Here is a 71,703-nt window from a genome sequence, read left to right as displayed (position 1 = left end):
CTATGGCCCCCTGTCCCAACCTCCAAGCCCCGAGACAACGCCAACCGGCCGCTTCACAATGCCCAAACCATGGTAGGTAAAGGCCGGCATCAGTCGCCAGGCAGTGTTCGCACCACCACAGTAGGGGCACCCACGCCTGTAGTCCCCTCCAATACCGGTGGACAAAGGGGGAGATAGCCTAGTGACTACCGACAATCATCGTTGAGAAAGCTCAGACGACGCCAAACCACAACCTGAGACACCGATCTGGCAGTCGACCCACCTTTGTCCCGTCCACCACATCCACGGACCGACACCGACGCTACAACAAGAAGACGACTCCCAGCCAAGCCGCAAGCATCCACCTTGGCTTGACCGGCAGCGACCCGAAGCCGAGAAGCCCAACTCCAACTCCAAGATGACAACGTGTCGGACCTTGCTCAAGGAGCACCTAACCCCTGGTAGGAGGAATATGTGAACTCCATACGCGGCAGTCAGTCCGTGTCGCTGGCCCGCTGCCGACACACGAAATCAAGCTAGGTGAGGCCCATACATGTCAACCAGAGTGAGGCCCAGACGCCCAACAGGCTTTTCTTTACTGCTGCAGTGAGACTTACTAGGCAATACGTACATCCTGGTGGGGCCCCCCTCATTCCAGGGCCCACGGGCGGCCGCCCCTCCTCAGGGCCGGCCCTGTTTCCACGTTAGAGCATACACAATGTGTACTTTTCTAGCCTTGACCATCTCTGATAGACGGTCCAAATGTAAAAATACCTAACTTTTGGACTGTCTGGGGCAAAAAACGCTGCTCCAACAGACGGTTCATATGCAAAAAACATTTGGACCGCGGCCTCCTCTGATGTAAAATCCAACATCTCGCGATGCAAATATATATCACGAAATGCATCTGGTCCAAAACCAGCCGCCGCCCGCGAACGCCCAGCCGCCACTTCATTTCCGTTCCCGCCCGTGCCCGTCCGCCCGCCCGCGACCCGCCGGCCGGAATCCGCCACCGCGACCGCCCAAAACCTCGCCGTCGCCCGCGTCACCACCCCACATCCCCGCCGTCGCCCTCCGCCGCCGTCGCCCCCCTCGCCTCCCCGCCGCCGCCCGGACACCGCCGAATCGGGAGCCAGCCGGCGCGGGATTCGGCCCCTCCGGCGGTCCGGCTGCCGCGGTAGGCCTCCGCAGGGTCTCAGGCTGCCGCCGACCTGCTCCCGTCGGCCGTGAGCCTGTCCACGGACGTTACACCGGCCGCACGACGACCGCCGCACCAATCCCTCCGCCCGGCTGCCAAATTTGTCTTCGTGGCCCGCCGAGCTCCTCTTGGCCGGCCTCCAACCTCTTTTGTTATCACCGCCGCCGTTCGGAGCCGTCCGCAGCCGTAAGCAGCAGCCAATCCAACCGGCGGCCATCTTCCTCCACCGCGCGCACAAGGTGTTCAACGGAATTCCTCAAGGTAAAAAAATGACAAAACTTGATGATTTAACTCGGGATTGGATAGTATGTTTGACGGTGGTCGTGTGCATTGTAGATGAGCTCGGTTGACTCCTCTTTCGTGGAAAACTATGTTGTATTTGTGTTGCATTTCATCTCCTGGATCTGAAGAACTATGTAATAATTTGATGTTGTGGACATGAATTTTTTTTATGTTGTTTTAAAACATGTTTTATGCAATATGTGCGGCTGTATAGTGGCTGGACAGCGGTTGAACAGCAGTCGCGTGGCTGCTGGCCGGTTTTGGACGATGAATTTGGACCATCTATTGGAGTTGCTCTTTTGAACCATGAATTTGGACCATCTGTTGGAGTTGGCTTTTTTTCGGAGCTCCAAAACGCATTTTTTGACGGTCCAAATTTTACATCTCCGGTTTTGGACCGTCAAAATTTGGACCATCTATTGAAGATGCTCTAAGCCTGCCTCTAGCGACTTGGAGGCCGGCGGCATACACTACAAGGAATCGCCTCTAAACTAAAATGGCTAGCATCGCCTCCCAGCTAAGAGGCGGCCTCCAAATTCTGTCCGGATTAAAATAATATTGTGTCCACAATAATCATAGTCAGCATGCATGCTGCATGCTAGCATTGCTGATGGAAAAAAAATATTTTTTATGTGTATGTTGCATGCAGTGGGGTCCATCTTAGAGGCTTGATTGAATTTGATACATTGCACATCTCACGCCAAGCTTAGAGGTGCGTACACGGACCCCAGCTTAGAGGCCATGTTGCCTCTACACACCGTGGATGCCATTAACGAAGTACCCCGTGTCGTGATCAACCGCTTGCTAAGTTGCGATGATGCATCTTGGATTTTTGGTCAGTTACCTTATACTTAGAATAATATGAAGTAATGTATGTACTTTCCTTTAATGAGAATATGGCATGCAATTAAGTTTCCAACGTTATGTTTGTAGCTCATTTTGCGTGTATAATGTTAATTGAGATGACAAGTCAATGTAGTTAAGCTATGGCGGTGGGAAAAAGGGTATTTTGCATTGTTTTCAAGTTCAATGTGAGTCATTGATCTAAGCCGCCGCCCTAACGTCTGCAAAATCATGCAGAGATGATTGGAATCCGGCATGCGCATTAGACTGGTCTCAGTCGAACTGTTGCGTTCTCCATGCACTTGTTCTCGGGCTGCCCGGCAGCGACTGTTGTTTGGGACCTCCATGGATCGCAGCTGCTCGCGTTTCGCAGCACCGCCGACTGGACGAGCCACACGATGCATCTCGCCGATTGTCGCCCCCATTGTCTCGTGGAATATCTTGGACGCACAAAACGCAATGGTGTCCGTGCGCCTCTCCCCAAGATATCCAATTGCTTCGGTGACCACACATCATGCACGGTAACCATGGCGAGCTGCACATGCATGGGCGCCACGCAGCAGTACAGGAGCACGGCGAGCTGCACACGCACGCACCGGCAGCCCGGCAAACTCCAATGGCGGCACTAGGGCATGCAGGGCGGCAAAATCTAGCGACTCACTCAGTCTAGCCCGGTCTGAACCGCCGCGGATCCGGTCCCTAAAATCCAGACCGTTCGGCTGGCCGGTCTGGTCCGGTTCGTTCGCCATAGGCTTGGTCGGGGACTGGACGTCCACCCTTGGATCAGACTCCAAAACTTGAATGACAAAATGCCCAATAGAGTTGAAATCATGAGCCAACCAACCATTCGTCTATGTTATTCGAATGATATCACATTGGAACCGAAAAAAAATAAAAAAATTTACTCGAATTTCGTACGGGGATCTTCCATTGTGGATCACTATACTGTTTAAAAGATATTACGGTATTTATAACAAGTGCCAGCCCGATCCGGATCCGGAGATGGTGCTGCCACGCTGAGAAGGTGTGTGAGGAGCCGATGCACGCGCCGGTAGTCCATGGCGCTCTACAATGAAGATACAACAGAATAGAATACACTGGACGTATGCTTAATTAGTTTAGCCAAGGGCTCTCTGTTCGATGTTCACCATTAGAGCGCATCGGATGCACATGCTGTGTGCATGGGAGTTAGTGACTGACAGTACTGGAGGTCAACCTCAAGACTTTTGATTAAACTAAGCTCATGCATTAATGCGCATTTGACAGTACTGGAGACCTCAGTATGTATGCTTCACTTGCAAGAGATGAGACAGCACCCATAAGTAGGAGGAGTATACTAGCCGCGAAGATCAGTGTCCACCATTGTTCACTGGAGCTAGCTAGCTACTAAGTGATCAAGCCAGTACGTACGTACGCACGTACAAGAGATGAAAAGGGGCGGGAGGAACGAGAGCGGTAAGCAGCTTGTGAGCGGAGGAGGAGCGGCCGCCGTGTGTCTTCTGCTGCTTCCTCTCGTCGTCCTCGCCGTGCTCAAGTCCGACTTCATGCCGCAGCAGGTTATTCACAGTAAGTGCTCTCTCTAAATTACGGCCAACAACTCGATCGCCAACAAGAAAAATGCTCGAGCTTTTGTCGCATCACCATATTTTTACGCGTTTATGTTCCGTTATCTCTTGATACATAGTACAACCCGGTCCATGAATCGTTTTTATGGAGAAGATAACGATTGAGCTTTTGGGTTGGGTTCACCAAGAATTAAACTTCCCTGTGTACCGATGAGTAGTAGTTATGAGATCGATCCCTCACCTTCAGATTGACAAGATCGACCCGCCCGGATCAACATTTAGTGTTACCTTGAGCGTACCTTTTAGAGAAATCAATTGGTTTTGATGTAGTAGTATTCTTGAGCGCATATTGCTAGTTCATCTGTTGCGACCCCGACTTTGTATATATTTGCGGTTTTGCTATATGTCATGTGCCTGAATTTTTTGCTGGCGTCAGTCAATCGAATTCAAACGAGACCGAAGGTGTGTGAAACGTGAGAAGCGCAGTGACAAGCATCGTCCCCGGCGAGGCCGAGTTAGGACCCCGCTAGAGACGGGGACGACGGTGCAAGCTACGACTTTCTAGGCTAAGCTAAGGAACCATGTTGACGGGTGCTAGTCCGGGGGGTGCAGGGGTCGTCGGTGTTGCTGCATATTGGCAGGGCTTAGAGGGATGGTCGTGGCGACAACATGTACTACGTCGATGCATGGAGGGGGCGGTGGAGGGGAGGATGGGGCTCCGGGGGGTGGAGGCAGACGGATGGGACGGAGCAGGCAGGCAGTTGCTCGGGAGGGAGAAGAAACAGAGGTTCAAGATGAAAAGTATGCCGCGGTACTGGCCGTTGGATGGTGATCCAACCACCTAACAAATCGACTGACGCAATTGTTTTTTCAATTAACTGATAAATCGGCACTCCCATACCATATATTTGCGATCACAATGCGTGTAAAACTAGAGGTGGACATGACTTGCGTTCCATTGTTTTGCAGTTGCAGAGACCAGCATTGGCGAAGCTGGTGTAGAGGGTGCAATATGGCAGCCGCGGCAACAACTAGTAGCCAAGTCAAAAGCTGCACATGGTATGCCACAAAACTTACTTGTTTAACCTCAGCCATGTCTCTAATTAAATCGTCGTTTGGCACTAACAACAATAGCATTTGCCCTGTGGTCGATGAATTCAGATCCGGTCGTCGAAGCACCCCCTTCTCCGGCGTCGGGCGACGAGACGTCCGACAAGGTCGTCGATGCAAACAGAGGTAACTAATTAATTACCTTTCTCTTCTCCGCACAACAGATCTGACTAATGTGCAGTGCACGCATGTGTTTCTGTCCAAATGATTCCAACTTCTGGATTTACTATGTGCTACTCCCTCTAATCCATAGTAATCGTCGCTGATTTAGTACAACCTTAATATATATAGTCAGCTGCGGAGCTTCCCTAGTAAGACTAGGCATAGCGCGAGTAACTTGGACTAATAACATAAATATGTTACTACCTCTATAGTGGGGAGTAACATATGTGTAGTACACTTCATTTAATAGGTTGTAAACTTATCTTGTGTTTGTTACATATAGCATCTCTCTTCTCATTAAATTATTGTCACATAAGTAAATTTACTGGGTTGGACCCTACGTTACTACTGAAATTACTCCGACTATGGGCAGTCTAACAAACTGAGTCATGCCCCAATACCCTAGAAAATTCCTCTAGAATAGGTTAAATTGTTACTTAGGCTTAAATTTTAAAGATTACTCAAGTTTAAGCACAATTAAGTGGTCTTTTTGGCCCCCTCAATACTGCTTTGCTCCTCAACAATCTCGGTCAAGCTCCACCACCGTGTATAGCATATGAAAATGTATACTACTAGTATACAACATTTACAATGCCAAAATTAATTTTCATCATAAAATATGTTTGTGTACTATATTTATTTGATGGTGTAGATATTAGCACATTTATCTGCAGACTTGGCCAAACAATAGGGAATTTTAGTTAGCACAAAGCTTGAACTTCAATTAATTTGGAGTTGAGGGAGTGCTACCATTCAGTGGTAAACCCTTACAGTATGATTTATGAAATAGATCCAGGCTTTGGGAAAGCTGGTATTGATGATCATTAATTGTTATCTATTGCAGCTCTCAAAAATGGGAAGGGGTTCCTGGCCACGAACGTGGGAATGGATGGCTCTTTGGTAAAATCAGGTAGATACAAAAGTAGTATACTGAATATATATTGAACCATTATTTGAATTCATAATTTGTTTAGGCCACTCAGCTAACTGGCAAAGGGTACATTTAAATTGCTGGCGATACTAGAATTTTGTAGCAAACCAACATGGTTTTTTCATCCAAAAGGAGGATATCCCGTAATGGTAGAATTCAGTGGCAAATTTAATTTCCTCCAAGAGTTACAGAAAAATGTAAAGAGAAGTTTTTAACCAATTAGTAGGTTATAACTATTGTGTGCATGCAGATGCTGATGTAGCCGCAGCAAGGAGCAAGTTAAGTTGCAACTTCAGCAGTTATCGCACGAACATGTGTGCCATGCAAGGTGACGTCCGTCTGCACGGCAAAGCCGCCACCGTCTACGTGGTCTCAGCCTCCGACGACAACCGGCCAGACAATGGGACGATCACGATCCGGCCGTACCCGCGCAAATGGGAGACACCGACGATGCAGCTGGTCCGTGAGGTGACCATCCGTTGGAGAGCCCCACCGGGACCGGGTGCGCCACGGTGCACGGTGACCTACGACGTCCCAGCGGTGGTCTTCTCCACCGGTGGCTACGGCGTCAACATCTTCCACGCCATTACCGACATCATCATGCCTCTCTACAACACGGCGCGGGAGTACGATGGCCGCGTCCGGCTCGTGGCCACTAACTACGACCGCAAATGGATCGCCAAGTACCGCCACGCCCTCTCCATGCTCTCCATCTACCCCATCATCGACTTCGACGCCGACAACGAGGTGCGCTGCTTCCCGTCGGTGCATGTCGGGACGGAGAGCCATAAGGAGCTAGGGATTGACTCGGCTCTCTCCGGCAAGGGCTACACGATGCTGGGCTTCCGGGGCCTGCTCCGGTCGGCTTACTCTCTGAAGCGTGAGTGGGTGACCCCCAAGAACCGTGTCAGACCTCGTCTCGTCATGGTGCTGCGAAGGAACTCGAGGGCGCTGACGAACGAGGCGCAAGTTCTGGCAGCTGCCACCGAGGTTGGCTTTGAGGTGGTGGCTGCGGGGCCGGAGGTGGTGCGCGACCTGGCCAAGTTCGCGCAGACGGTGAACTCGTGCGACGTGTTGGTGGGCGTGCACGGTGCGGGGCTCAGCAACATGGTGTTCCTCCCGCGCAACGGCACGGTGGTGCAGATCGTCCCTTGGGGCGAGATGAAGTGGCCGGCCTGGACCTCCTACGGCGAGCCGGTGGCTCCCATGGGGCTTCGCTACGTCGAGTACGAGACCACCGCCGAGGAGACCACGCTCAAGTACGTGTACCAGAGGAACCACACCGTCTTCACCGATCCGGTCTCCCTACACAAACAGGGATTCAACATGTTGTGGGAGACCTTCCTCAACGGGCAGAACGTCACCCTCGACGTCGACCGCTTCAGAGGGGTCCTGCAACACATCTACCGCTCCGTTACCATCACATGAGTAGATTATTACGTCCCAGGTTTTTTTTAAAATGTAATAACACGTCGATTCCATACCTCACACTGGCTCAGCAATGGCTCTGGCCCCCTCAGAAAGCTTCAATCGTCAGGTAAGGCTATGGTACATAGCTGTCTAACAGATGGCCTCTTAGATGATTAGATCCCATCGCAGCCAATGAATGACCATGCCACCGAGGAGACGACGCGGGGGTTCAACATGCCGTGGGCGACCTTCCTCAACGGAAAATTTACCAGTCCGTTACGTCCGAGATTAAGCGCATGTGATTTTTGTCTTGGCTGCTTCGTTTCTACTTCCTCCGTCTTGAATTACTTATCGTAGAAATAAAAACAAATGAATGTATCTAGAAATAAAAATAGGTTTAGATACATCATTTCCCCGACGAGTAAATCTGGACGGAGGGGGTACTTAGATTATGAATAGAAGACCATAAGGACATTATTAGCTGTGAGAGGGTGCAGCACGTTTTCGGCTGATCCAACCGCTATAATGCCAACTATCTCTGCTTGTGCAGCATACTCCCTCCGTCCGCGAATAAGTATACATCTAACTTGTGTTTTTAGTCAAAGTTTTAAAATTTTGACAAACTTTATGCGAAACAATAGCAGCATTTATGACACTAAATTAGTATCACTAGATTTGTTTTTAAATGTACTTTCAAAATTTATCAATTTGATGTCATATATGCTACTACTTTTTTCCATAAAATTTGTCAAAATTATAAAACTTAATCTTAGAACAAAAGGTAGAAGTTTCGCGGAGAGGGAGTAGGAGCACCACCAGGCTGAAAATGCAACTCCTCACCTACTTTCGTTGTTCGCACGCCACGCCGGCCTGTGCATGCATGCTCATGCATTCAATTCTGGCAAAATTCAGGATAGCTCTGGCCTGATATGCAGGCTCATGCATTCATTTCAGCCACAATTCATCATGAGAATAATTCAGGCTCATGCATTTTGTTTCATGGTTCTGGCCTTCCTGTTCGTCGTCTATGAGATCCGATCACATGGGGATAAAGTAGTTGACCGGGCAGTGGCGGCGCCGTATGGTACGAGCATCGGCACTAGCGCAGGATGCTCATATTGTGCACCATCTTCTGTTCTGGATATCTCCGCGTCGCTGGTTTTTCCCCACATGATCTCCTCTTCATATGGTTGGTTATTATGATGTTAATTACCACAATTTCCACCTACAAAAAGGTGTTTTCTAAGCAATGCTCAAAATCTCTTGCTGCTTTCGGATCCTGAAAAAAAAACAGACAATAAAAAGGCAAGCCAACGAGATTAAATTCTGACAATCCAATGACTATGATGCAAAACAATGGATAAAAGTGATGCGAAAACGCACTCATCACAAAGCCAATTCCCAATGAGATACTTGAGAATTCTGATTCACCTTCGACGCCTCTCAAATGCGACGTGGAAATATGTTCAGGATCGTTAAGAGAAACGTCTAGGGTAGTTGGAAATGCAAGTTGCTAATTGTTGGCAGATAACTTGTTTGAATAAACTAATACTGACAAATATGGTTTTCTACATGCTATAATTTTTCTAGCTGCCGAAGGAGGTGCTGAAAAGGCTGGATTACTTTAGGTCCAGATTTTTTTCTCGTTAGGTGAAGCAAAAAACGAAATAAATACAGATATCTCAAATGGAACATGGTTTGCCACCCAAAGGATCACTGATGATTAGGCATGGATGATCTTTAGGTAAAAGATGATGCCTTAGTCTGTAAAAAGATGTATACGCTTCTAACTGAGAAAGGGATCTAACATACTGTGCCCCGCAACACGTATCTAGGCTCAAAAGAAGTATCTTGGGCATACTGACAACCTGGGTCTTCATACTTTAGGGTCGGTCTAGTGGAGGCAAACAGACACCTTTGCTGATTTGAATCCCTCACAGTCAAGGATGGCTCTGAGATTCACCTCTGGGAGGATAAATGATTGTGAAACACCATCCTCCGGGAACAGTACCCGCCTTTATACCTAATTCCTGCTCCACTCCAACTCAAAGGAAAACATAAAGGGAGAGCCAATCATGAAAATCAATAGCTATAAGGGCCTCCAACATACTTCACTGGTAAGCATAGATCCCTTTAACAGCCCCCCCCCCCCCCCCCCCCAAAGCCATGCCCCCTCATGAAGACTTCACACATCACTTGGGCAATCCTCCTAGACACTTTGAGCACATAGAGAAAAAACTCACAATAGTGAGGTCTCCGATCCATGCAAAATACCTTGGAAGCAATATTTGTTTATTATCTTTCATATAGTCCATAAAAGACCAGCAACATATATACATACTATAGCTATATCCTTGCCGGTATAGCTGGGAAACCAATTCAGGCATAAATCTAGAAGAGGTTGTATATATGACTTCATTGTGTCTGACAATTTATTTTTGTATACGTACATTGTTGTTGGTTGTGTGCATTCTAGTCGTGTAGAGGCTTGATATGTTTATTGTGCTCTGTATCCCCTTGATACTACATTTTGAGTTAAAGAAAACATTCTTTATAAAAAACATCGAACCAAAGAAATAAAATTTTAGTACCATTATGTCTGAGTCCTTTACGACTCTATACAGTGATCTATCTGAGTGCTGATTTTTTTTGAGGTCACATGTAGCTGCAGCTGCTATCCTGGTTGTTGGCTCCTGCAAACTTGCAATGGGATGTGTGCAATGTGTGTGTGTATAATGCCAGTCATTCAAAGATTCATAGGAGATTCCTGTTATACGGTACTAGTTCTAAAAGAGCATGGAAACAAAAAAAAAGTGCAAGTATACTTGTACGAATTTGTCCTGTTCATTGAAAGAAAAAATAAGGGTAAAAAATTATTATGGATACTCAAATATAAATAAACAGGATATTTTATATCTTTATCTTTACCTAATAATAAAGGGAGGATGATTTCATGGTTCTCCATACGTCACCCTTTTCTATCCGTTAGTTTTTGTATTGACTAGAAAGATTGATGGTTGAGATTTATGGTTCTCCTTCCACACACAACTTTCACTAATAAAATTCCTGACCGGCCACACCATCCATCGTACATGCCCCATATTTCCTAGCAAATGGATTAGGAAGAAGAGTTACGAGAACGGGACTCCATAATCACCTTGATTAAAAATCCGAATTGTCAACAACACTGGAGAGGTAAAAGCAGGTCCTTCCGGTCACCATCAAACAGGACACGGCTGTGGGTGCAGCGCCGAACTCGGCGAGTCGGAGTTCTCTCAATGAAACATCCCGATTAACACCTTCTCGCCTCCCGATCGGACCTCCTCCTCTTACCCGATCCACCCCTCGATCCCGATCCATCCCTTCTCTCCGCGTGGCATAAGGGAGACCTCAATGCTGTGATGGCGAGCTGGGAGGCAGCGAGGTAGACGCCCTTGCTGAGGAGGGCCATCATGGCCTCCAACTATGCCCTCGCTGGCGAGGATGGGAGCTCTGTTCATCTTGATCTAATTTTGACTGGTCAAAGTTGGTTTCTTGGTTGCCGATTGGTTTCACATGGTGGTAGTGTGCTATGGAGAGAGATGTTTTTTAGCACTAGAAGTAGCCCATTAGTTAAGTTGAGGCTCTATACCTTGTGTTCTGGATTCCAACTTCTGGATTTACTATGTGCTACTCCCTCTAATCCATAGTAATCGTCGCTGATTTAGTACAACCTTAATATATATAGTCAGCTGCGGAGCTTCCCTAGTAAGACTAGGCATAGCGCGAGTAACTTGGACTAGTAACATGCATATGTTACTACCTCTATAGTGGGGAGTAACATATGTGTAGTACACTTCATTTAATAGGTTGTAAACTTATCTTGTGTTTGTTACATATAGCATCTCTCTTCTCATTAAATTATTGTCACATAAGTAAATTTACTGGGTTGGACCCTATGTTACTACTGAAATTACTCCAACTGTGGGCAGTCTAACAAACTGAGTCATGCCCCCATACCCTAGAAAATTCCTCTAGAATAGGTTAAATTGTTACTTAGGCTTAAATTTTAAAGATTACTCAAGTTTAAGCACAATTAAGTTGTCTATTTGGCCACCTCAATACTGCTTTGGTCCTCAGCATCTTGATCTAATTTTGACTGGTCAAAGTTGGTTTCTTGGTTGCCGATTGGTTTCACATGGTGGTAGTGTGCTATGGAGAGAGATGTTTTTTAGCAATAGAAGTAGCCCATTAGTTAAGTTGAGGCTCTATACCTTGTGTTCTTCAAACTATAGTTTGTGGTTTCATTCCGATAGCTAAAAGTTGTATTGGCTCGCAAAGCTTCACGTGACTGGACCAGTAGGGGACGATTATTTCATATGGAAAGTAAATCTCTGTGGTAGTAAAAACTATTATTTGACATGATCCATACTAATCTAGGGGTATAGCTAGCAGTGTTTATAATGGGATCAACCTATGGAACCTATGTTTGTCCTCGTGCAATGCTGAAGTTGCTCAGGGAGGCACTAGTTGGCGCAGGATGAAGCGTTGGCTAGTTTCCAATGCACCACACCATCACCAGCACCGACGACATCACCAAGGTATGTTGGTAGAGGTTCACACGTCATTTGAAATCAGGGACATAGTTGTGTGCTTGGTATATTGGAGTGACCCATGACTATTTTTTTCTAGGTGTCCTTCTTTGCATATACTACGTAGTTCTCAAGCAGGTATGATCCAATCAAACTCTCATGTTTGTCTTCCTCACCAAGCTTTGATCCCAAATTCCAAGTTCTAACCTTGCTAGGGCCTACAGAATTTCATGGAGTACATCTTGGTGAGGTGATGGCTATTCATGTAGTTACAATAGCAGGCAGGGGTGGATGAATGTGAATTCCAGACTAGCACTTTGCATGAGTTATGGCTCTCCCTAATTGGTGACAGAAAGCTTTGACCGAATACTGCATCCATAATGTTTTTGTTCAGTGTTCAGCAATCCTTCTACTATGGCCAGTGCTTCAGTTCATCAAGATATCTGTCCATGCGCATATTCTTGATGAGCAGACATAAAACCTTGGATGCCCATAAATATGCTAGAAAAACATGGATGGTGGTAATCACCTGGTTTACTGAACATATATATGCGTCAACTGCCAGCTGGATGTGAGTTCGTCGTGGTGACAAGAGTGCAATTTGACCGGCTGATAAGAAGATGTCCCGACAGATTTATTCATTCAAAAGAATTCTAACTTCATCAAGTGAATTACAGGACCAAGTAAAGGTTTCATGGACGTGTGAATTAGTGAATAAGTCTCATTATTCTTGTATATATGCATCAAACAAAAATTGTACAACAGAGAGCAAACCAATATACTTGGCTTCTCAGCGAAATCCATAGATCATCTAGGAAAGTCTACTAATTTTCATGTAGCTATATGAGTTTTGTTATGTTCTCCTGAAGTTTCCTTAAGACAATAGAAGCATCCTACTTTTCAGTTTATAAGTTAGTTTATGAGTTGATCCAGTTCTGAACACAATTCAATTGAACATGTTTGGTCCAACACTTTAGGAATCATTCACGTCTATATGCAGTTTTTTTTAAAGAGAGTACATTTGCAGTTTGATTCCATGTGAAGTCAATGACTGGATTTTAAGAAATTCATCAGGTTTATTGCATTCGTCAAAGAAGAAATGTTTAATTATGGGGAATTTCTGCAGGTAATATACATCCATGGATGTTCTCAATCTCTTGCTTGGAGAACCATTTCTTTTGCCCCCATTGGTTGCATGTGAACATCAACCTGAAAATGTAGTCATGTTGTCAGAATATTGGAACAGAAAAAAATGGTTCTACAATACTTTAAAAAGCTGATATTACTTTAGAAATTAATGATGCCTTTGTTCGGTGCAAAAATTTTGATTGTTAAGAGAAGGCTGGGACATCTATTGTTGTTTGTATCTTAGAGTTACACTGCAAATCATTTGTGGTAGCAAACATGCTAATCATCTATTGTTGTATGTGATTCATGGTGTGTTGTAATTAATCAGTTTTTATAGTCCACCAAACTAACGACATGCTTGATTTCGTTTTGTGCTTCTTCTTTTTTTTTGCTTTTTTCTCTGTCACAGAGCTCAATGTGAGTCTTGATATGAAACATCTCGAGTCGGAAGTCCCAAATGTGCAGTCTCTTCTTGGACTATGAAAATATGAGCCGTTGGGCTTCCTCCCAATGGGTCGGTCCCTAAAAAAACAAGGCTCAAATGGGGTAAACGACTGATTTGAGTTTTTGTTTTGTTGGCATCAAGGGAAGGAGGAACGGCGAAGAAACCAAGTCATGCAGAGAAGGTTCGATCCTAGGCCCCATGGCCTCGAGTTATATGCATGTGGTGTGCGACAAATTGGCACCCATTAGGAGGCGATCAGACACTAAGTGGCCATGACATGTGAGGGACCCGTCCTCCCTCAGTGGAACAAGTCTATGACATTTCAGGTCAAAAGCAAGAGGTAGTATGAGGAACGATATGTATGAACGGCTGGTGGCCTTCACTCCCCAAAGCTCGACGAGATTTGTTAACATTTCATTGCACTTGCGTTGTTCAATGGCATGTGTGTCGTGCGGTGCCCGAGCTTATCCCCTTGGCTCTTATTCAAACACATAGTGATTAGTTGCAAATTGCAACCAATATCGGCGAGAGGAGAATAATCGGCAACACGGGTGAGGCACCATGTTGAGATCAAGGACGTGAATCAGTAGGGGCCCTTGAGCTATGCTTTTTGTGCTAGATGCATATGTTGTTTTTTTCGTCCCGTTGCAACACATAGGCATATTTTGCTAGTGATTGTTAAAACGCCATTCTCTCTGTTTGTATTTGCTAGACGTCACGCTGATGGGCTGGGTAGTCAGAAATTATTTTGGTTGACAAAACGATGGGCTGGGTACGAGAAAGGAGATAAGACTTCCTCTTTGTCTTTTCTGCTGCACAAGGTCACATGCACATATATAGCGGCAAAAATGGTCTCATACAGTCCAACCTACAGTAGCGTATGCATGCATATCATTAATGCTCGGAAGAAAGTTTAACCACATAATCATCTGACATGCAACAGGTCCAATGCATCTGTCCGGAGACAATGCGCACTCAGATGCAACTTTCTCAATCTTTTATTGTGGTTCACACTACCTTATTTACAACTACCCCGCCCTGATACACCAGTTTCTTTCGTAATTTGGGTCATATTTTGACCATAATTTTATCTAATGAAATCTAAGTTATATATAGGAAAAACAATATCATTGGAAATTACATTCAGATACGATCAAACAATATAAATTTTGGTCTCATGCATAAACATTTAGCTTGTCAAATATATGGTCAAATTTTCACTCAAAATACGATGAGGACTGATATACACAGATGGAGATTGTACGCGGGAGAACGAGGAGGCAGCCGATTTTCTCTAATAGTAGTATATATGCGAGGTCATGTATGCCTTTTTTATTGAAATTTTTTGTTGACAAATCCGACGGGGAGGGTCCCCTCGATCTCCACCGCCAGACCCCGTTCTCCTTCATCTCGCAGGAAGCGGCGGCACGGGGCGGTCCCCTCGGGCCTGAGCGCGGTGCTGGCGTGGGGTTCTGTGACATGGCGGCTCACCGGCATGCCCTTGGCGTGCTGGTGCGGCAGTGGTGTGTTGGGCTTCGTGAAGGACTGAAGGGTGATGCGCGCCTGGGCTGCGCGCAGCGGCCGGATCTGGCCGACAGGCGGCGTGGGTTGGTGGATGTTGTGCCACGTTCCGCCATTGGTGGCCAATGGTTGCGGTGGTTCCCTACTCCTCGTGCGGCTGCTCTTGGTCATGACGGGGAGGGGCAAGCTTGTCATGATTGTGGTGGTGCGGCGGCTGGGGTCCAGCAGGCGGTGCAGGGGATGGTGGCCATCTCCTTTCTTCTATATCCAAGCCAACAGTGCGTAGGGCTGGGTGGGTGCCGGTGGTGCCGGCCGCAAGCGCGACGGGGGAGGTGAGGATCTACGGTTCGTGCTTGGGCAGGCTAGATCTGGGCTCAAGGTGGATCGGAGTTGTGCTCTAGATAGGTGAGGTGGGGCTCGGCCTCGGATGTGACTGTGGTTCCTTGCGAGCGAGGTGGTCGTTGGTGGTGGTGGGGGACATCACTTCTCTGTCGGGGCAGATCGGCGTCAAGACCATGGGCATGGCATCATGTGAGCTTGCTCACCGATGATCATCAGTAGTTGGGGAAACATTACTTTTTTATTGAAAAGTATTTCTCATTTATGTGTGAGTACAAGAACAATAGTACATCTAGTCAGAAATCATTTTGGTTGACAAATCCGATTTGCTGGGTATGAGAAAGGAGATAAGACTTCCTCTTTGTCTTCTCTGCTCCACAAGGTGACATCTTACATGCACACAGCGGCACAACCGGATAAAATGGTCTCATACAGTGGCTTGACAATAGCGTATCATTAATGCCCGGAAGAAAGTTTAACCACATATAGCCTGACAATCATCTGACATGCAACAAGCCCAGTGCATCTATCCCGAGACAATGCGCACTCAACTTCAACTTTCCCAATCTTTTATTGTGGTTCACACTAGTAGTAGCTTATTACAACTACTCTCTGTATATACAATTTCAAACATAGATTTTTTGAAAAGTCGAACTAAGCAAACTTTGATCGTGTTTGCAGAGAAAACTATTTGTATATACAATTTCAAACATATACTACATGAAGATACAACGGATGATGTATCCAATTATATGCATCTGGTGTTTTAAATGTACATATTTTTGTCTATAAACATGGTCAATGTTTGTAATGTTTGACTTTTGAAAAAAAAATTTATATGCACTACATTATGAAACGGGGAGAGTACTCCATTCCTTTGGTAATTTGGGCCATATTTTGACAATTAATGATTTTAACTAATAAGATATAACTTATACTTAGCAAAAACTATATCATTGAAAACAACATTCAAATACGAATCCAACAACATAAATTACGATGACATGTATTAACATTTTGCTAGTCAAATAAGATGGCGACTAATATAGACATACAGAGGTAGTACTGGCGAGAGAACCGAAGAGGCAGCCGAGGACACGAGAGATTAATGTGTAACGGGAGATCTGATTTTCATGGGCAATACATGAAAGATTCCACGTTCCAGTCCTCTCCTTGGGGAAATGACAAAGAATTTACGACTTGTTCAAAGGAACCGAGGGAGTATATGCTAATGCCAGTATGCTCGATTAGCACGATGGTGCCATTAAGACACTCGAGGTCGAGGTCAACTCAAAGACTTAAGACCCACTCTAGAGTATAGACCCCTGTACAAATGGATGGAGAGAGAGAGAGAGACAGTATAGGAGTAGCGTATATACTAGACATATATGCTAATGGCAGTATAGTATGCTCGATTAGCGCAGTTGTGCCATTATGAGCCTCGACGTCGAAGTCAACTAAAAGACTAGAGACCCAGTCTGGATTAGCATGAGAAGCCCGTTCAGGAAGGAGATCGCATCAGCACGCTTCACTTGTACTACAGTAGTAGAGTACTAAATCCCATGCACACATATACTCACTCCTACTAGCTAGCTCCCAAGTCTGTGAGGATCAGTGTCCACCATTGTTCACTGGAGCTAAGTGAACAAGCCAGTGTACAAGATGAAGAAGGCCATGAGGAAGGAGAGTGGTAAGAAGCTTGTGGGCAGGGCAGTAGCAAGGGCTCTCGTGTGGCTTTTGCTTCCTGTCCTTGTCTTCGTCGTGCTCTACTCCGATCACATGCCGCGGGTTCTTCAATTACAAGCAACAACTCTTTGTAAGTCCCCTCAATTACAAGCAACAATTCTTTAGGTTTCGTGTGTTCATCTGATCTATACGTGTGCACCATCATCTTCGATCCATCGTCCGAAAAAATCATTACTCAAACTCTTTGCCCATAGTATGAAGAGAGGTGTGATACCTCCCGGGCGCCCATGCGCCATCATGAACAGTAAATTTGAAAAAAAGATATAAAATCAAAAAATTCCAAAACTTTAGGACATCAAACATGATCAAACATTTGATGTTCTTGCGAAGTTTCAGCCAGAAATAACATTCGAGGGGTCCACATAAAAAAACAAAATCATTGTTCAAACTATACGTGCACTTTTGAGCAGCGATTTTTTTAGGGCGCCTCGGATGTTATTTGTGGCTGAAACTTTGCAAGAACATCAAATATTTGATCATGTTTGATGTTCAAAAGTTTCGGGTTTTTTTAATTTTGTTTTGAATTTACCGTTCACGAAGGGTGTAGGGGAGCACGAGTATGTATACTGCCCATGAGCTTGATCGTTCTCTGATGAATTCATCGATTTGGCGCTAACAATAAGTATATGACCATGTGGCAGATCCTTCATTTAATTCGGATTTGGTCGGCCATGCACCACCTTCTCCCGCATCAAGCGAGCAGACGCTCGGCGAGGCCGTCGATGCACCACCTTCTCCCGCAACAAGCGACCAGACGCCCGGCGCGGCCGTTGATGCACCCCCTTCTCCGGCATCACGCGACGAGACGCCCGGCGACGTCATCAGTGCGAACAAAAGCCAAGGCGACATCGCCCGTCGACAAGGTAATTAGTTACCTTTTCACGGCAGGACGGTTGTTAAATCTGCCTAAGCAAACTAATGCTAACAGACATTGTGTTAGTTTTACACTACCAATGGAGTAATCCAAGGGCAATTGAGATCTCTCTAAGAGTGGCAAGATAAAAACTAAAAAGAAGTTTCTTTCTACTACACGTAATTAATAACTCTTTTGTGCATCTTATAGATACAGATGTGGCAGCACCAAGAAGCAAGTCAGTGTGCGACTTCAGCAGTGAACGCATGGACATATGTGCCATGCAAGGTGACGTCCGTATGCATGGCAAATCCGCCACCGTGTACGTGGTCTCGGCGTCTGATGATAGCTACCGGCCAGAGAATGGAACAGTGAAGATCCACCCGTACCCGCGCAAGTCGGAGGAAGGAACGATGCAAGCTATCCGGGAGGTGAGCATCCGCTGGAGCGGGCTGGATGCGCCACGGTGCACGGTGACACACGACGTCCCCGCGGTGGTCTTCTCCACCGGCGGCTTCCTCAACAACTTTTTTCACGCCATGACCGACGGTCTCATCCCTCTCTTCAACACCGTGCGGGAGTACGATGGTCGCGTCCAGCTTGTGGTCACTGACTACAACCACAAGTGGGTTGACAAGTTCCAAGACATCCTCGCCGCGCTCTCCATGTACCCGGTCATCGACTTTGACGCCGACAACAAGGTGCGTTGCTTCCCGTCGGTGCACGTCGGCACCGAGAGCCATAAGGAGATGGGGATCATCCCTGCTTTCTCCCGCAAGGGCTACACGATGACGGACTTCCGGAACTTTCTCCGGTCGGTCTACTCGCTAAAGCGTGAATGGGCGACCCCTGTAAACAGGACCGCCGGCGACAGGCCTCGTCTCCTCATGGTGTTGCGCCGCAAGTCGAGGGCATTCGCGAATGAGGCGGAGGCCGTCGCAGCTGCCACAGATATCGGTTTTGAGGTGGTGTTGGGGGCCCCGGAGGCCATGGGCGACATGGCCCGGTTCGCAGAGGTTGTGAACTCGTGCGACGTGATGGTGGGTGTGCATGGTGCAGGGCTCACCAACCTGGTGTTCCTCCCGCGCAACGCGACGTTGGTGCAGGTTGTCCCGTGGGGCGACATGAGCTGGGGGGCCAATGCTGCCTTTGGTGCGCCGTCGGCTGACATGGGGCTCCGGTACGTCCAGTACGAGCCGACCGCCGAGGAGACGACGCTCAAGTACATATACCCGAGGGACCACGCCGTCTTCACCGACATTGCCTCCATACACAGGCAGGGGTATGGTATGACGTGGGCGATCTTCCTCAACGGCCAGAATATCACCCTCGACATCGACCGCTACAGAGGGGTGTTGCAGCAAATCTACCATGATAGTGTAATGGCCAATCCTTCATTTAATTCTGTTCCCGTCGTCGAAGCACCGCCTTCTCCGGCATCAACCGGCGAGACACCCGGCGACATCCTTGATGCGAACAGAGGTAAATAACTACTTGTTCTCCGCAGAATACACAGTTTCAGTCAGTTTGTCCGAAAGTCAAGTCTGACTAAATTGAATATATTGTAATCTGTTGCAGATCTCCAAAACGAAAAGGGGCACCTAGCCATGAAGGCGGGATTAGACGGTTCTTCGATAAAATCAGGTACGTACCAAGTTTTATACTGCATATGCAAACACTGGGCATTTGCATCTCTTCATAGTTCATAATTAGGTTGTGGCTCTTTGGTGGCAACGAGAAAACATGTAATTGTTGGCAATACTAGAATTTGGTAGCGAACAAACTAATACAACTAATAGACTTTACGTTAGTTGTACAGTACCAACATATCATAGAAATTACTCCTAGGTACTAATTAGAGGCATCTTTAGAGCCACCATGTTAATCGTAGAAACATGCCATAAATAACCAAACAATTTGAATTCGAAGACTAAGACTAGATGTGAGATAGAGTATATTTGTGCGTGGTTCTATGTTTTGCCAGCCCTGGATCTCCACGTCTTTACATTTTGTATTAACATATGCAACCATTCGCTTGCACGTTGCCAGTTTAGAGTTTGTAGCCGATTAGCCATTTTGTATTAACATATGTACCTCGCAAAGTAGAATCCTATCATAGACTAATGCATCTACTAAGCAAGCAGAATCTCTACCTCATTCCTCTCTTTCACCGATATCCATAAACCATAGATTCCATTAGCCCGATCTTTAGATTTCATATAATTCGGAGCACATATAGTTAAAAGAAATCGGCCAAACAGTAATTAAGAAAAAAGTGCTCACATGTGGACACGTAGATGGCACATGCTTCATGCATGGTCAATAGTAAAAAAAACTGAGGTTAATAGAACCCACACAAGTATGTAATGTTTCAGCCAGGTCGATTTGTAGACCGACATATTTGCAAATAAATGGGAAATAGTGACACAAGATTCCGTTATATACTATTTTTTTATGAACTAGCATGGAAAGATATATATGAAGTAACATCACTAAATAGATAAAATAAAAAAATGTTTTTTTGACATCGGTGCAGATGCAAGCGCTCATATATACACACATACACTCATCGCTATGAGGGAATGTCTCCCCCCACTGAACGCGCATCCCCGAAAATCCTGAAATAAATCCAGGAAAATGCGAGCACCAGGACTTGGACCATGGTGGGCTAGGGATACCACTGTCCTCCTAGCCATCCAACCACATGTTGGTTCACAACAAAAAATTGTTGTGCGGAAATAAATACAATAATATGACCATGCAAAAAAATTACCCAATGTGTAATACAAAAACTTCAGAGAGATAAAGATGGGGACTTATCCCCTATATATTGAGTTCCCATATGAAATTAGTATGATAATAATTCAGATATTTTTTTCAGAGCACACACTACAACATCTCGGGCTAACAGTAAATAAGAAAGATGCAAAAATGGTGAAAGAAAAATGATTTTTTTTTCTAAACAAACATGACTGTCTATTTTAACAATGTAGATGTTTACCAAGAGAAAACATATGTTGTGAAGTAGGTGAAGATATTTCACATTAAAAAGTAGCCTCTGTTTAGAACCTTCTGTTTTGCCCAGACCACAACATCTTTCTTTTGTTCATGAAAAGTATAAACATGTATAAGGCCTGAACATGTTCATTACAAAAGTTCTAACTAAATTTTCTAAATATTAATTGTTTTTACAATTCACCTCCAAAACACTACCTCTAATAGTAACCATATATATTTATCACAATACATGTATGAACCCATGCACGAATTGATGACTAATAGAGTATATAATAAAGGGCTACCCATGATGGAATAATCCAACGACAATTGAAAGTTTCATAAGAGTGCAAAAAGAAAACCTAAGAGAAGTTTCTAACAAGTACTAATAAATACTCCCTAGACTCACAAATATAAGATGTTCTACCTCTTTTTCTGATCCAGATGTATATAGTGGTATTTTAATTGTTATTGAATCATTTCAGTACGTAAATAGTCCATATCAAAATATCCAAAACATCTTATATTTATGAATAAAGGGAGTAACTCTTTTGTGCATGATACAGATGTGGCAGCACCAAGAAGCAAGTCAGTGTGCGACTTCAGCAGTGAACGCATGGACATATGTACCATGCAAGGTGACGTCCGTATGCATGGCAAATCCGCCACCGTGTACGTGGTCTCGGCGTCTGATGATAGCTACCGGCCAGAGAATGGAACAGTGAAGATCCACCCGTACCCGCGCAAGTCGGAGGAAGGAACGATGCAAGCTATCCGGGAGGTGACCATCCGCTGGAGCGGGCTGGATGCGCCACGGTGCACGGTGACACACGACGTCCCCGCGGTGGTCTTCTCCACCGGCGGCTTCCTCAACAACTTTTTTCACGCCATGACCGACGGTCTCATCCCTCTCTTCAACACCGTGCGGGAGTACGATGGTCGCGTCCAGCTTGTGGTCACCGACTACAACCACAAGTGGGTTGACAAGTTCCAAGACATCCTCACCGCGCTCTCCATGTACCCGGTCATCGACTTTGACGCCGACGACAAGGTGCGTTGCTTCCCGTCGGTGCACGTCGGCACCGAGAGCCATAAGGAGATGGGGATCATACCTGCTCTCTCCCGCAAGGGCTACACGATGACGGACTTCCGGAACTTTCTCCGGTCGGTCTACTCGCTGAAGCGTGAATGGGCGACCCCTGTAAACAGGACCGCCGGCGACAGGCCTCGTCTCCTCATGGTGTTGCGCCGCAAGTCGAGGGCATTCGCGAATGAGGCGGAGGCCATCGCAGCTGCCACAGATATCGGTTTTGAGGTGGTGTTGGGGGCCCCGGAGGCCATGAGCGACATGGCCCGGTTCGCAGAGGTTGTGAACTCATGCGATGTGATGGTTGGTGTGCATGGTGCGGGGCTCACCAACCTGGTGTTCCTCCCGCGCAACGCGACGTTGGTGCAGGTCGTCCCGTGGGGCGACATGAGCTGGGGGGCCAATGCTGCATTTGGTGCGCCGTCGGCTGACATGGGGCTCCGGTATGTCCAGTACGAGCCGACCGCCGAGGAGACGACGCTCAAGTACATATACCCGAGGGACCACGCCGTCTTCACCGACATTGCCTCCATACACAGGCAGGGGTATGGTATGACGTGGGCGATCTTCCTCAACGGCCAGAACATCACCCTCGACATCGACCGCTACAGAGGGGTGTTGCAGCAAATCTACCATGATAGTGTAATGGCCAATCCTTCATTTAACTAGATGACACGTTGTGCCCTTGACGAAACATAATGCTGCCGAGAAGCGATGCCATCTATATGAAAGCCATCAATGATGGGGTCAAGGAGGAGCGCTATCACCCCTATGTTGCTGATACCCGCAGGAGTATCGCGGTGATCAATTGTAATCGGAATTTTCGAACATGAGTCTACTTGTGGCAGTGCTGTTTCAATAGTGCACACCTCGCCGAAAACACGGGAATAAAAAATCAAGCAATTTTATTTTAACGGAAAAGGAAGTTTTTTTTAGGAAATAAAAAAAGAACTACAAAATTCAAGCAATGAGAAAGCACCTCCTAAAAAATAACAGTTACCCAAGAAAAAAGGCATAATAAAAGCAAAAAATGAGACCTAGTGCATTGAACAACAATAACGAGGCTATCCTAACCACAAGGAAAATTCAAAAGAAATAACAAGTCTAGCCTGAAATAGAAAAAAATACCAGGGGCTGCCCATACAAACACACACGGAAAAGCTCATCTCCGTCCACAAGATAGAAAAGCCGAAAAAAGGTTATGGCTCATAAACCCGAAATCACTAATTAAGATGTACTCCTTTTAAAGATCACTCCCGCCTCCCTAGGTTGCGACAAGTGATGCATTGCATGTGCGCCACTTGTTTCAACCTGTGAGTTTTCCATTTTTTCATAGATCCGTTTATTCAAAGCGTTTAATCTCTTAAACCGTGTGTCTAAATCTCAAACCGTTTTCACCATTGTATTCCTCAGGTCGAGATCTTCAAAATTAGATCGCATGTTGATAGGTTTTGGCAAAAAAAATCCAAATAATCCGAACGGATAGCACATTTTTTTCCTTTTCGAAAGAGGCACGAATGTGCCTCTTGCGGAAGCAAATCTGTGCCTCCATGAGAAGTAAACCATGCCTCTCGTGGAAGGAAAAAACGCGTTTGTTTTTGTTTTCGAGAGCCACGGTGGTGCCTCTCGCGAAAGCAAAACCGTGCCTCTCATGGAAGGAAAACGAAAACGCGTTTTTTCTTTCATTTTTGAGTGACACGACCGGGCCTCTTGCGGAAACAAAACCGTGCCTCTCACAGAAGGCAAAAAAAATAAACGCATTTTTTCTGTTTCCGAGAGGTACAGCCGTGCCTCTCGCGAAAGCATATCCGTGCCTCTTGCGGATGCAAAAAAACTAGTTTTTTCGTAAAAAAAATCAATTTTTTGTCCAAAAGCAAAGAAATAGCGGTGGAAAACCAAAAAGCCTAAAAAACAAAAAAAAATCGAAAAAGCAGAAAACACGTGCGAAAAAATAAAGAATATCCGAAGGGAGCGCTCAGAGCAATTCAATGCTGCCAGCATGCATTTGAAGTCAGGTTTCAACTTAGCGGACGATATTCATGCAAACCGGCTGATATTCATCAAAGTTTGGAAAGAAAATAGCACATCCATACATAGGATGCAAGTACAACAATGTCCCAAATTCGACGTCCAACAAGTTTTTCAACAGATCATGTGGTCCCATACATGTTGTACCTTCAGTTTCATCCAATAATGTGTGTACGTAAATGGTCGTCCCTATGCCCTGTGGTACATCATGGCAGCGCGTACGAGCTACAAAACATGAATAGCAATAGTAAGTGAATGAATGAGTCAATCATCAAGTTGAGGAAGAAGAGGCAAAACATACAATCTTCTCATCTGCCGCATGCAATGGCCACCTTACCTCCAGCTGAGCAACTACGTGACTAAACTTGGTGATGATGGTCTGGATGGCTTACCATCTATACGATAACGACCTCACATTGTGATCATGGATGATGTGTATGTCATAGGGCGCAATGTGCTTTCGTTCGTGAAACAATTCATGCACTTGCTGTCAGAAGGTCCCCCCTCTGCTCCTGCCTACGAAATCCATGGATATGGCTAACCACCCATCGCACAACAACTCATCCACCATGGTCGAGAATCCCGACATCCTTCTTACTCTAAAAAAGCGACATGGCGTCTGAAAATAAGATCGATGGCATTTGACTGAACACCTGCCGGGCGTGGTAGCCGTCATGGAGGTCGTCGGCAGGGTGGCGGTGTGTACCTGGGTACAAACGGCTCCAGGGTGGAGAACGCCGTCGAAAAAGGCGGGCGGGCGCGTCGGTGCTGGTTGCGAACGTCCAGCAATGACTGTGTGGCGGTCGGAGAGGTACAATGGTGGCGGCAGAGGTGGAGGGTGCGGATGCAAAGCAAGTGGGAGAAGTGGCGGAGTTGAAAAAAATGGGGCCATGAGGAAAGATTTAGAGGGCCTGGGGTATCGGAGTCCAACGTGGTTGTTGTCCAGACTCCCACAACCCCTCCCCCCCACCCACCTTGTCTCCACTTTGCGGGAGAAAGTACGTCTGGACCACCGAGCAGACTGATACATGCCCGTGTTGGATGCCTTCCACGGTCCGGACCGTGTCGTCCAGACGTATGCGAGCGGTTTGAGGGTCGGCGTTGAAGATGTCTTAATAAAACTTTAAGTTGTTTTCATCAATATCCACCCAATTAATGGGTTTGGTTCATCACAAGCAACACGTTACTTCACGATGTTCTAACTAGCAATTGAAGTTGGTATTATTGGTTATAATATTAAGAGGTAAATACACCGCGAATCTTACAACTTGCACGCAGCGGTCAGTGTGAGCATCGGTACTAGCGCGGGATGCTCATATGGTGCACCATCTTCTGTTCTGGATAGCTCCACGTGGCTGGTTTTCTTCCTACGTGATCTCCTCTTCATATGGTAGGTTATTATGACGTTAATTGCCACAATTTTCACCTACAACAAGGTGTTTTCTAATCAATGCTCAAAATCTCTTGCTTCTTCGGGAACCTGGCAAAAACAGGCAAGAAAAGGTGAGCAGACGCGATTAAATTCTGACAGTCCAATGACTATGATGCAAAACAATGGATAAAAGTGATCCGAAAATGCACTCATCACAAAACCAATTCCCAGTGAGATACTTGTGAATTCTGATTCACCTCCGGCGCCTCTCAAATGCGACGTGGAAATATGGTAAGGAGGAGAAACGTCTAAGGTAGTTGGAAATGCAAGTTGCTAATTGTTGGCACACGACTTGTTTCAATAAACTAAGTACTGAAAAATATGGTTCTCTACATGCTATAATTTTTCTAGCTGTTAAGGGGGTGCTGAAAAGGCTGGATTACTTTAGGTTGAGATTCTTTTCTAGTAAGGTGAAAGCGAAAATAAAAGAAATATAAATATGTCAAATGGAACATGGTTTGCCACCCAAAGGATCACTAATGATTAGGCATGGACGATCTTTAGGTAAAAGATGATGCCTTACTCGGTAAAAAGATGTACCCCCTCTGTCTCAAAATAAGTGTCTCAATATTAGTACAAATTTATACTAAGGTTAGTATAAAGTTAAGACACTTATTTTGGGATGAAGGGAGTATAAGCTTCTAACTGAGAAAGGGATCTAACAAACACTGCTTCGCAAAAAGTATCTAGGCTCAAAAGAAGTATCGCAGGATTACTGAAAACATGGGTCTTCATACTTTAGGGCTGGTCTAGTGGAGGCAACGAGACACATTTCTGCTCTGAATCCCTCGCAGTCAAGGAAGGCTTTGAGATTTGTCTCTGGGAGGATAAATGACTGTGAAACACCATCCTCCGGGAACAATACCCGCCCTTATACCTAATTGCCACTCCACTCCAACTCAAAGGAAAACATATATTCCCCCGCAGAAAAAAAGGAAAACATATACGGAGAGCCAACCATGGAAATCAATAGGTACAAGGGCATCAAGCATACTTCACTGGAAAGGACAGATCCCTTTAGGGCATCCACAATACAAGAGCGCTTAATCAGGTGCTTAGACAATAAAAATAATTAATTATAGAACTTGCGTCGGTGTGGGAGTTTGTTTCCCCAACGGAGGAGCGCCTACTCAAGCGTTAAACTAATTCTTTTTTGTGTGGGAAAAAATGGATAGTGCTCGTTAAAAAAGGCTCGTACGGGAGGAAAAAAGGGAAGCGCCCGATGGCTAGAAAGGCATCGACGCCAGCCAAAATCCTTCGATCAAATGGGATTTACCCATAACGGCCAGGACTTGAATCCTGGCGCCTGACCTAAGAGCCGGCATTGTACATGCCCTTAGCAGCCTCCCTCTCCCAGCCACGCCCCCTCATGTAGACTTCATGCGTCAGTTGGGCAATCCTCCTAGACATTTTGAGCGCAGAGAAAAAAAAATCACAATAGTGAGGTTTCCATGCAAAATGCCTTGGAAGCCAGATTTGTTTCTTATCTTTCATATAGTCCATAAAAGACCAGCAACATAGAAGCAATGCTGCAGAAAAGGAAAATTTGTATGTATCCTATATATAGCTGGGAAGCCAATTCGGGCATAAATCAAGAAGAGCGGTTGTATATATGACTTCACTGTGTCTGAAAAATTATTTTTGTATAGGTACCTTGTTTTTGGTTGTGTGCATTCTAGTCATGCAGAGGCTTGATATATGTTCACTGTGCCCTGTATCCATTTTGAGTTAATATAAACGTCCTTCATCGAAAAACATCATACCAAAGAAACAAAATTTTAGTAGGAATTTTTGTAATTACTGTACGACTCTCCACGCAGATCTATCTGAGAGTGATTCTTTTTGTCAGGTCCCATGTAGCTATACTGGCCGTTGGCTCACGCGAAACAGCACTAGAATGTGTGCAATTAAGAAACAGTGTAATGGGGCGAGGCGGCGAGCTATGAGCCACCACAGCGTTTTGATGTCGCTGGCCATCGGATTCCATCGATCGCACGGCTTCTGGTCATCTTCATCTGTCTGTTGGGCCGCTGCTCCGTAGAACCATCTAGCCGCTGTTGGAGCTGAGCTCAGCTCCTCTTCTTCTTCTTCCTCTAGCTTCCACTCACAGCTCACGGAAGAACAAAAGAACACAGACATTTGGTGGCCGCTGTATCACACAGACGACCCTTTTTTTCTTCTCTGTATTCTTTTCTCAAAGCAAACATGAGTACAAGTGCTTAAGTAGACTCACGCCCACACAGCCGGGCCACACACTGGCCCACTAACTGCATGCACGCACTCACACCACTAACTGATGACCTGATCTTCTCCTAGAATCACTTCAGGAGCCACACAACCCGACCACTCATGCAGCAGCAGCTAACAACCTCGGACATGCATACACAGCAGCCACTCGCCACTGTTGGGCGTCTCGCCATGCGCCACATCTCACGGCGCCTCGCATCTCACCTCATGCATGTTCTCCTAGGCTCCACCTACTACAACTAACTACATATATGCATGGACAAGCAAACTAATATGCAGATCCATGTGAATCAAGATTTTAAAAACTAACAGACGCAATGTGGTTAGTCGATTCCTACTACACATCGGGCTTTTTTGGCCACTGCTCCGTAGAACCATCTAGCTTGATGTGGTCAATCTGTCGTTGCCGGATCGAGCGTGAGAGGGAGAGAGGAAGATGAAGGCGCGCGAGAGAGAGAGTCCTTGCGCTGCCAAATTTCGCAGCTTTTTATGCGTTCTATTCTCTTCTTGCTATTCTGTTACAGAAGCCACCCCCAGCTCGCTATCTCCCGGCGGGATCGCCATGATCCGTGATCGTGATGGCCACATCACACAGCGACAAAGTCCCACCAGGAGAGAAGCTAGGGTAGAAAGAAAAAGAAAGAGAAAAACGAGAGGATCGTGCGTACGTGCACTCCACTCCTACCACTACATGCATGCGCAGGTCACATCACCATGCACACACACATTATTCAGCAGAAAAGAAACAAGGACCTGAACTACACAGCCATGCATCCAACTAGCTTAGTCTAACACAATCGAGCCTTATTACACATCGGGCCTGCTAAGCAAACCAGGCGTTGAACTCGTGGTGGCGGTGCCGGATGGCGACCACATGTTGCAGGTCCGGCGGCGCGAAACCCTGTCCTTTCTCCAAGCGATTGCGAGGCGGCATGCTTCTCCACGGCATCTTCTAATGCTAGTGTTTGGAGTAATTTTTTGGCAAAGGGTGAATTTTTTTTTCCAGGGTGTTGAGTATTATGATTATTACTATCTATCCCTTCTAACATGGGGAAATGGTGAATTTTATTGACTCAAAAGGAAGCATCAAGAGAATGAAAACATAATGAGCACACCCGGCCTCTGCATAGCTAGGATGCACACAGTCAGCACACACACAATAAACATGCCAGCAAATAGTAAAGTTATATAAGACCAAAGCTGTGCACATACGAGGAAAAAAAAACAAAGCAAGCATATCCACTATCGGCAAACTACATCAATGACCATATCCGCACCAACATCTCATGACACCACATGAACGACGAGATTCTTCAACAGCAACGCCTTCATAAGGGAGCGACACTCAATCGCCTCCGTCACCGGATCCAACCACTCAAGATTAGAATCTAGGTTTTCTCCCTGAAGAATCAGTTTGGGCATATCCGAGCAATGCCTTCAACAAGGTAATGAAGTAGAAACATCACCATTGCTAGGCATAACCAACTTAGGTAACCTAGGCTTTCACCCCGGAGCTTGAGACCTGCTGCTCGATAGCACCACCATCAATGTCACTCATGTGTTTTCGCCACCACTTTTCCACCATCCCAGCAGCTATACGCGATGTGCAACCACCATCGCTGTACAACCATCCCTATGCGTCAAGTCGTCGTCGTAATTTGCATCTCATCATCGAAGTCAACCATCAGATCTAAAGGAAATAACCCTCATGAAGGCATTTTGGTGCCCACCCCGATTCTCAGCGAGGTCGGAGAATCACCATGGGGATGGCCGGATCTGGCCCACTTTGCACCTAATCCATCCATGGATGCGTGATACGTCTCCAACGTATCTATAATTTTTGATTGTTCCATGCTATTATATATATTATGTTTTGGATGTTTAATGGGCTTTATTATACACTTTTATATTATTTTTGGGACTAACCTACTAACCCAAGGCCCAGTGCAAATTGTTGTTTTTTTGCCTATTTCAGTGTTTCGCAGAAAAGGAATATCAAACGGAGTCAAAACGGAATGAAACCTTCGGAAGAGTTATTTTTGGAACAAACGTGATCCAGAGGACTTGGAGTGGACGTCAATAAACGAACGAGGAGGCCACGAGGCATGGAGGCGCGCCTGCCCCCCTAGGCGCGCCCCCACCCTCGTGGGCCCCACGTAGCTCCACCGACCTACTTCTTCCTCCTATATATACTCATATACCCGAGAACATCCAGGAGCACCACGAAACCCTATTTCCCCCGCCGCAACCTTCTGTACTCGTGAGATCCCATCTTGGGGCCATTTCCGGCCCTCCGCCGGAGGGGGCATCGATCACGGAGGGCTTCTACATCAACACCATAGCCTCTCCGATGATGTGTGAGTAGTTTACACCAGACCTTCGGGTCCATAGTTATTAGCTAGATGGCTTCTTCTCTCTCTTTGGATCTCAATACAAAGTTCTCCTCGATCTTCTTGGAGATCTATTCGATGTAACTCTTTTTGCGGTGTGTTTGTCGAGATCCGATGAATTGTGGGTTTGTGATCAAGATTATCTGTGAACAATATTTCAATCTCCTCTGAATTCTTTTATATATGATTTGATATCTTTGCAAGTCTCTTCGAATTATCAGTTTGGTTTGGCCTACTAGATTGATCTTTCTTGCAATGGGAGAAGTGCTTAGCTTTGGGTTCAATCATGCGGTGCCCGATCCCAGTGACAGCAGGGGAAACGACACGTATTGTATTGTTGCCATCAAGCATAAAAAGATGGGTTTTATATCATATTGCTTGAGTTTATCCCTCTACATCATGTCATCTTGCCTAACGCGTTACGCTGTTCTTATGAACTTAATACTCTAGATGCATGCTGGATAGCGGTCGATGTGTGGAGTAATAGTAGTAGATGCAGAATCGTTTCGGTCTACTTGTCGCGGACGTGATGCCTATATACATGATCATGCCTAGATATTCTCATAACTATGCACTATTCTATCAATTGCTCGACAGTAATTCGTTCACCCACCGTAATACTTATGCTATCTTGAGAGAAGCCACTAGTGAAACCTATGCCCCCGGGTCTATTCTCCATCATATTAATCTCCCGTCAACTAGCTCTTTCTGTCGCCGTTTATTTTGCATGCTTTACTTTCAATGTTTATCATAAAAATACCAAAAATATTATCTTATCATCTCTATCAGATCTCACTTTTGCAAGTGGCCGTGAAGGGATTGACAAACCCTTTATCGCGTTGATTGCAAGGTTCTTATTTGTTTGTGTAGGTACGAGGCGACTTGCGTGTGGTCTCCTATTGGATTGATACCTTGGTTCTCAAAAACTGAGGGAAATACTGACGCTACTTTGTTGCATCACCCTTTCCTCTTCAAGGGAAAACCAACGCAGTGCTCAAGAGGTAGCAAGAAGGATTTCCGGCGCCGTTCCCGGGGATTCTACGCACAAGTCAAGACATACCAAGTAACCATCACAAACTCTTATCCCTCGCATTACATTATTCGCCATTTGCCTCTCGTTTTCCTCTCGCCACTTCACCTTTGCCGTTTTATTTGCCCTCTTTCCGTTTGCCTTCTCTCTTGTGTTGGAACGCTTGTTTCACCATCATGGCCAGTCCTTTATCTACTCCTTTGTCTCCCGAGAATGAAGTTCTTAATTTTAAACAAAGGGAGGGAGAAATCTAAAAGATGCATGCTTGGTACATAATTTGCAATGCTCAAAATAGATCTACTAGGAAGCAATCTACTTCCGTTCTTCTTCGCAATTTTTATGTAGGCATCACTCCTTGGAATAGGTATATTTTTGATACCATTACCGGAGGGAATTTCTTGGGTAGCCATACTTTTGATTCTTATAATGCTATGATAGATTTGTTTGGCCCACCACCTCTTTTGGTTAATGGAACTATGCTAACTTTGGAACATGTGATGCAAAGGCTTGAAATTATTGAAAATAAAGTTGCCACTGTGGATTTGATTGAGAGTTTGGATAAAAAGATCCACAACCAAATTACCCTATATGGATCTAAAGTAGGAGTTACTCTGAAAAGTTTTAAAGAAAAAGAACCCATAGTTAATGAAAGAATAGATCAAGATTCCACTAGAATTGATAAACTTGAGGGTATTATTACCAACTTAGGGTCCGCTTTTTTTCCCGTAAGAAATATTCCAATTCCTCCTACTACCAAAATTGCCAAATTTATGTATGTTCCTAAACATAAGGGTGAATCTTCTAGTAAGAAAACTGCGGATCTCAAATCAATCAGTGTCCACCCCAACTTTTTCACTATCATTAAGGAACCGTTCGCTACAAATGAATTTCTTGATTTCTTGCCTAGGAGTTTGATCATTAATAAGAGGAAGGAAACTCCTAAGGGTTATAAGTGTTCTATTGAAGAATTACCAATCAAAGATGGCAATACCTAGATCTATCCTAGCTTTTTTGCCTAGCTAGGGGCATTAAACGATAGCGCTTGTTGGGAGGCAACCAATTTTATTTTTGTTTCTTGCTTTTTGGTTCTGTTTAGCAATAAATATTTGATCTAGCCTCTAACTCTAGTGCATCCGTTGCATGGCAATCCCTACTCACTCACATTGATATCTATTGATGGGCATCTCCATAGCCCGTTGATACGCCTAGTTGATGTGAGACTATCTTCTCCTTTTTTGTCTTCTCCACAACCACCATTCTATTCCACATATAGTGCTATGTCCATGGCTCACGCTCATGTATTGCGTGAAGATTGAAAAAGTTTGAGAACATCAAAAGTATGAAACAATTGCTTGGCTTGTCATCGGCGTTGTGCATGATTAAATACTTTGTGTGATGAAGATAGAGCATAGCCAGACTATATGATTTTGTAGGGATAACTTTCTTTGACCATGTTATTTTAAGAAGACATGATTGCTTTGTTAGTATGCTTGAAATATTATTATTTTGATGTCAATATTAAACTTTTATCTTGAATCTTTCGGATCTGAACATTCATGCCACAATAAAGAAAATTACATTGAGAATTATGCTAGGTAGCATTCGACATCAAAAATTCTGTTTTTATCATTTACCTACTCGAGGACGAGCAGGAATTAAGCTTGGGGATGCTTGATACGTCTCCAACATGTCTATAATTTTTTATTGTTTCATGCTATTATATATTCTATTTTGGATGTTTAACGGGCTTTATTATACATTTTTATATTATTTTTGGGACTAACCTACTATCCCAAGGCCCAGTGCAAATTGTTCTTTTTTCCTATTTCAGTGTTTCGCAGAAAAGGAATATCAAACGGTGTCCAAACGGAATGAAACCTTCGGGAGAGTTATTTTTGGAACAAACGTGATCCAGAGGACTTGGAGTGGATGTCAAGAAACGAACGAGGAGGCCACGAGGCAGGGAGGCGCGCCTGCCCCCCTGGGTGCGCCCCCCACCCTCGTGGGCCCCACGTAGCTCAACCGACCTACTTCTTCCTCCTATATATACTCATATACCCCGAGAACATCCAGGAGCCCCACGAAACCCTATTTCCCCCGTCGCAACCTTCTGTACCCGTGAGATCCCATCTTGGGGCCTTTTCCGGCGCTCCGCCGGAGGGGGCATCGATCACGGAGTGCTTCTACATCAACACCATAGCCTCTCCGATGATGTATGAGTAGTTTACACCAGACCTTCGGGTCCATAGTTATTAGCTAGATGGCTTCTTATCTCTCTTTGGATCTCAATACAAAGTTCTCCTTGCTATATTCTTGGAGATCTATTCGATGTAACTCTTTCTGCGGTGTGTTTGTCGAGATCCAATGAATTGTGGGTTTATGATCAAGATTATCTATGAACAATATTTGAATCTCCTCTGAATTCTTTTATGTATGATTTGGGATCTTTGCAAGTCTCTTCGAATTATCAGTTTGGTTTGGCCTACTAAATTGATCTTTCTTGCAATGGGAGAAGTGCTTAGCTTTGGGTTCAATCATGCGGTGCTCGATCCCAGTGACAGCAGGGGAAAAGACACGTATTGCATTGTTGCCATCGAGGATAAAAAGATGGGGTTTATATCATATTGCTTGAGTTTATCCCTCTACATCATGTCATCTTGCCTAATGCGTTACTCTGTTCTTATGAACTTAATACTCTAGATGCATGCTGGATAGTAGTCGATGTGTGGAGTAATAGTAGTAGATGCAGAATCGTTTCGGTCTACTTGTCGCGGACGTGATGCCTATATACATGATCATGCCTAGATATTCTCATAATTATGCACTATTCTATCAATTGCTCGACAGTAATTCGTTCACCCACCGTAATACTTATGCTATCTTGAGAGAATCCACTAGTGAAACCTATGCCCCCGGGTCTATTCTCCATCATATTAATCTCCCGTCAACTAGCTATTTCTGTCGCCGTTTATTTTGCATTCTTTACTTTCAATCTTTCATAAAAATACCAAAAATATTATCTTATCATCTATATCAGATCTCACTTTTGCAAGTGGCGGTGAAGGGATTGACAACCCCTTTATCATGTTGGTTGCAAGGTTCTTATTTGTTTGTGTAGGTACGAGGCGACTTGCGTGTGGTCTCCTACTGGATTGATACCTTGGTTCTCAAAAACTGAGGGAAATACTTATGCTACTTTGCTGCATCACCCTTTCCTCTTCAAGGGAAAACCAACGCAGTGCTCAAGAGGTAGCAATGTGTTGCAGCTACGAGATGGGATGGAAGCGGAAGCCATGGCTTGATGAAGGAGGGAGAAAGCCACACTTGGGAGGGAAGAAGGCCCCGCCGCTGCCTAACACCGAGGGCTTTGCCGGGCGGCGCTGACCGGCAGAGGCGAGGGGGAAGGGAGAGTGGGAGAGGAAGCCTTTGGCTGCGGCGGCGTCCTGCCTCACGTGTCGCCCAGGGACGACGCGGTGGCCAGGAGTTTGGAGTATGGGAAGCAGGATCCGGAGTCTATTGAACCTATGGAGCTGGATCATCGACCTCCTCGACTCTTCATTAGTGGCGGCGACGCCGACGTCCGCCTCCACCCGCGAGACCCATCGTTCATCGCATCACACACATCGCGATGTCTTTCCTTCTTCCACATGTATGATGACGAAAGTGGCCAAAACCGCGGCGTATCTGCTTACGAGGTCCCAGTCCGTCGTAGCCGTCTGGCATGTGGATGGGCATGACCCGACCCTCTACGCACTCCACCTCCACAAGCGGCTGGAGCACCGGCTCATACTGCTCTTCCCCACAATTTCTTGTCAATTTGTTTCATGTTTGGACACAAATGTCCTGTTGGGATTGAGATATGTGTGCTTCCTCCCCAATTGTAGCTTGCGAAGCAAGCTAATTTTAACTAAAGTAAATGTTAGGAAGAGTTTACATCAATGTACAATTCAAGAGTATTGTTGAGATATAGTTCATGATGTTTTCAGTGCTTGCTATTTCTTCAACACTCAGCTGCATGTCTGTCTATGTCACCATGTCAGTATGACACTAATGAAAGTGCTCTGAAGGATGCATTCTCTCAACATGGACATGTTACTTGGTGTTGGATCCATGGTTTGTGTTGATTAGAGATTGTTCTCTAACTGATGGATCTTTCATACAGTTAAAGTAATACACAATCATGTGCTTAAGAAACCCAACAGATGTGGTTTCTTCATGTTCTGTTAAGAAAATGAAGCAGCAGTAGCATTCGAGACAGTGAACAATGAGGTCCTTTCCCAAAAAACATGAATAATGAGGTAAAATATGCTTCATGGCATCCATAGTATATATTCCATGTCATGTATATCTTTTTGTTACTGAAAGTATTTCTCATTTATGTGTGAGTATAAGAACAATAGTACTAGTACAAGTAGTTAGAAATTATTTTGGTTGGCAAATCCGATGGGCTGGGTATGAGAAAGGAGATAAGACTTCCTCTTTGTCTTTTCTGCTGCACAAGGTCACATGCACACAGCGGCATAACCGGATAAACTGGTCTCATACAGTAGTGGTACCATATGGCATGCATATCATTAATGCTCAGAAGAAAGTTTAACCACATATGGCCTTATAATCATCTGACATGCAACAGGCCTAATGCATCTGTCCCGAGACAATGCGCACTCAGTTGCAACTTTCTCAATCTTTTATTGTGGTTCACACGACTACCCCGTTCTGATACGCTAGTTCCTTTCGTAATTTAGGCCATATTTTGATCATAATTTAACTAACAAAATATAAGTTATACGTAGCAAGAACAATATCACTGAAAACTACATTCAAATACGAATCCAACAATATAAATTTTGATGACACATATTAACATTTTCTAGTCAATTATGTGGTCAAACTTTGACTCAAAATACGATGGGGACTAATATACATAGACGGAGTTAGTACTGTAGAGAACGGAGGAGGCAACCGAGGACACGAAAGATTAATGCGTAACAGGAGATCCGATTTTACAGGAACAATATAGAAAAGATTTGACATTCCTGGCCTCTCCTTTGGGAGAAGTGATAAAGAATTTACGCCTTTTTCGAGGGAGTGGATGCTAATGCCAGTATGCTTGAATAGCGCAGTCATGCCAGTATGACAATTAATTTGTTGGAAAGTCTCAACCATCTGTTGAAAAGGCAAAATTTCAGGCCGCAAACCAAGAAAAGTTACAGCGGACAAATCCAGCCCGAGAATAGCTAAGGATAAGGTATATTTCTACAATTTGCTATCATCTAAGTAAGAGCGCTTGAGAGAAATCCATTCATAAGCAAATTAGTGTTTCTGCTTTGATTGCAAGAACAAGTTGGTTCATGACTTCAGAATTCTGAAGGAGACGTACAGTGCTAGATTCCACATATGGGTTTAATGACATACTTAAAGTGACATCACATGTTCCAAACTATGCTCAGACAATAGCCTTGAAATATTTTCATGTAATTATTGGTAACTCCTTTCTGAACCTTGCATCAACTAAAATTTGATAGTCCATTCATCAGTGTATTCAGTTCTGTGGAATTTCGTGTTATTTATTAGGTGATACGTATATTACCGAAAACAAAACTGGTGGAGCCCATAAGGGTTCGCTCAGAGAGAATTGTTTAGAGATATTGGCAAGATTGTATTTGTCCTTAATCCAGAAAAGGATTTGTCAATGTGGAGGTTGATCTTTGTTTCCCTTGTCCTATCTTCGTATCTACATTTCTGTTTTGTCATTAAGTTACTTTCGAAAAATGTACTTTTGCCTCGAAGTTCTTGTTACATGTAAAAGTTGAACTGAGGGGGAAGGAAATCAAGAGATAGCTAATCTATTGGGAAGAGGGAGGGAGATGCAATCTATTAATCATGTAGGTGTATACAAGTCACTTGAGTGGGACAAGCTAATAAGCCATGTAAATTAAAAGATTGATAAACTAAAGAAAAGCTGTTCACGTTTATTTATATTATAAGCTATGTGTGGTTCATGGTTTTGCCTGGTCAAGTATAACATTATGCTAAGTCCTCTCCTGGTAACATGATTTTGCGTATTTCACCGTCATTTTGTCATGCTCTGGAGTCAGGGAGCAGCGTTGCAATGGCTCATGTTGTCGGTTCAACTATACAATAGTGTGGTGTTGCAACGACTCATGTCCATAGTTCAAAGTGTGTGTGGAAGGGGGCATTGTGAGCTTGAAATTGTATGATAGAGATAGTGTGTGAAGAAAGAAGAAGATAGTGCCTTATAATGACATAAAGAATAAGTTGACAACGAGGATCCTAAAAGTACTGTATGTTAGACACTACTAGAAGATTTTTGTCCCCATTGCAACGCACGGGCACTGATCTAGTGAGTGTTAAAACGCCATTCTCTCCGTTTGTATCTGCTGGAGGTCACACTGGTTTTTTTTTTCTCTAATAGTAGTATATATGCCAGGCCATGTATGTCTTTCTTTTATTGAAAATATTTTGGTTGAAAAATCCGATGGGCTGGGTATGAGAAAGGAGATAAGACTTCCTCTTTGTCTTTTCTGCTTCACAAGGTCACATGCGCACAGCGCCACAACCGGATAAAACGGTCTCATACAGTCTGACCTGCATTAGCACATGGCATGCATATCATTAATGCCCGGAAGAAAGTTTAACCACATATGGCCTGACAATCATCTGACATGCAACAGGCTCAATGCATCTATCCCGAGACAATGCGCACTCAACTTCAAATTTCCCAATCTTTTATTGTGGTTCACACTAAAACAACTTAAGTAGTAGTAGTAGATTATTACAACTAATCCATTTCTTTTGTAACTTGGGTCATATTTTGATCATGATTTTAAATAATAAGATATAACTTATATTTAACGAAAACAATATTGTTGAAAACTACATTCAAGTACGAATTCAACAACATAAATTATGCTCAATTATGTGATCAAAGACAATGAGGACTGATATACACAGGCGGAGGTAGTACTGACAAGAACGGAGGAGGCAGCCAAAGACACGAGAGATTAATGTGTAACGGGAGATCCGATTTCCAAGGGCAATATAGGAAAGATTCCACGTTCCTCACCTCTCCTTGCGGAAATGACTAAGAATTTAGGACTTGTTCAAAGGAACCGAGGGAGTAGTATATGCTAATGCGAGTATGCTCGATTAGCGCGATGGTGCCATTATGACATGACACTCGAGGTCGAGGTCAACTCAAAGACTTAAGACCCACTCTAGAGTATAGACCCCTGTACAAATGGATGGAGAGAGAGAGTATACTAGACATATATGCTAGTGGCAGTAGTATGCTCGATTAGCGCAGTGGTGCCATTATGACACTCTGAGGTTGAGGTCAACCCAAAGACTTAAGACCCGGTCTCGAGTAATATGAGAAGCGCGTTCGGGGAGGAGATTGCATCACGCTTCACTTGTAGTAGTAGACTCCAGACTTTGCAGAATACAACGTCTTGAGGTCTGACCTCCATTTCCATTAAATCTCATGCACACATATACTACTAGCTAGTAGGAGTAGCTCCCAAGTCTGTGAGGAGCAGTGTCCACCATTGCTCACTCAAGCTAAGTGAGCAAGCCGGTAGGTACAAGATGAAAAGGGGCAGGAGGAACGAGAAGGGTAAGAAGCTTGCGGGCAAGGCCGCGGCAAGGGCTCTCGTGTGGCTTCTGCTTCCTGTCCTCGTCTTCGTGGTGCTCAACTCTGATCACATGCCGCAGGTTCCTCTTCAAGCAACAACTCTTTGTAAGTCCCCTCAATTACATTACAAGCAACAACTCTAGGTTTCGAGTGTTCATCTGATCTATACGTGTGCGCGCTCATCTCCGATTCATCGTCCCAAAGACTCATTACTCAAACTCTTAGCCCATAGTATTAGTAGACGTGTACTACCTCTCTCCTGGTTTATTGGTCTCCTTCATATTTTATGTTATATTTTAACCATTTTTTTAGAAATGGAGGACGACCCCAGCATCAGCATCTGGATTATGCATGCAGAGATTTAACTAAAAAATGTTAATGCATGTCGTCGGAAATTACATCGTTAGAATTGTATTTGAACATAGTTTTCGCTAATATTATTTTTAATATGTATAACTTTTTATTTTATTAGTTACAATCATGGATAAAATATGACTCTAAATACTAATACGAGGGGCACGGAGGTAGTAACAACGATTTAACATATCTGTTACAGCACGTTATGTATACTGCCCATGAGCTTGATCATTCTCTAATTAATTCATCGATTTGGCGCTAACAGTAATATGGGCTAATCCTTCATTTAATTCAGATTTGGTCGGCCATGCACCACCACCTTCTCCCGCATCAAGCGATCAGACGCCCGGCGAGGCCGTCGATGCACCACCTTCTCCCACATCACGCCATGAACCTCCCGGCAAAGTCGTCGGCGTACCACCTTCTCCCACAACAAGCGACCAGACACCCAGCGTGGCCGTCGATGCACCACCTTCCGTCGCATCACGTGACGAGGCGCCCGGCGACGCCATCGGTGCGAACAAAAGTCAAGGCGACGTCGCCCGTCGACGAGGTAATAAGTTTACCTTTTCTCCGCAGAGCAGAACCGTTGTTAAGTCTGCCTAAACAAACTAATGCTAACAGACATTGTGTTAGTTGTACAGTAGTACCAATGGAATAATCCAACGGTAATTGAGATCTCTCCAAGAGTGAAAAGAGCAAACCTAAATAGAAGTTTCTTTCTACTAATTAATAACTCTTTTCTGCATCTTACAGATACAGATGTGGCAGCACCAAGAAGCAAGTCAATCTGCGACTTCAGCAGCGAACGCATGGATGTCTGCGCCATGCAAGGCGATGTCCGTATGCACGGCAAATCCGCCACCGTGTACGTGGTCTCAGCGTCCGACGACAGCTACCGGCCAGAGAACGGGACGGTGAAGATCCGCCCATACCCGCGCAAATCCGAGGAAGGAACGATGCGGACTATCCGGGAGGTGACCATCCGCTGGAGCGGCCTGGATGCGCCACGGTGCACGGTGACGCACAACGTCCCCGCGGTGGTCTTCTCCACCGGCGCCTACCTCAGCAACTTTTTCCACGCCATGACCGACGGCATCATCCCTCTCTTCAACACTGTGAGGGAGTACGATGGGCATGTCCAGCTTGTGGTCACCGACTACAACCACAAGTGGGTCGACAAGTTCAAAGACATCCTCGCCGCGCTCTCCAAGTACCCGGTCATCAACTTCGACGCCGATGACAAGGTGCGTTGCTTCCCGTCGGTGCATGTCGGCACCGAAGGCCATAAGGAGATGGGGATCATCCCTGCTCTCTCCCGCAAGGGCTACACGATGACGGACTTCCGGAACTTTCTCCGGTCGGTCTACTCGCTGAAGCGTGAGTGGTCGACCCCCATAAACCGGACCACCGGTGACAGGCCTCGCCTCCTCATGATTCTACGCCGCAACTCGAGGACGTTTGCGAATGAGGCGGAGGCCGTCGCAGCTGCCATAGAGGTCGGCTTCGAGGTGGTGTCGGCCGAGCCACAGGTAGTGAGCGACATGGCCCGGTTCGCAGAGGTCGTGAACTCGTGCGACGTGATGGTGGGCGTGCATGGCGCGGGGCTCACCAACCTGCTGTTCCTCCCACGCAACGCCACATTGGTGCAAGTCGTCCCGTGGGGCGACATGAGCTGGGGGTCCAATGCTGCCTTTGGTGCACCGTCGGCTGACATGGGGCTCCGGTATGTCCAGTACGAGACGACCCCTGAGGAGACGACCCTCAAGTACAAATACCCGAGGGACCATGCCGTCTTCACCAACGTCGCCTCCATAAACAGGCAGGGGTACGGCATGACGTGGGGGCTCTTCCTCAACGGCCAGAACATCACCCTCGACATCGACCGCTACAGAGGGGTGCTGCAGAAAATCTACCATGATAGTATAATGGTCGATCCTTCATTTAATTCTGGCCCGGTCGTCGAAGCGCCACCTTCTCCCGCATCAAGCGGCGAGACACCCGGCGACGTTCTCGATGGGAACAGAGGTAATTAATTACTTGTCCTCTGCAGAGCACGGAGGTGTTTGCTTGTTCGAAACTCAAGTCTGGCTATTCAACTAAATATATATATTGTAATCTGTTGCAGATCTCCAAAACGAGATGAACGCGGGAGTAGATGCTTCTTTGATAAAATCAGGTACGATATCCAAGCAGTACGTATTTGCATTCTTAATTTGGTTGTGGCAATCTGGCTGGCAGCGAGGAAACATAGGGTATGTTTGGTTCATGACTAATTTTGTCACAACTAAGCTTAGGCAAAGTATGGCTGCCACAAAAAATGTGGCTAAAAAATGGTCACTACAAGTGTGGCAAGATTTGGCAAGAAGTTGAGTCTATGACATGTGAACCATGTAGCTAGAAAAGTGTGGCAATTAACCAAACACATGCCTAAGATATTGTGGCACGCCTAAGCTTAGGCGTGGCAACCTTAGGCTGCAAACCAAACAGACCCATAGTACTAGAATTTGGTACTAGAAAACAAACTTAATACTAATAGACTTTGCGTTAGTTGTGCAGTACCAACAAATTATAGTAATCACTCCTACTAATTAGAGGCATCTTTGGAGCCACCATGTTAATCCTAGAAAACATGTGATACATAACAAACGATTTGAATTGGAGGACTAAGACTAGATGTGAGATAGAGTATATTTGTGCGCGGTGCTATGTTTTGGCAGTCCTGGATCTCCACGTCTTTACATTTTCTATTAACATATCTTGAAACAGGCTTTCGCCCTGTTTTATATATAAAGCAACAGCACCCAAGTTGCTTCTATTCCATTCGCTTGCATGTTGCCATTTTGTAGCCGATTAGCCCTTTGGTGGTCCGTATGTATGTGTATGTACCTCGCAAAGTAGAATCCTATAATAGACTAATGCATCTACTACACAAGCAGAATCTCTACCTTATTCCTCTCTTTCACCGACATCCATAAACCATAGATTCCATTAGCCCGAGCTTTAGATTTCATATAATTCGTAACACATTTTGTTAAAAGAAATAGGCAAAACGGTAATTAAGAAAAAAGTGCTCACATGTGGACACGTCGATGGCACATGCTTCATGAAAGGTCAATAGTCAAAAAAAGAAATGAGGTTAATAGAACCCGCGCAAGTATGTAATTTTTCAGACAGGTCAATTTGTAGACCATGTCTGTCTCTCAACCTTTAAAAGAAGACATATTTGCAAATAAATGGGAAATAATGACACAAGATTCTGTTATATATATATAACTTCTAGTATGAACTAGCATGGGAAGATATATATGAAGTGACATCACAAAATAGATAACATAAAAAAAATGTGCGGAAATAGATACAATAATATGACCATGCAATTTTGTTTGGCCCAATGCTAATACGAAAACATCAGAGAGATAAATATAGGGACTTATCCACTGTATATTGAGTGTCATATGAAATTATATGATAACAAGTCAAATATTTCTTTCCGAGGCCACACGACAAGATCCCGGACTAACAGTAAACAACAAAGAGGCAAAAATGGTCAAAGAAAATTGATTTCATTTTTCAAACATACATGAATCTCTCTTTTAACAATGAAGTGAATTTTACAAAGAAACAGCATATGTTGTGAATTAGGTGAAGATACTTCATGTTAAAAAGTAGCCTTCGTTTAGAACCTTTTTTTTTGCCCAGATCACAACATCTTTCTTTTGTTCATGAAAAGTTTCAAGCATGTATAAGACCTGAACATGTTCATTACAAAATTCTTCTCAAATTTTCTAAATATTAATATTTTTTACTATTCACCTCCAAAACACTACCTCTATAATAGTAACCATATAATTGTCAGAATACATGTATGAACCCGTGCACGAATTGATGGCTAGTAGAGTACTCCTCCATTCCTAAATATAAGTCTTTTAAGAGATTCCAATATGGACTACATACAAAGCAAAATGAGTGAATCTATACTTTAAACTACGTCTATATACATTCGTATGTAGTCCATATTGAAATATCTAAAAAGATTTATATTTTGAAACGGAGGAAGTATATAATAAAGGGCTGCCCATGATAGTATAATCTGACGGCAATCGGAAATTTCCTAAGAGAGACAAAAGAAAACCTAAGAAAAGTTCCTAACCAGTACTAATTAATAAATCCCCCATTCATAAATATAAGATGTTCTCCATTTTTTTCTGATTCGGATTTATATAGACGCATTTTAGTTGTTTGCTCACTCATTTCAGTTCTTTTTTTTTTGTAAAGACTCATTTCAAAACGTAAGTAGTCCATATCAAAATATCCAAAACATCTTATATTTATGAACAAAGGGAGTAACTATTTTATGCTTGATACAGATGTGGCAGCACCGAGAAGCAAGTCAATTTGCGACTTCAGCAGTGAACGCATGGACATCTGTAACATGCAAGGCGACGTCCGTATGCACGGCAAGTCCGCCACTGTGTACGTGGTCTCAGTGTCTGATGACAGCTACCGTCCAGAGAACGGGACGGTGAAGATCCGCCCGTACCCGCGCAAGTCGGAGGAAGGAACGATGCAGACTATCCGGGAGGTGAGCATCCGCTGGAGCGAGCTGGATGCGCCACGGTGCACGGTGACGCACGACGTCCCCGCGGTTGTCTTCTCCACCGGGGCCTACCTCAACAACTTTTTCCACGCCATGACCGACGGCATCATCCCTCTCTTCAACACTGTGAGGGAGTACGATGGCCACGTCCAGCTTGTGATCACCGACTACAACCGCAAGTGGGTTGACAAGTTCCAACGCATCCTTGCCGCGCTCTCCAAGTACCCGATCATCAACTTTGACACCGACGAAAAGGTGCGTTGCTTCCCGTCGATGCACGTCGGCACCGAAGGCCATAAGGAGATGGGGATCATCCCTGCTCTCTCCCGCAAGGGCTACACGATGACGGACTTTCGGAAATTTCTTCGGTCGATCTACTCGCTGAAGCGTGAGTGGTCGACCCCTGTAAACCGGACCTCCGGTGACAGGCCTCGCCTCCTCATGATTCTGCGCCGCAACTCGAGGGCGTTCGCGAATGAGGCGGAGGCCGTCGCAGCTGCCATAGAGGTCGGCTTCGAGGTGGTGTCGGCGGAGCCGCAGGTCGTGAGCGACATGGCCCGGTTCGCAGAGGTCGTGAACTCGTGCGACGTGATGGTGGGTGTGCATGGCGCGGGGCTCACCAACCTGGTGTTCCTCCCGCGCAACGCGACGTTGGTGCAGGTCGTCCCGTGGGGCGACATGAGCTGGGGATCCAATGCTGCCTTTGGTGCACCGTCGGCTGACATGGGGCTCCGGTACGTCCAATACGAGACGACCCCCGAGGAGACGACGCTCAAGTACAAATACCCGAGGGACCATGCTATCTTCACCGATGTCGCCTCCATAAACAGGCAGGGGTACGGTATGACGTGGGAGCTCTTCCTCAACGGCCAGAACATCACCCTCGACATCAACCGCTATAGAGGGGTGTTGCAGCAAATCTACCATGATAGTATAATGGTCGATACTTCAGCTAACTAGATGACCCATTGCGCCTTGATGCGAAGACCTAATGCAACCAAGAAGCGATGCGGTCTATATGAAACATGTTTCATGAATTGTTCGCATCGTACGATCTCAATTTATGACATGCGACATTTGTCAATACTCGTGATATTACATGATATAGTTCATTTTCAAGGTACATATGCAGAAAGTGTGTACAAACATTCTAGAAGTTCTCAAACTATTTCTTTAAGTGCTACTGAATATTCTTGAAAATGCTAAAACTATTTCAAAACGTTTTTGTGACTAATTCTGAAAGTGATCGGTCTTATTTTGATACTCAAACTATTTCTAAAGCGTTCATAATGTTTTGCAGTCTGGACATTTCACATATGTTTTACAAATACCCCACACATCTATACGTAAATGTCACATCTTTTTTGTTGCCCACACATATGTTAATACAAATACAAACACTTATTGTTGTCTTGAATTAAGAAATACAGTACCAACAACATCTCGACCTAATACAAACATAATAAGAACTTAGTCTGTGAAATGAAATTAACATACTAATTCAACATGCGCATCTAAGCAGCAGGGGTTCACCACCCATAGCTTCGAGAGAGATGCGACTAGTGAACCTATGGTCTCCTGGGTCTATTCTCCATAACTTAAAACAGAAAAAGTAGCCATGATGTTTTTACTTATGTTTTAGATTTACCATGCATGACAACTAAAGTTTTCCATCACTTATACCGAAAAAAGAAGTAGCCATGATGTTTGTACCTAAAAGTTTCCATCGGCTAAATCCTAGATTTCCCATGCATGACAAACTAAAGTTTTCCATTACTTATACTGGGAGAATTAGCCATGATGTTTTACATAAGTTTGCCATGTAGCAAAACCATTATTCATGCTCTAGAAAAATAAATCTGACGCATATTTGAAATTCTTGTGTATTATGTCTAACATACAAAAAAGTGCAAGATACTAGAAAGTTAAACTACAACATCTCCAAGAAAATCATATATATCAAATATATAGCTAAAAAACCAAAATTTGCCATGATTGTAGAATGTTTATATAGATCATGTATTTATCATGCAAAATCTATCTTAAAAAATTACAAGCATAAAGTTGTCATGGTGATTTTATGGACCTACCATGATATGTACTAAGTCTTAACTCATGTTGGAGGACATTAAAAACTAGTCCCTCAATTCCTCACTTATTGTGGAACGCTAGGAGCATCATAGTGTGTGTGAACCCTCGAAGGAGCTCAAATTCACCTCAAAATGCATCTGATATAGCAAAAAAGAGTGGTAGTTTTTGTTTGTTTACCATGATCCCTACACACTACTTTCCATGAAGACGCTCAAAAAACACAACATGGAAAAAATGCGTATAAAATTTCCATAATGCATACAAACTAATAGACATGATGCTCAAAAATGGCAATCATGACAGATTGTGTGTAAGTTTGTGATGATGGAAACTATATGTGTAAAATTGTCATGATGCATACAAACTACTTGCCATCATGATCAAAAGATGACATTCATGGAAAAATTTGTGTAAATTTGCTATGATCACAAATATAGTGTGAAAGTACCATGATGCACATGAAATACTTGTCATGATGCTTAAAAAGACATTCATGGTAAAGTGTGTGTAATTTTACTATGATGATAAATTTAATGCCAAACTGCCATGATGCATACAAACCAATTGCCATGATGCTCAATAAACACATCAATGCCATTTACACACTAATTTGCAGTGATTCTCAAACACAAATCATGGCAAAAATAAGGTGTGTAAAATTGCCATTGCATGCACACTACTTGCCATGTTGTTTAAAAACACATCATGGTAAAATTGTGTGTAGATTTTCCACGTTGCATAAACACTACATGTCATGATGATCAAAAGACACCGGCAAAAAGAAAAGAAAAACACATGGAAGTTGGCATGATATTTGCCATGCGCAAACAGATTTAGATGCAAAAGGAAAAGGTGGAAAACATCTTTAGTTCTCATGGATGCGAAAATCTTAATTTGAAACAGGAAATCTTCTTTAAATTGCCGTGATATTTGCCAGGTGCGGAAAATATTTAATATGAGAAGAGGTAAAAAAACATATTTAAGTTATCATGGACAAAAAACATCTTAACGGTTCCCCTCAACAAAAAAACATTTTAAAGGTTAGCCCCAACAAAAAACATCTTAAATATGTTAAGGAAAAAAATTAAGTTACAAAGATATTTGCCATGTGCAAACATCTTACAGTTCCCACGTAGAGTGTGTTTTAAGTTGTCAGGGGAAAAACAATTTGGTACGCTATTGGAACATAATTTAGTTGCAATGATACTTGGCAAAACATAAAACAAAGGGGGGAAAGGTGGTAGCTAAGAGAAGCATGAAATGACAATGTCGGCAAGTGAAAACATGGGGTTTTATCATGGACAACTTTTTTGGCACACGCCATAGTATTGCTTACCAATAAAGCAAAACAAAGGAGACACAAATCGCATATAAAAAGAACATGGAATATGTGTGAAAATTGTCGTGGGGTGAATCTAAGAGTTGTCACCTTGACCAAACAGTGGGAAAAAAATACTGGGAAAGCCTCCTAATGCAAATATTGCCGTTGGAGCATAACAACCCATCCAGAAAGCTTCTTCAGAGAAGTACATCTAAAATGATTTAACCACTTGACTAGTTTGTCGCAGATTTGCGACACACCCAATCAACTAATACACAAGCAACTCCACAACAAATACAATTACTATAAAAATGTAATGCAAAATTTAGCAAAAACATGTGCTGGTAAAAATGTTGGAAATATGAGCAATTTACCAAATGATTTTATTAACAGAAATACTAGAAAAAGCGTGACTAATATAGCAGAGATAAAATAGGTCATGCTATCTGACAGAGGGAAGGTAAATAGCATCTGCATATAATAACTGGGACCAAACATATCTAGAGCAGACACTAGAGCCAGAAACTAAAGCAGAACTTCAAACAAAAAGAGTATGAGAACGTACTGACAGGAGCGGAAGCACCAGTCTTGGGGTCGGTGTCCTCGCCAGCCATGCCGTCGAAGAGTTTGTCGACGTCGGGGAAGAAGTCATCGTCGAGGAAGTAGTCGTCGGAGTCAGGGGCGTCCGTGACGAAGAAGTCAGTAGTCGCGCGGAGCGCTCCCTGCTACCTCTTGAGCACTGCGTTGGTTTTCCCTTGAAGAGGAAAGGGTGATGCAACAAAATAGCATAAGTATTCCCCGTAGTTGTTGAGAACCAAAGTATCAATCCAGTAGGAGGCCACGCACGAGTCCCTCGCACCTACACAAACAAATAAATCCTCGCAACCAACGCGATAAGGGGTTGTCAATCCCTACACGGTCACTTACCAGAGTGAGATCTGATAGATATGATAGAACAATATTTTTGGTATTTTTATGATAAAGATGCAAAGTAAGATAAAAGCAAAATAAAAGCAACGGAAATAGCTAAGTGTTGGAAGATTAATATGATGGAAAATAGACCCGGGGGCCATAGGTTTCACTAGTGGCTTCTCTCGAGAGCATAAGTATTTACGGTGGGTGAACAAATTACTGTTGAGCAATTGACATAATTGAGCATAGTTATGAGAATATCTAGGTATGATCATGTATATAGGCATCACGTCCGAGACAAGTAGACCGACTCCTGCCTGCATCTACTATTATTACTCCACACATCGACCGCTATCCAGCATGCATCTAGAGTATTAAGTTCATAAGAACAGAGTAACGCTTTAAGCAAGATGACATGATCTAGAGGGATAAACTCATGCAATATGATATAAACCCCATCTTGTTATCCTCGATGGCAACAATACAATACGTGCCTTGCTGCCCCTACTGTCACTGGGAAAGGACACCGCAAGATTGAATCCAAAGCTAAGCACTTCTCCCATTGCAAGAAAGATCAATCCAGTAGGCCAAACCAAACTGATAATTCGAAGAGACTTGCAAAGATAACCAATCATACATAAAAGAATTCAGAAGATTCAAATATTGTTCATAGATAAACTTGATCATAAACCCACAATTCATCGGTCTCAACAAACACACCGCAAAAGAAGATTACATCGAATAGATCTCCACGAGAGAGGGGGAGAACATTGTATTGAGAACCAAAAAGAGAGAAGAAGCCATCTAGCTAATAACTATGGACCCGAAGGTCTGAGGTAAACTACTCACACATCATCGGAGAGGCTATGGTGTTGATGTAGAAGCCCTCCGTGATCGATGCCCCCTCCGGCGGAGCTCCGGAACAGGCCCCAAGATGGGATCTCACGGGTATAGAAAGTTGCGGCGGCGGAATTAGGTTTTTGGCTCCGTATCTGGTAGTTTGGGGGTGCGTAGGTATATATAGGAGGAAGGAGTACATCGGTGGAGCAACAAGGGCCCACAAGGGTGGAGGGCACGCCTGGGGGGTAGATGCGCCCCCTACCTCGTGCCTTCCTGGTTGATTTCTTGACGTAGGGTCCAAGTCCTCTGGATCACGTTCGTTCCAAAAATCACGTTCCCGAAGGTTTCATTCCGTTTGGACTCCGTTTGATATTCTTTTTCTGCGAAACTCTGAAATAGGCAAAAAAACAGCAATTCTGGGTTGGGCCTCCGGTTAATAGGTTAGTCCCAAAAATAATATAAAAGTGTGTAATAAAGCCCAATAATTTCCAAAACATGATATAATATAGCATGGAACAATAAAAAATTATAGATACGTTGGAGATGTATCAAGCATCCCCAAGCTTAATTCCTGCTCGTCCTCGAGTAGGTAAATGATAGAATAGATTTTTTGATGTGGAATGCTACTTGGCATAATTTCAATGTAATTCTTCTTAATTGTGGTATGAATATTCAGATCCGAAAGATTCAAGACAAAAGTTTAATATTGACATAAAAATAATAATACTTCAAGCATACTAACTAAGCAATTATGTCTTCTCAAAATAACATGGCCAAAGAAAGTTATCCCTACAAAATCATATAGTCTGGCTATGCTCTATCTTCACCACACAAAATTGTTAAATCATGCACAACCCCGGTGACAAGCCAAGCAATTGTTTCATACTTTTGACGTTCTCAAACTTTTTCAATCTTCACGCAATACATGAGCGTGAGCCATGGACATAGCACTATATGTGGAATAGAATGGTGGTTGTGAAGAAGACAAAAAAGGAGAAGATAGTCTCACATCAACTAGGCGTATCAACGGGCTATGGAGATGCCCATCAATAGATATCAATGTGAGTGAGTAGGGATTGACATGCAACGGATGCACTAGAGCTATAAGTATATGAAAGCTCAACAAAAGAAATTAACTGGGTGTGCATCCAACTCGCTTGCTCACGAAGACCTAGGGCATTTTGAGGAAGCCCATCATTGGAATATACAAGCCAAGTTCTATCATGAAAAATTCCCACTAGTATATGAAAGTGATATCATAGGAGACTCTCTATCATGAAGATCATGGTGCTACTTTGAAGCACAAGTGTGGTAAAAGGATAGTAACATTGTCCCTTCTCTCTTATTCTCTCATTTTTTTTATTTGGGTCTTTCCCTTTTTTCTTATGGCCTCTTCTTTTTTTTCGTCCGGAGTCTCATCCCGACTTGTGGGGGAATCATAGTCTCCATCATCCTTTCCTCACTTGGGACAATGCTCTAAAAATGATGATCATCACACTTTTATTTTCTTACAACTCAACAATTACAACTCAATACTTAGAACAAAATATGACTCTATGTAAATGCCTCCGGCGGTGTACCGGGATATGCAATGAATCAAGAGTGACATGTATGAAAGAATTATGAACGGTGGCTTTGCCACAACTACAATGTCAACTATATGATCATGCAAAGGAATATGACAATGATGGAGCGTGTCATAGTAAACGGAACGGTGGTAAGTTGCATGGCAATATATCTCGGAATGGCTATGGAAATGCCATGATAGGTAGGTATGGTGGCTGTTTTGAGGAAGGTATATGGTGGGTGTACTATACCGGTGAAAAGCGCGCGGTATTAGAGAGGCTAGCAATGGTGGAAGGAAGAAAAGTGCATATAATCCATGGACTCAACATTAGTCATAAAGAACTCATATACTTATTGCAAAAATCTACAAGTTATCAAAACAAAGTATTACGCGCATGCTCCTAGGGGGATAGATTGGTAGGAAAAGACCATCGCTCGTCCCCGACCGCCACTCATAAGGAAGACAATCAATAAATAAATCATGCTCCGACTTCATCACATGACGGTTCAACATACGTGCATGCTACGGGAATCACAAAATTTAACACAAGTATTTCTCAAATTCAAAACTACTCAACTAGCATGACTCTAATATCACCATCTTCATATCTCAAAACAATTATCAAGCATCAAACTTCTCAGAGTATTCAACACACCCATAAGAATTTTTCTTTTACTAATCTTGTATGCCTATTATTGTTAAAGCAAACTACCATTCTATTTAAGACTCTCAAAATAATCTAAGTGAAGCATGAGAGATCAATAGTTTCTATAAAACAAATCCACCACCGTGCTCTAAAAGATATAAGTGAAGTACTAGAGCAAAAACTATATAACTCAAAAGATATAAGTGAAGCACATAGAGTATTCTAATAAATTCCGAATCAAGTGTGACTCTCTCAAAAGGTGTGTACAGCAAGGATGATTATGGTAAACTAACAAATAAAGACTCAAATAATACAAGACGCTCCATAGTTCCAAGTAAAGTTACCGATGAAAGTAGACGAAAGAGGGGATGCCTTCCGGGGCATCCCCAAGCTTTGGCTTTTAGGTGTCCTTAGATTATCTTGGGGGTGCCATGGGCATCCCCAAGCTTAGGCTCTTGCCACTCCTTGTTCCATAATCCATCAAATCTTTTACCCAAAACTTGAAAACTTCACAGCACAAAACTCAGCAGAAAATCTCGTGAGCTCTGTTAGCGAAAGAAAACAAAACACCACTTCAAGGTACTGTAATGAACTCATTTTTTATTTATATTGGTGTTAAACCTACTGTATTCCAACTTCTCTATGGTTTATAAACTCTTTTACTAGCCATAGATTCATCAAAATAAGCAAACAACACACGAAAAACAGAATCTGTCAAAAACAGAACAGTCTGTAGTAATCTGTAACTAACGCAAACTTCTGGAACTTCAAAAATTCAGCAAAAATAGGAAGACCTAGACAATTTGTTCTATCTGCATGTTGACGTGTGCGGCTGACGACAGCACTTGCATGGATATGTGTGCGTGTGATCAAACTGATGACATGGAGTAGCACCGGTTTGCTTCCCAGGGAATGCCAGCTACATAGCTTTTCTGAAGAAAAAAAAAATGAATTTTGCAGGAGGCGAAAAGGTCATCGAAGAAAGAAAACTCATGCCTACATTTTTCACTTCTGTATTCCACCTCTGTATTTACTAAACATGCCTACTACATCCTGTACTACTATAAACTGCCCCAACATCTTATATTTAGGAATAGAGGTAGTATAATGGAATGGAAATGTGACAAAGCATATATATATCACTCAACTTACAAACCATCCACCCCATGGAGAGAAAATCCTGCACATGTTGTCTTTTTTATCGAGCATATATGCGGATTACACGACAATACAAAAGCAAGACGCCTGGACTACAATCTCTTTAGAGAATCCCATGTAAGCATAGGAGAACATGCCAATCGGGGGAAAATGTCTAATAAACATGCGTATCACATATACAAAGTATGTGTCACTTCTGATTCAAAGCAATAAGCTTGGCAATGAGCTCGTTCAAAACAAGGGGATATGTTGCAAGTATATGCTGCCAACCATGAGACGCCATTAGTGTTTGCAAACACGATGGAGACTGGGCTTGGATAAACTTGAAGCACGCCTCCTTCAATCCGGAGCAGTGGTGCTGCTCGGCTAGAACTAGTGTAGACGCCACCGAGCTCACCTGTATGTTCTCAGACAACTGCATTTCACATATGAACTTGAGTCGTTGAAGATCATATCGGTCTGCCGCTACCAACAAGTCTTGCAGCCATTGCAGCCGCATCTCATCAACTTCTGTTTCGTCGTCCTCCATGTCATCCATCTCCATCCCAGGGAACGAGTCTGTGTAGATGAAACTAAGCAAAGCCCTGAACACTTTTGCTTCCATGTCTTTGATATGTATGACGGTGGATGTCTCCTTCATGGGGCCAAAGAGTTGTGCCATGAAGACTTTAGACCTGGCTGCAAGCACACACCGGTGTGCAGGGAACGTCTCACCACTGACCTCAAATGTGACATCAGCACCAACCTTGGTTTGAAGGAGATTGTTAAAATGATGGCAAATGTCAGGCAGGCGCACCCCGTTTCCATGGCCAGCGGCATCATCATCCTCGGTGTTGCAGACCATGATGTCACACCGGATGGTGAAACATTCAGCCTCCAGATTCATTGATCGTTCAACGGCGTCTTTTCTCACAAACCTGTCGTAGCCCCAAGAAGAACCCTTGGAGGGAAAGCTGCATGTTTCAGCTTGACCAACGTAGAGAGGATTCTGCATCTCAACCTGGTCGATGAAACTGAAGGTGAACTTGGCTTTCACAGGCGTCTTGCCGTCATCGTCGTCATCAAGAACAACATCGAGGGAAACGAAGTCGGCGCAATCCGTGCTCTTGCCGTTAGGGAAGCACTTGATGAGCCAACAATGGCCTCCTACCCCGAACTCGCGGGAGGTGACGCTCTCGCTAGTGGGTCTCGACTTGTTGGTACGTGAGTAGTTTTCGACCACAAGCAGGTGGTACCCGCACTCGGAGCTGGTGTTGATGAAGGCCACGGTGGAGTCGCACAGCCCGCCGTCCTCCACCACAGAGACGCCGGCGAACGACGACATGACGAAACCTACCTACCTGCGACTGCGAGCCCACCGCAAATCTATCCGCTCAGTAACCATTGATTGATAACAAGTTACAGAGTTGAGATCGATCGATGAGCTGGGGGGCAAACCTGGTCACGTACGTTAGAGTCGTCGGAGATAGTCTGCGCCGCTGTCTGGTCCTTTATTTCACGTTTCTCACCAAGCCTATGTAGTAGTAAGATAGATGGCCGGTCCACTACGTACACATGTCCTAGACGGACCCTTTTTTTTGCGGGGGAAGTCCTAACAAGATCCCTAACACGTGTTAGTACAACTCATAAACGGATCAAGAAAAAAGTACAACTCGTAACACAAAGTCCTAATTAGGTACGGCAAGCTGCCAAATCGCACAAATTAGGCTCTTCTCATGCTAATTAAGATTATAGTAACCGACAAATCCATCAAAAAAACTTTTTTTTTGCGGGTCTACTATAACTGACAAAGACACCACTGAAGTCGAAATTTCCCCACCAAAACTTGCCTACATGTAACGAGGTTCATCGATATGGATATATTCCCAGGGCCTGACTACGGGTGCTCCTCCTATGACACCACTACAATACCACACCCCGGCCGCCCAGGCATCGGTACATGTCGCCGGTTCCCCCGCGTGCATGTGTTATTATGTTGGCATATGTTACATCGTATGTCTGCTCTCTCATTATATAAGAGGCCTAGTATACAGGTGTCCTACTTGGACACGACTCCATATCATGTCTACGTACCGTACGACTCAGAGTCCAGCTGTAACCTACCTTGTACAATAATATCCGACACAACAACAGTCACAAGAATGTTTACCAGGTGCAATTGGCAGCAGGATATTATATCACTGGAACAAGCATGAACATGGGGTACCCAATGTTAGCTAAAATAAATGGGTGGGTACCAACAACAAAGACGCAAAGAAATTAAGATGCAATGGCACCAAGTGTGTATGTTTGTACCTCCATACCGAGTCTTCTAGAAAATCTGATTCACATTAATAGACAACATTATGTTCATTGATCAATGTTTCGATTATGATACCCAGCATGAAAATATACTGTGTACCGTGGAATTTCTAACAAGAGCAGCTAGCTAGAATCAATTAATTGCAACCATGTGCTAACACCAGCATAGCTCTGAAAGAACCACACCAGGTAAATTGACCAACGGACGATGATAACTGCTACACGTGTGGGTGTTAAGGTGTCTGGCCACATGTTTTGTGTGGTGTTTAAAAGGACCAGACGTGTGGGCAAAACAAGTAATGCCCACACGTCTCTTTTTTTCTTGCGGTCCCTCTCACACGCTTACGTGTGGGCAAAATAGATAACGCCCACACGACCTCTCTCAGCCACCTACCTCACGGTCCCGCACGCCCCGCGTGACAGTCACCACGCGTCCCCGCAGTTGTCATGGTCCGGACCCTCTTCAATGTCCGTTTAATTGCAGTTGCCATGTTGCTGTACTACAGTTGCCATGTTGCGGTACTACAGTTGCCATGTCTGACAACTACATTTGTCATGGTTGCTCAACTGCAGTTGCCATCTCAGATCAAGTGTCAGATGCCATTTTTTGGACAACTGCAGCTGTTGCCATGTATGGTCTGGTTACTACAGTTGCCATGATTTGAAAACTTTAAGAGTTGTCACCTACTCACACTAGGCAGTTGCCATGTATGTCTGGTTTACTACAGTTGCCATGATTTGAAAACTTTAGGAGTTGCCACCTACTAACACTAGGTAGTTGCCGTGTAGCGCTACAAAAAGACATGGCAAAATAACATGTTCGGGTTAAGAGAGAGTTGCCATCTGCTTACAAGCACACTAGGGCACTTGCCATGTATCCTGCAAAACACATGGCAACTGACATGTTCGGGTAAAAAAGAGAGTTGCCATCTTCTTACAAGCACACTAGGGCAGTTGCATGTACCCTGCAAAGACATGGCAAGTGACAGCTTTGGGTGTGGGAGAGGAGACGGGCGTGTGGGCGAACTGATAAACGCCCACACACCAGCCCATGTGCGTGAGTGAAAACTGACGTGTGGGCGAACTGCTAAACGCCCACACACCGGCCCCTCCGTATGGTGAAACGGACGTGTGGGCGACCGGGTGAATGCCCACACACCAGCCCAGTCCTACATGACACCACAAACATGCCAAGATTCGTGCACCCACAAACGGACGCGGATCCATGCGCGTGGGCGAGATGCAAACGGTCGGGCTCGTCGGGCGCGTCGGGTGTGCGCGGACGTGCGGGACGCACTGTTGCGGTCGGGCGCGTCGGGTGTGTGCGGGACGTGCGGGGCGCCGAGGGACGGCAGGCGTGTGTCGCCGGCGAAGAAGGAGCTCGGCGTGTGTCGCCGGAGTCGTGACGGTGCACGTTGCGACCGGCGTCGTTGCGAGGTCGGGTCCGCGGGCTGGGTCACGGTCGTGGCGACATCGACGATGGGAGCTGCAACAACTCCGACGACGACGATGTCATGGCTTAGGGGGTGATTGATGGCAATAAGCCATGCATGTGGCAGAGGTGTCCGGTGCGTGCGCGCACTCCGGGTCCAGTTCGTAAGGCAGCGGCTGTTAGCTAGAGTTGTGGGCTGTTAGTGCATAGCAATACATGGCTAAGTTAGTTAGCAGGTTAGTTGGTTAGTGCGTGCGTGCATGCATCAGGATATGGAAGTGCATGGGTGCGTGGGTGTGTGGGTGCTGCGTCACCGGACGGCTATAAAGCCAGCCTTGATCAGAATGTGTAATCACGCAGAGTTGCCGGTGTTGTAGCGATATAGCCAGTGTAATGAGGAAAAAGATTTGGGCGTTCATGTGCCCGTGGCGGCGTTCGTGCGCCGGCCGGAAAATCTCTCGTGTCCACTGTTTCCTTTCTTCCTCCTCCTTCGTCTTTGTTGTGTCAGTGAGAGAGAGCGTGAGGGAGGTTCAGAGAAAGAGTGCAAGAGGAAGGCCACGGCAACAGCACCCGGAACATAGAAGCAGCAGTGGCACCGGCTTCATGCGCATGGGAGAAAAGTGCAGGGAACCGCCTGTTCAGAGGGCCGCCCTCGACGCACCAGTTGTCAAGCCAGAAGGCTGTCCGAGCACCGTCCTTCAAAATATATCAGAATGAAAATCATCTTTTTTGGTAGAGGATACATCCCTCGACCTCCAACCTTCCTCTGCCATGGGGGGGCACTGCCCGAAGACAACAGCCAAGTGCCGTGGACAAGGTTTTTGGGTGCTGGATCAAGTTTCACACTATCGCTTTCGCCGTGATGGAGGAAAAAAAACTTCCCCCTAAATTCATGTTCATAAAATGCATGTACCATTCTCGGAAAAAAAATCTGCTCAAAAACATTTACACTATTCTTCTTGATAACCACTAGAAAAAGGGTTACATGACATAGAAGGCACAAAGCAACAATACGAGACAATGCACCGAGAGATATGTCAGGATAAAAGGACATTATTCCCTAAAGAGACAATTTCCCCATATGTTGGATTTTTCTGATTCAGCATACCACTCACTCGTCTGCAACAGCGCATCCGTAAATCGTGTTCCTTCCTCCATTGAATAACCTCACTACCGACACTGCGTAAGTTAAAATATAAAATCATATCTCAATTCAAAATCAAACTAGATGAACCGGGGGCTTCTACTGGGTCATGACAAACCTAGGGTTTGGCGGGTGTCCATGTCGCGGGGCTAGGCCATGAGGTACGTGACTCGGGTGTGATTGACGACGACGACGGCGACGACGAGTACGGAGGCCAGATGACGCCATGATGCGGAAGGCGACAACTTCGACGATGCGGACGGAAGTGAGATCACTGGCGAGGCCGGGGAAATGCTGGCCGTGTTCTGCAACCGGCGGCGGCCGCGGTCGTGCGATGGCAGATGTCGACCGTACTCTCCTGCTGGCGGCGGGGCGGGCGTGAGATGGGGGTCACAACCGTGGGCTGCAACCGACGGGCAATGGCGGCGATCGGCCGAGGCGATGCTGGATCGGGCTGCATGAACGCTGGGCGGTTTGTTAGGTCGCACGCGCGCGCGCGCGCGTGTGTGTGTGTGTGTGTGTGTGTGTGTGTGTGTGTGTGCACCGACTGGGGCAGGGGGCGCGTATCGGCTTGGCTGTACGCGATGCAGGGCGACGCGCGCATACATTAAGCACCGTATGACAAGAATGCCCTTATACGTTAAGGGGGTGTACCGAAGCAGACTATAGGGTAGGGCTCGTGCGCACTGGGCGGCGGCCTTCACGCAGCAACGCGTTGGACGAGACTGGAAGAATCGATAGAAGGAAGTAGATGACGCAGGATCTGATCAAACGGCTGCAGAGCTGCATTGTGCCGCTGAATTTGGGCTGGTCGACCGGCGCCTGTCAGCGCCCTATCTTTTTTTTAGACAATAGGACAATATCTGTCGTAGAGTACTTTTTTTTAGAGTTAAGAGTAATCTGTTTGTGGGCTATATATGTACGTACAGTCAGAACCTGGCCTTAAGCCCATTGGATGCCCTTCCGTCGCCACGAGCACACCTCCTGACGGAGCAGTAGCCAGGATCCGTCCCAGCCGGCGGCCATGGCGGAGGCCGCAACGTCGGCAGCGACGCCGCTACTCCACGTCCTCCCGGATGATATTGTCATCTGGGAGATCCTTGTCCGCCTCGACCCCAAAACCCTCCTCCGCTGCCGCCTAGTCTGCCGTACGTGGTGTTGCGCCACCTCCACTCGCGGCTTCCTCCTCGTCCACCACGACCGCCAGCCCACCCTCCCCCTCGTTTGCAGCTACCAACGGTGTCTGGCCGTTATATTTCACGAAAGAGACAATTTGTTCATACGTTGGATTTTTCTGATTCGACATATAGGAAAATATACATGACGAGAAAACTGAAAGCAAAACACCTCTAGAGTGTCGCGTATATGCATAAGAGGATAACTTCCAATGGTTTGAAGCAAGCTTGACGAAAATCTCCTTCAAAACTGAGGGTCATGTTGAAACTACGTGATCCCAGCCATCATTTGTCGTTACTGTTTGCAAGCACGAGGGGGCTGGATTTGGATAAATTTCAAGCATGCCTCCTTTAACCCCTGGCAGTGGTGTTGCTCGGCTAAAGCAAGAGTGGACATCACCGAGCTCACACCTAAGTTGTTACACAATTTCATTTCACATATGCACTTGAGTCATTGGAGATCATACATGTCTGCAGCCACAAACAAGTCTTGAACCCATTGCAGCCACATTTCATCCTCTAGTCTTTCCTCTTCTTCTTCTTCTTCTTCTTCTTCCAAAACTTGTGACATTTCCTCCTCCTCCATGTAGTCCTTGTCTATCTCAGGGCAATAGTCGGTGTAGATGAATCTAAGCAACGCTCTAAACACGTTTGCTCCCATGTCTTTGATATGTAAGACACCGGATGTAGTAGTGCCCTCCTTCATGGGGCCAAAGAGATGTGCCATGAAGACTTTGGACCGGGCTGCAAGCACACACCGATGTGCAGTGAACGTCTCGCCGCTAACTTCAAATGTCACATCAGCACCCACTTTAGTTTGAAGGAGAATGTTAAAGTGCTGGTCTATGTTAGACACGATCACCTTGGTGTCATTGTTACCGGCATCCTCGGTGTTGGGATCCTTCCAAACCATTATGTCGCACCGGATGGTGAAAGAATCACCCCTTAGATCCGCGGATCATTCAAGGGCATCTCTTCTCAGAAACTTGTCGTCACCCCAGGCATCATTACTCTTGAACCTGCAAGCTGGATTAGTTGCACGGATGTACATCGGCGTGTGCTTGTCAACCTGGTCGACGAGAGTAAAACTGACCCTGGCATCCACTTTGTCATCGTCGTGGTAAAGGGATGCCATTAGGGTAGTACTCGATTAACCAATCATGGCCTCCCACTATGAAAGGGCCAGCGGTGATGCTGTCGCCCATGAGCATCAACTCCTTGGTGCGCGAGTAGCCCTTGACCATGAATAGGTGGTAGCCGCTGTCCGTGCCAGCATCGACGGCCGACGTGTTACAAGAGCGCCCGTCGTGGCCTTGGACGATGGATATACCGGTGAACGATGACATGACGTACTGCTAGTTGTTGACCGATCTCTCAGAAATCGCATGTTTGTTTGTCACGGTGGCTGGGTCTCCAATCTCTAACACGGACGAGGACACAAAGTCCTGATCGGACACTAACTAATTTGAACCTACTCCTAATTAAGTCCAGATCTATCTCTGACACACAAATTAAGTCCTAATTCATTGGACTCAGACGGCAAAACTTGCCCGGTTGGGTACGGCAAGCTAGCTGCCAAATTGCACATGCTAATTAAACTCCAACTTTAATTAAGATTTTATTATAACTAGCAAAAATACCAACGATCAAATTTTCATGCTACATTTGAATTTGTATTTTTTTTCTTTCTTTTACGGAACTGTAAGTAGCACTTTCTAGCTGCTTTCATGGATTCATGTATCAAAATTTCCCATCAAAACTTACCTACATTTTATGGCCAACTTTACCTATTATGCTGTAATTCAATGGAATTGTTTTTTTTCGAAACGGAGGCAAAAGATTTGCCTCGTCGATTAATTAAGGAGAAGAGAGTTGCCCAGTTAATTAATGAAAAATCGGCCGAAAACCGATACAAACCTACCACATGCGGACTATTCACATAACATGTAACCCCATAAGCACACAATCAGCAGGACAATCATACCCAACACATAACGACCACCAACCTCCACACAACTACATCGCATAGACACCCTCAACGAGAGTACCTCGGCCGGAGACCACGAGCACCACCAAGACCACAGAGACAAGTCAGGCCATATGGACAACTGAAGGGACTGATGACCATACATCAAGCAGCTGTGGACGCCTTTCCTGCGCCACCACTCTTCTTACTTTTGCTCATGATGAGAGCCTCCTCCACAATCGCCTTGCCGGATCCAGGACAAGCCGCCTCCAAACGCTTGAGCAAGCTGTGAACCTCTAACTCGAAGAGAATCTCATCGACCTTGTCACGCACAGACACCACGTTCCCAACGGCCACCTGCGAGTGGGTGACCGCAACGTCGGAACCTCCGCGGTCCACAAAGGCAAGCGGCTGGCTGGGCTCCCAAGAGTCAGGCGCCAACATACAAACCGCCTCAACATCATCAGCCACAGAAACCACCGGCACGACAACATCGCCCACGGGAACCACTGACACAATTGACTCAGGCACCTCCAGTTGCTCACATGACAGAGGCAAAACGTCATCGAAATGGATCTCTGCACTCAGCCGCACGGTGCCCATCCAAGCAGGGATGGGGCGAGGAGCCACTGCCGGGGCCGGCAACATTGGACGACGCGGACCACGCTGGGGCAACACCTCTTGCCAGCTTCCGCACACCTCCGGCACACGTCCCACACCCGAGTGGCAGCGAGCTGTGTTGTAGGGACCAGCTAGGGTGGAGTCGAAGACCATGGAGGCAGCTTGTGGCACCAGTTCTTCTTCGTCCTCACCCTCTTTGTCATTTGCAGCAGAACCCCACGTGCCCACACCATTAGGCATGAGAACCGGGGAATGGGGTGCATGCTGGAGCAACATGGGCAAGGCCGGCTCCTCCTGGACATCAAGTGCCGTGACGACCAAGCAGGGGCTCGCCACATGCATGCTGCAGAAACCCAGTCCGCAGGAGCTCTGATCTGGCCCCGGCAGGGATGTAGGCGCCGACGCCGGGGACGACAGCAGCTGGCCGGGGGAGACGCCAACAATGGGAGCAGAGGTGGCGCCGGTGCCGGCCCTCCGCCCACCTATGGACGAGTCGGGCTTGCGGGAGGCCAGCGCAGCCGCGGCCAGCTTCGCGGCGGAGACGATGGGCGAGATCGGATGGAACTAAAATCATCATACAGTATGTATTTCATGCAGTGTGTTCAAAGCTTGGCCACGATGAATGATTTACTGCCATTTCACAACAATATTTGCAAGGCTACTGATACCCGTAACCGGAGCAAGATTCAGATTTCCACACCGGGAAAAACCACAATGATTGTGTTTTTATTTCATAGCATCAGCTGCCAGAACTGAGGGAATTAGGACAACCAAATAACAGGCAGCTCCAAGAATTTCTTAGTCTGTTCCTCTCAAGTATGAGTCTGACACTAGTCAGCATCTAGACTCTTCAGTTTGCATGCTCAGGCCCTGTGTTCCAAGATCCTGCACGTATACGAGCCCCGACTTGATCATCGCCGCCATTCTTCACAAGTTTGCTTGAAATTAGTCGCAAAAGATCATCTCACCCGGATGAAGAGCCAGCCAACAGCATGCATGGCACGGTTACGGTACAAGTACCCAAAAGCGACCATGGTATACCTCTTAGACATACTCACAAGCAGTCACAAAGCCAAATAATAGCCATGTGAAACGTGCATGTCATGACGCGGTCCACCTGGTTAATAGACAGTCCAAGGCTCAAGGTGCCACATTCCCAGGTGCAATCTGCAGCAGGAACACACCAAGCATGAACGCGTAAATTTAGCAAATGTCAGTTCAAATAAATGGGTGACTACCAACACAAAGACACACGTAAAGATGCATGACACCAAGCTGTGTAAACATGCAAACAGAGAATGATGATTCATATCCCCTGGTTTCCTGACATCATAGAACAAGGACGCTCAGTCAGGCTACAGCCCCTCCCCGACTCCCCTCCCTCCCCGAGGCGCTCCCGCGGGCGCCCCCGGGAGGAAACCCTAGCGCCGCCCCCGTCGACCCCTCGCCTCAATCCCCTCCCTCGCCGCCACCTGGGGCGTCGCCGACCAAAGGCCGTGTGGCGTTGGCGGCGGCAGGGCGGCTCTCTCCCGCACGCAGTTGGAGATTCCGCGGGGCGTTCCCATCTGCCTGGTGGTGCCGGGCGTCGGGCCGGCCCTGCCTCGGCTCCTTCTTCCTCTCCCAGCGTCCCTCGTTGGCGCCGCCTCCTCCCCTCCGTGGTGGTGGGTTGTGGGGGATGGATCTAGCACTAGTAGAAAAGAGGGCTTTGGTTCAGGCCGGGTCAGCCCATTAGTCCCGGTTCAGTCCAGAACCGGGACCAATGGGGGCACTGGTCCCGGTTCGTGAGGCCAGGGGCCCGCCGGGCCTCGTGGGGGCATTGGTCCCGGTTCGTCTGGCCCCTTTGGTCCCGGTTGATGGGACGAACCGGGACCAATGTGTTGGGATTCGTAGCATAATTTTAAAATTTTCCTATGCTCACCAAGATGCATCTATGGAGTCTACTAGCAACGAGGGGAAAGGAGTGCATCTACATACCCTTGTAGATCGCGAGTGGAAGCGTTCCAATGAACGTGGATGACGGAGTCGTACTCGCCGTGATCCAAATCACCGATGACCGAGTGCCGAACGGACGGCACCTCCGCGTTCAACACACGTACGGTGCAGCGACGTCTCCTCCTTCTTGATCCAGCAAGGGGAAAGGAGAGGTTGATGGAGATCCAGCAGCACAACGGCGTGGTGGTGGATGTAGCGGGTCTCCGGCAGGGCTTCGCCAAGCTTCTGCGAGAGAGAGAGAGGTGTTGCAGGGGAGGAGGGAGGCGCCCAAGGCTGTAGGTTGCTGCCCTCCCTCCCCCCCACTATTTATAGGACCCCTGGGGGGGCGCCAGCCCTTGGGAGATCAGATCTCCAAGGGGGGCGGCGGCCAAGTGGGGGGAAGGGGTGCCTTGCCCCCCAAGGCAAGGGGGAAGCTCCCCCCTAGGGTTCCCAACCCTAGGCGCATGGGGGGAGGCCCAAGGGGGGCGCCCCAGCCCACTAAGGGCTGGTTCCCTTCCACTTTCAGCCCACGGGGCCCTCCGGGATAGGTGGCCCCACCCGGTGGACCCCCGGGACCCTTCCGGTGGTCCCGGTACAATACCGGTAACCCCCGAAACTTTCCCGGTGGCCGAAACTTGACTTCCTATATATAATTCTTCACCTCCGGACCATTCCGGAACCTCTCGTGACGTCCGGGATCTCATCCGGGACTCCGAACAACTTTCGGGTTTCCGCATACATATATCTCTACAACCCTAGCGTCACCGGACCTTAAGTGTGTAGACCCTACGGGTTCGGGAGACATGCAGACATGACCGAGACGCCTCTCCGGTCAATAACCAACAGCGGGATCTGGATACCCATGTTGGCTCCCACATGTTCCACGATGATCTCATCGGATGAACCACGGTGTCGAGGATTCAATCAATCCGTATGCAATTCCCTTTGTCAACGGTATGTTACTTGCCCGAGATTCGATCGTCGGTATCCCAATACCTTGTTCAATCTCGTTACCGGCAAGTCTCTTTACTCGTACCGCAATGCATGATCCCGTGACTAACGCCTTAGTCACATTGAGCTCATTATGATGATGCATTACCGAGTGGGCCCAGAGATACCTCTCCGTCACACGGAGTGACAAATCCCAGTCTCGATCCGTGCCAACCCAACAGACACTTTCGGAGATACCCGTAGTGCACCTTTATAGTCACCCAGTTACGTTGTGACGTTTGGCACACCCAAAGCACTCCTACGGTATCCGGGAGTTGCACGATCTCATGGTCTAAGGAAAAGATACTTGACATTGGAAAAGCTCTAGCAAACGAAACTACACGATCTTTTATGCTATGCTTAGGATTGGGTCTTGTCCATCACATCATTCTCCTAATGATGTGATCCCGTTATCAATGACATCCAATGTCCATAGTCAGGAAACCATGACTATCTGTTGATCAACGAGCTAGTCAACTAGAGGCTTACTAGGGACAGGTTGTGGTCTATGTATTCACACATGTATTACGATTTCCGGACAATACAATTATAGCATGAATAATAGACAATTACCATGAACAAAGAAATATAATAATAACCATTTATTATTGCCTCTAGGGCATATTTCCAACAGTCTCCCACTTGCACTAGAGTCAATAATCTAGTTCACATCACCATGTGATTAACACTCACTGGTCACATCACCATGTGACCAACATCTAAAGAGTTTACTAGAGTCAACAATCTAGTTCACATCACTATGTGATTATCACTCAATGTGTTCTGGTTTGGTCATGTTATGCTTGTGAGAGAGGTTATTAGTCAACGGGTCTGAACCTTTCAGAACCGTGTGCTTTACGAATATCTATGTCATCTTGTGGATGCTACCACGCGCTATTTGGAGCCATTTCAAATAATTGCTCTACTATACGAATCCGGTTTACTACTCAGAGTCATCCGGATTAGTGTCAAAGTTCGCATCGACGTAACCCTTTACGACGAACTCCTTTCCACCTCCATAATCGAGAAAATTCCTTAATCCACTAGGTACTAAGGATAAGTTCGACCGCTGTCATGAGATCCTTTCCCGGATCACCATTGTACCCTCTTGACCAACTCATGGCAAGGCACACTACATGTGCGGTACACAGCATAGCATACTATAGAGCCTACGTCTAAAGCATAGGGGACGACCTTCGTCCTTTCTCTATCTTCTGCTGTGGTCAGGTCTTGAGTCTCACTCAATACTCACACCTTGTAACACAGCCAAGAACTCCTTCTTTGCTGATCTATTTTGAACTCTTTCAAAATCATGTCAAGGTGTGCTGTCTTTTGAAAGTATCATCAGGCGTCTTGATCTATCTCTATGGATCTTGATGCCCAATATGTAAGTAGCTTTATCCAGGTCTTCCTTTGAAAAACTCCTTTCAAACAACCCTTTATGCTTTCCAGAAATTTTACATCATTTCGGATCAACAATATGTCATTCACATATACTTATCAGAAATGTTGTAGCGCTCCCACTCACTTTATTGTAAATACAAGTTTCTAACAAACTTTGTATAAACCCAAAAACTTTGATCACTCCATCAAAGCGTATATTCTGACTCCGAGATGCTTGCTCTAATCCATGGAAGGATCGCTGGAGCTAGCATACCTTTTAGCATCCTTAGGATCGACAAAACCTTTCTGATTGTATCACATACAACCTTTCCTTACGAAAACTGGTAAGGAAACTTGTTTTGACATCCATCTGCCAGATTTCATAAATGTAGCTAATGCTAACATGATTCCGACGGACCTAAGCATCGCTACGGATGAGAAAAACTCATCGTAGTCAACTCCTTGAACTTGTGAAAATACTCTTTGCCACAAGTCGAGCTTCATAGACGGTAACATTACCGTCCATGTCCGTCTTCTTCTTAAAGATCCATTTATCTCAATGGCTTGCCGATCATCGGGCAAGTTCACCAAAGTCCATGCTTTGTTCTGATACATGGATTCTATCTCGGATTTCATGGCCTCGAGCCATTCGTCGGAATATGGGCCCACCATCGCTTCTCCATAGCTCGTAGGTTCATTGTTGTCTAGCAACATGACTTCCAAGACAGGATCACGCATTACTCTGAAGTAGTGCGCATCCTCGTCGTCCTACGAGGTTTGGTAGTGACTTGATCCGAAGTTTCATGATCACTATCATAAGCTTCCACTTCAATTGGTGTAGGTGCCACAGGAACAACTTCCTGTGCCCTGCTACACACTAGTTGAAGCGACGGTTCAATAACCTTATCAAGTCTCCACCATCCTCCCACTCAATTCTTTCGAGAGAAACTTTTCCTCGAGAAAGGACTCGTTTCTAGAAGCAATTACTTTTGCTTCCAGATCTGAAATAGGAGGTATACCCAACTGTTTTTGGGTATTCTATGAAGATGCATTTATCCGCTTTGGGTTCGAGCTTATCAGCCTGAAACTTTTTCACATAAGCATCGCAGCCCCAAACTTTTAAGAAACGACAACTTAGGTTTCTATAAACGGTGTCGTCTCAACGGAATTGCGTGGTGCCCCTTTTAAAGTGAATGCGGTTGTCTCTAATGCCTAACCCATAAACGATAGTGGTAATTTGATAAGAAACATCATGGTATGCACCATATCCAATAGGGTGCAGTTATGATGTTCGGACACACCATCACACTATGGTGTTCCAGGCGGTATTAATTGTGAAACACTTTCCACAATGTCTCAATTGTGTGCCAAACTCGTATCTCAGATACTCATCTCTATGATCATATCACAGACATTTTATCCTCTTGTCACGACGATCTTCAACTTCACTCTGAAATTACTTGAACCTTTCAATAATTCAGACTAGTGTTTCATCAAGTAAATACACTCAGCATCTACTCAAATCATCTGTGAAGTAAGAACATAACGATATCCACTGCATGCCTCAGCACTCATTGGACTGCGTACATCAAAATGTATTACTTCCAATAAGTTGCTCTCTTGTTCCATCTCACTGAAAACGAGGACTTTCAGTCATTTTGCCCATGTGGTATGATTTGCATGTCTCAAGTGATTCATAATCAAGTGAGTCCAAACGATCCATCTGTATGGAGTTTCTTCATGCATATATACCAATAGACATGGTTCGCATGTCTCAATCTTTTCAAAAATGAGTGAGTCCAAAGATCCACCTACATGGAGCTTCTTCATGCGTTCTACACCAATATGACTCAAGTGGCAGTGCCACAAGTATGTGGTACTATCATTACTATCTTATATCTTTTTGGCATGAACATGTGTATCACTACGATCGAGATTCATTTTAGGTGCAAGACCATTGAAGGTATTATTCAAATAAACAGAGTAACCATTATTCTCCTTAAATGAATAACCGTTTTGCGGTAAACATAATCCAATCATGTTCAACGCAAACACCAAATCTCGATGGTAGAGGGAGCATGCGATGCTTGATCACATCAACCTTGGAAACACTTCCAACACATATCGTCATCTCACCTTTAGCTAGTCTCCATTTATTCCGCAGCTTTTATTTCGAGTTACTAACACTTAGCAACCGAACCGGTATCTAATACCCTGGTGCTGCTAGGAGTACTAGTAAAGTACACATTCATATAACGTATATCCAATATACTTCTGTCGACCTTGCCTGCCTTCTCATCTACCAAGTATCTAGGGTAGTACTGCTTCAGTGACCGTTCCTCTCATTACAGAAGCACTTAGTCTCGGGTTTGGGTTCAACCTTGGGATTCTTCACTAGAGCAGCAAACGACTTGCTGTTTCATGAAGTATCCCTTTTGCCCTTGCCCTTCTTAAACTAGTGGTTTTACTAACCATCAACAATTGATGCTCCTTCTTGATTTCTACTCTCGCGGTGTCAAACATCGCGAATAGCTCAAGGATCATCATAACTATCCTTGATATGTTATAGTTCATCACGAAGCTCTACTAGCTTGGTGGCAGTGACTATGGAGAACTATCACTATCTCATCTGGGAGATTAACTCCCACTCGATTCAAGCGATTGTGGCACTCAGACAATCTGAGCACACGCTCAACGATTGAGCTTTTCTCCCTTAGTTTGCAGGCTTAAGAAACTTGTCAGAGGTCTCATACCTCTTGACGTGGGCACTAGTCTGAAATCCCAATTTCAGTCTTCGGAACATCTCACATGTTCTGCGACGTTTCAAAAACGTCTTTGGTGCCACAATTCTAAACCGCACTGAACTATCACGTAGTCATCAAAACGTGTATGTCAGATGTTTCGTAACATCTACAGACGACGCTGAGGTTCAGCACACCGAGCGGTGCATTAAGGACATAAGCCTTCTGTGCAGCAATGAGGACAATCCTCAGTTTACGGACCCAGTCCGCATAATTGCTACTACCAACTTTCAACTAAATTTTCTCTAGGAACATATCTTAACCAGTAGAACTAAAGCGCAAGCTATGACATAATTTGCAAATACCTATTTGACTATGTTCATGATAATGAAGTTCATCTGATTATGAACTCCCACTCAGATAGACATCCCTCTAGTCATCTAAGTGAAACATGATCCGAGTTTAACTAGGCCGTGTCCGATCATCACGTGAGACGGACTAGTCAAGATCGGTGAACATCTCCATGTTGATCGTATCTTCTATACGACTCATGCTCGACCTTTCGGTCCTCCGTGTTCCGAGGCCATGTCTGTACATGCTAGGCTCGTCAAGTCAACCTAAGTGTATTGCGTGTGTTCCGAGGCCATGTCTGTACATGCTAGGCTCGTCAACACCCGTTGTATTCGAACGTTAGAATCTATCACACCCGATCATCACGTGGTGCTTCGAAACAACGAACCTTCGCAACGGTGCACAGTTAGGGTGAACACTTTCTTGAAATTATTATAAGGGATCATCTTACTTACTACCGTCGTTCTAAGCAAATAAGATGCAAAAACATGATAAACATCACATGCAATCAAATAGTGACATGATATGGCCAATATCATCATGCTCCTTTGATCTCCATCTTCGGGGCACCATGATCATCTTCGTCACCGGCATGACACCATGATCTCCATCATCATGATCTCCATCATTGTGTCTTCATGAAGTCGTCACGCCAACGATTACTTCTACTTCTATGGCTAACGCGTTTAGCAACAAAGTAAAGTAATTTACATGGCGTTATTCAATGACACGCAGGTCATGCAAAATAATAAAGACAACTCCTATGGCTCCTGCCGGTTGTCATACTCATCGACATGCAAGTCGTGATTCCTATTACAAGAATATGATCAATCTCATACATCACATATATCATTCATCACATCTTCTGGCCATATCACATCACATAGCACTTGCTGCAAAAACAAGTTAGACGTCCTCTAATTGTTGTTGCAAGTTTTTACGTGGTTTGTAGGTTTCTAGCAAGAACGTTTCTTACCTACGTATGACCACAACGTGATTTGCCAATTTCTATTTACCCTTCATAAGGACCCTTTTCATCGAATCCGTTCCGACTAAAGTAGGAGAGACAGACACCCGCTAGCCACCTTATGCAACTTGTGCATGTCAGTCGGTGGAACCTGTCTCACGTAAGTGTACGTGTAAGGTCGGTCCGGGCCGCTTCATCCTACAATGCCGCCGAAACAAGAAAAGACTAGTAGCGGCAAGAAGAATTGGCAAACTCAACGCCCACAACTGCTTTGTGTTCTACTCGTGCATAGTAACTACGCATAGACCTGGCTCATGATGCCACTGTTGGGAATCGTAGCATAATTTAAAATTTTCCTACGCTCACCAAGATGCATCTATGGAGTCTACTAGCAACGAGGGGAAAGGAGTGCATCTACATACCCTTGTAGATCGCGAGCGGAAGCGTTCCAATGAACGTGGATGACGGAGTCGTACTCGCCGTGATCCAAATCACCGATGACCGAGTGCCGAACGGACGGCACCTCCGCGTTCAACACACGTACGGTGCAGCGACGTCTCCTCCTTCTTGATCCAGCAAGGGGAAAGGAGAGGTTGATGGAGATCCAGCAGCACGACGGCGTGGTGGTGGATGTAGCGGGTCTCCGGCAGGGCTTCGCCAAGCTTCTGCGAGAGAGAGAGAGGTGTTGCAGGGGAGGAGGGAGGCGCCCAAGGCTGTAGGTTGCTGCCCTCCCTCCCCCCCACTATTTATAGGACCCCTGGGGGGGCGCCAGCCCTTGGGAGATCAGATCTCCAAGGGGGGCGGCGGCCAAGTGGGGGGGAAGGGGTGCCTTGCCCCCCAAGGCAAGGGGGAAGCTCCCCCCCTAGGGTTCCCAACCCTAGGCGCATGGGGGGAGGCCCAAGGGGGGCGCCCCAGCCCACTAAGGGCTGGTTCCCTTCCACTTTCAGCCCACGGGGCCCTCCGGGATAGGTGGCCCCACCCGGTGGACCCCCGGGACCCTTCCGGTGGTCCCGGTACAATACCGGTAACCCCCGAAACTTTCCCGGTGGCCGAAACTTGACTTCCTATATATAATTCTTCACCTCCGGACCATTCCGGAACCTCTCGTGACGTCCGGGATCTCATCCGGGACTCCGAACAACTTTCGGGTTTCCGCATACATATATCTCTACAACCCTAGCGTCACCGGACCTTAAGTGTGTAGACCCTACGGGTTCGGGAGACATGCAGACATGACCGAGACGCCTCTCCGGTCAATAACCAACAGCGGGATCTGGATACCCATGTTGGCTCCCACATGTTCCACGATGATCTCATCGGATGAACCACGGTGTCGAGGATTCAATCAATCCGTATGCAATTCCCTTTGTCAATCGGTATGTTACTTGCCCGAGATTCGATCGTCGGTATCCCAATACCTTGTTCAATCTCGTTACCGGCAAGTCTCTTTACTCGTACCGCAATGCATGATCCCGTGACTAACGCCTTAGTCACATTGAGCTCATTATGATGATGCATTACCGAGTGGGCCCAGAGATACCTCTCCGTCACACGGAGTGACAAATCCCAGTCTCGATCCGTGCCAACCCAACAGACACTTTCGGAGATACCCGTAGTGCACCTTTATAGTCACCCAGTTACGTTGTGACGTTTGGCACACCCAAAGCACTCCTACGGTATCCGGGAGTTGCACGATCTCATGGTCTAAGGAAAAGATACTTGACATTGGAAAAGCTCTAGCAAACGAAACTACACGATCTTTTATGCTATGCTTAGGATTGGGTCTTGTCCATCACATCATTCTCCTAATGATGTGATCCCGTTATCAATGACATCCAATGTCCATAGTCAGGAAACCATGACTATCTGTTGATCAACGAGCTAGTCAACTAGAGGCTTACTAGGGACAGGTTGTGGTCTATGTATTCACACATGTATTATGATTTCCGGACAATACAATTATAGCATGAATAATAGACAATTACCATGAACAAATAAATATAATAATAACCATTTATTATTGCCTCTAGGGCATATTTCCAACACAATGGGCCTCGCTCCTGGCCCACCACCATTTGTCCCGGTTGGTGGCTTGAACCGGGACCACAGGCTGCCCTTTAGTCCCAGTTCATGCCACGAACCGGGACCAATGAGGTGCCTATATATACCCCTCACCCGCGAGCAAAGCACTCCAGTGCTCTGTTTTTCTTTGGCCGGCGAG

At 45.5% G+C, this 71,703-nt stretch overlaps 5 protein-coding genes and 1 pseudogene across 5 annotated transcripts; 4 read left to right on the top strand and 2 right to left on the bottom strand.

Annotated features, from left to right (window-relative positions):
* Positions 1-3,638: 3,638 nt before the first annotated feature.
* Positions 3,639-7,553, top strand: LOC123142286 (alpha-1,3-arabinosyltransferase XAT3). The gene is made up of 5 exons (XM_044561268.1): positions 3,639-3,868; positions 4,837-4,926; positions 5,029-5,103; positions 5,984-6,049; positions 6,321-7,553. The coding sequence occupies exons 1-5, from the start codon at positions 3,730-3,732 to the stop codon at positions 7,496-7,498; spliced, it is 1,548 nt and encodes a 515-aa protein (XP_044417203.1). The 5' UTR covers positions 3,639-3,729; the 3' UTR covers positions 7,499-7,553.
* Positions 7,554-17,040: 9,487 nt separating this feature from the next.
* LOC123142835 (uncharacterized) lies at positions 17,041-22,951 on the top strand. The gene is made up of 5 exons (XM_044561568.1): positions 17,041-17,300; positions 17,872-18,093; positions 18,294-19,565; positions 19,662-19,727; positions 21,647-22,951. The coding sequence occupies exons 1-5, from the start codon at positions 17,147-17,149 to the stop codon at positions 22,834-22,836; spliced, it is 2,904 nt and encodes a 967-aa protein (XP_044417503.1). The 5' UTR covers positions 17,041-17,146; the 3' UTR covers positions 22,837-22,951.
* Positions 22,952-38,804: 15,853 nt separating this feature from the next.
* On the top strand, positions 38,805-42,162 carry LOC123142834 (alpha-1,3-arabinosyltransferase XAT3-like). Its single transcript, XM_044561567.1, has 5 exons — positions 38,805-39,053; positions 39,601-39,858; positions 40,062-41,333; positions 41,434-41,484; positions 42,155-42,162. The coding sequence occupies exons 1-5, from the start codon at positions 38,903-38,905 to the stop codon at positions 42,160-42,162; spliced, it is 1,740 nt and encodes a 579-aa protein (XP_044417502.1). The 5' UTR covers positions 38,805-38,902.
* Positions 42,163-43,638: 1,476 nt separating this feature from the next.
* On the top strand, positions 43,639-44,865 carry LOC123142833 (alpha-1,3-arabinosyltransferase XAT3-like). The gene has a single exon (XM_044561566.1). It carries the CDS (start codon positions 43,639-43,641, stop codon positions 44,863-44,865), a length of 1,227 nt encoding a protein of 408 aa, XP_044417501.1.
* A 7,667-nt stretch (positions 44,866-52,532) lies between these two features.
* On the bottom strand, positions 52,533-53,971 carry LOC123142284 (BTB/POZ and MATH domain-containing protein 2-like). The gene is made up of 2 exons (XM_044561267.1): positions 53,878-53,971; positions 52,533-53,786 (listed from the first exon to the last, which is right to left on the bottom strand). Exon 2 carries the CDS (start codon positions 53,762-53,764, stop codon positions 52,631-52,633), a length of 1,134 nt encoding a protein of 377 aa, XP_044417202.1. The 5' UTR covers positions 53,765-53,786; positions 53,878-53,971; the 3' UTR covers positions 52,533-52,630.
* Positions 53,972-58,606: 4,635 nt separating this feature from the next.
* Positions 58,607-59,839, bottom strand: LOC123142285 (BTB/POZ and MATH domain-containing protein 2-like; annotated as a pseudogene).
* Between the last annotated feature and the right edge of the window lie 11,864 nt (positions 59,840-71,703).

This window comes from Triticum aestivum, chromosome 6D (genome assembly GCF_018294505.1).
Source record: "Triticum aestivum cultivar Chinese Spring chromosome 6D, IWGSC CS RefSeq v2.1, whole genome shotgun sequence".
Taxonomy (NCBI): Eukaryota; Viridiplantae; Streptophyta; class Magnoliopsida; order Poales; family Poaceae; genus Triticum; species Triticum aestivum.
The sequence above is the reverse complement of the archived record's forward strand: the minus strand, read 5'-3'. Positions and strand labels throughout refer to the sequence as shown.

What these genes read in the sequence shown, in the direction of transcription:
- LOC123142833 (XM_044561566.1), top strand. Translation starts at nt 43,639, where the DNA reads ATGAACAAAGGGAGTAACTATTTTATGCTTGATACAGATGTGGCAGCA.
- LOC123142284 (XM_044561267.1), bottom strand. Translation starts at nt 53,764, where the DNA reads ATGTCGTCGTTCGCCGGCGTCTCTGTGGTGGAGGACGGCGGGCTGTGC.
- LOC123142835 (XM_044561568.1), top strand. Translation starts at nt 17,147, where the DNA reads ATGAAGAAGGCCATGAGGAAGGAGAGTGGTAAGAAGCTTGTGGGCAGG. An exon ending in CATCCTTGATGCGAACAGAG is followed by an intron (nt 19,566 to 19,661) that starts GTAAATAACTAC and finishes AATCTGTTGCAG; the next exon opens with ATCTCCAAAACGAAAAGGGG. An exon ending in CGGTTCTTCGATAAAATCAG is followed by an intron (nt 19,728 to 21,646) that starts GTACGTACCAAG and finishes TGCATGATACAG; the next exon opens with ATGTGGCAGCACCAAGAAGC.
- LOC123142834 (XM_044561567.1), top strand. Translation starts at nt 38,903, where the DNA reads ATGAAAAGGGGCAGGAGGAACGAGAAGGGTAAGAAGCTTGCGGGCAAG. An exon ending in TCTTCAAGCAACAACTCTTT is followed by an intron (nt 39,054 to 39,600) that starts GTAAGTCCCCTC and finishes CATTTAATTCAG; the next exon opens with ATTTGGTCGGCCATGCACCA. An exon ending in CGTTCTCGATGGGAACAGAG is followed by an intron (nt 41,334 to 41,433) that starts GTAATTAATTAC and finishes AATCTGTTGCAG; the next exon opens with ATCTCCAAAACGAGATGAAC.
- LOC123142286 (XM_044561268.1), top strand. Translation starts at nt 3,730, where the DNA reads ATGAAAAGGGGCGGGAGGAACGAGAGCGGTAAGCAGCTTGTGAGCGGA. An exon ending in GCCGCAGCAGGTTATTCACA is followed by an intron (nt 3,869 to 4,836) that starts GTAAGTGCTCTC and finishes ATTGTTTTGCAG; the next exon opens with TTGCAGAGACCAGCATTGGC. An exon ending in CAAGTCAAAAGCTGCACATG is followed by an intron (nt 4,927 to 5,028) that starts GTATGCCACAAA and finishes CGATGAATTCAG; the next exon opens with ATCCGGTCGTCGAAGCACCC.